We start from the raw sequence: 72,089 nt of genomic DNA, 5'->3' as shown, positions 1-72,089 counted from the left end.
TTTAATAGAAAAACTACGGGTTCTATTTTTTAAGCTAGTAAAAATTTAAAAACTTAAGGATATTGTTTTATTTTTTAAAAAGAGCGTTACATGTTAGTTTCAAAGCCATTTGCCAGTAAAACTGAACAAAATATTTAAATGCTTGCCCTAAAATCTTTAAAAATAAACCAAATTTCTATTAAGATGTAAACAATCGTTTACTTAAATATAAATAAATGCCATACAGATATATTGTTGCAAAACGAAATTTAAAATTAAAATATGATCAAGACAGTTACAAGTACTTTTAACCTAAAAAGTAAAAAACATTTAAAATATTCAGCAAGTTGCTATTAAAGATAATTAGTAGCTACTAATAATAAAAAAATACCTAGACTGAAATATTAATGTGTGTCAAAGTTATGACGTATAACGTTACATCACAAACTTTAAACGGCTCTCCTGAAAAACTACCTTTTTTGAGTTATAACACTCTTCTTCAGCATGGTCGATATGTTTTCTGATGAGTTTTGGTAAATTTTCTTTCTAGAATGGTCAGTCTTGGCACCAGTACGAAGTTGCGTAGCTTCACTAGCTTCTGATTCTTCCTCTCTGGTTTCTGTGTTATCTTCCACATCATCAGTACCTTGTTCGAGACTGTTGTAACTAATTCTGCTTTCTATAGAATCCCGCAGAAATAAAAGCTGTAGTAAAAGTAAAGATATTTCCTTCTCTTTTTAGCCCCAGAACCAGAGGCAATATTCTTTTGAACATCGTACTCTCTTTTAAAACATGTCCTAAGATTTTTCCATCTTTTTTGTAACTCGTTTCCTAAAAAAACATTATGTATATGATATGATGTATAAAACATGATGTATATTAGACAATTTTTTTTTTAGGTATTTAGCAACGGGAAATAGCTTTGCATCACTACATTATGAATATTTACTTGGAATTACAACGATACGAAAAATTGTAAAAGACACATGTGAGAAACTTTGGGAATGTTTGGTGCCACTCTATATGCCAAAACCGGATCATGATGACTGGATAAGAGTTTCCAATGAGTTTAAAGAGAAAACACAATTTCCCAATTGCATCGGAGCAGTAGACGGGAAACATATTAGAATAAAAAGACCTGATAAATCTGGGTCCGAATTTTTTAACTATAAATCTTTCTTTTCTACTGTTCTTCTAGGCATTGCAGATTCCAATTATAATTTTATATATGTTGAAGTAGGATCTTATGGATCGACAAGTGATTCCAACATATTTAAACAATCGGCATTTTCGCATTTGCTTGACAAGAAGGAATTAAATATTCCGAATGAAAAAAATCTTCCTAATGATGAAAATGGAAAAGCTATGCCGTTTGTGCTCGTGGGAGATGAAGCTTTTGCTCTCTCAAAATTCGTTTTGAGGCCATATCCAAGCAGAAATTTAACCGTAAAACAACGAATCTTTAATTATAGACTTTCGAGGGCACGTAGAATGATAGAATGTACATTTGGAATTTTAGCCAACAGGTGGCGTATACTCCACAGGCCTCTAGATACCCAAGTTGAATTTAGCGACTCCATTACAAAAGCATGCTGTATTTTACACAATTATGTGAGAAAACTTGATGGACTTAATTTTGAAGACACCTTTTATGAATGTCCATTGGAAGATATTCCTGCTCTTGGACTAAGGAGCAACAATGAAGGGTATACAGTTAGAGATTATATTGCAAATTACTTTATTTCTCCTCAAGGGTCTGTTCCTTGGCAATATGATAAGATTTAAAAATTTATGTTCTGGTCTTTTGTGAATATACAGGGTGTTTTTTAAGTTGAGGTTTTTCTTTTAACACTAAGTATATAGAACGCAAGAAAATAAGAACTTTTATAAGAATAAAATTTTGTCTTAAATTGTCTTGTTTCTGAGATACAGGGTCTTCACGTTTTACATTTTGCTAACTTAAACACACTGTATTTTGGAGGAAAGCAATTTCGATGATAAAAAATGTGATTATAAAAAACTTTATTTTTTATTTAAATGCAATGAATATTTTTATTATTTGGCAGAACAAAAATTTGTAATTTTTTAGGCCATTTTTATTTAACATGTTTTTTCATTCATAACCGAGAAATCGATTGTTAAAAAAAAAACTTTTATAATTTGTGCTTTAAAAACGACATTTTGTAGGTCAAAATAAGAACAAAAGTTCCTATAAAGAGATGACCTAAATTGCTTAGTCTCCTAGCAAAATGAAAAATTTTTACACCCTGTATCTCAGAATCAAGACCTTTTTGGACAAAATTTTATTCTTATAAAAGTTTTTATTTTCTTACATTCTATATAGTGTTAAAATGTAAACCCCAAATTTAAAAACACCCTGTATATGTTTGAATAATTCTGTAGGTATGTTGAATCTGTGACTTGATAAACATAAAATAATTTGGTAAAACTTACCTTTTTCATTCTTTTCCTTATCCCCAAGTTCATTCCAATTCTCAATGAATTTTTCACATAATTCAGTCCATAATTTTTTCTTTAGATTTTTATCTGAATATTCTTTTTGTTTCGTATTGTACAATGCTCGTCGTTTTTCTACTTCAGTAATAAACAATTCAACATCTATAGCAGCCATTTTTGTTGTAATTTGCCGCCTTATCGACAAATATTAACTGCAAAGCAACTTTTTTCAAAGCAAATCACCAGTGAGCGCGATCCCGTTTAAAACAAGCTTGTTCTATTTTATCAGCAACTGTTTTGTCTCTCAAAGAATCCAACAGGTTGGAATTTTTTAGTTGCCGCAACTAAATAATCACCTGTGTGCGGCAGATCATAAATATTATTGTGTTCTATTTTTATGATTAATAAGTTGCCTATCTAAAGTTGCCAGTGTGCGGTAGGCCTAATGGTCTTATAATTTTGCAATATGTTTAATTTGAAATGTTAAAGAAAACATAGTAAATTATATTTTTTAAAGGGCAAAAAAATTGTAGGCAAATATTTCTGTTTTACTGTTTTATCACATTTTAAGTAATTTTTATTAATCTTTTAAATGTATTCAATACTAGTATTGGTATTTTCAATCCTATTTAAGTCTATAAAATGGAAATGAAGTTTACATTTAAATTTACATATGACCAACAAGTACTTTTAACATCATAATTCATTGAATTTATCATAATTTGCTTTGATACTTATAAACTATGATTGTCTTATAGCTTTAGCTACAGTACCACTTGACATTAATAGCAACTTTAGAAAATAAAAGGCTTAAACAAGTACTAAAACAGCTAAAAATGCTAAAGTACCAAAAGCCCAATCGCACTATAAGCTGCTAAGAAATGCTCAAGTATGTTGTGCTAAAACAATAATCCAATCAGGTACATTAAATACTAATTTTATTTTTGTCTGGTTGGTCAATGTCATTAAAGATTTTAATGCCTACTATGAATAGACAAGTTTAATGATTTTATATTTTTGCAATATATTTAATCTGAAATCTTAAAGAAAACAACAAATTACATTATTTGAAGGGCAAGAAAAAATTGTAGGAAAATATTTCTTTTTTTTTCACTATTTTATTACGTCTTAACTCATTTTTATTATCTTATAAATGTATGAAGTATTAGTATAGGGATTTTCAATTTTAGTTTCTAAAATATTAATAACATTTACGTTTAAATACATGACTGGCCAACAATACTTTTAACATCATAATTAAAGTTATCATAATTTGCTATAATGATAAACTATGATTGTCTTATAGCTTTATCTGCAGTACCACTTGACATTAATAGCAACTTAAGTAAATAAAAGGCTCAAACAAAAGTACTCAAACAGCTAAAAATGCTAAAGTACAAAAAGCCCAAACACACTATAAGCTGCTAAACAATGTTTAAGTTATGTTGCGCTAAAACAATAATCCAATCAGGTACATTAAATACTAATTTTATTTTTGGCCGTTTGGTCAATGTTATTAAGGATATTTATGTCTAATATATGAGCATACTTATCTTATAATTTTGCAGTCTGTTTAATCTTAAATGTTGTTATTCTTATATTATATTGTATTATCTAAGGGGCAAAAAAAAAATATAGAAAAATACTTAAAAACAGAATTTAAAAAATATTCTCATAATGTTAATACTTGAGCAATTAACAAAAAAAAATAATATTATACATATAATGGTCAACAAATTACAAAACAATTACAATAATAATCGGCAGAATTCACGTATAGTACAAAGGCTAATACATAAATGAGTACCTACACAAATAGCTAAAAAAACGATAAAATAAAAGGTACTAAAAGCCCCAAAACAGTACAAAAATTACTGGAAATTGCCGGTTTTATTTTTTATACAATTACGTTCATAATTATGTAGGAATTTTTTTCAAGTTGACCAATCTGATAATATTATTAATTTGTCCTATAAATCCTAAAATGAGAAACCTTAGAAAAAAATTGGCACTAAGAGTATTAACAAATTGAGTATTATTAGTTAAGACATTTCATCGTGATATTATTAATAAAGGCATACTTTTGTTATTTTTAATATCTCTCTAAAGAAAGAATTAAAATATATTTTTATTTCAACAAATAAAAATATATTTTGGCAAATGTTGACTAGTTGGCCCCGCAGCAACATTTGTCTATTGCTTTCGAGAAATTAATCATTTCTTGGATATGCAATACTGATGAGTCCATAATGAGGACGAAACAATACGTTGCTCATCATAGTCTCATAACCTTTTATTTAGGAACCATTTACATCATGATCAATCACTTGCTACCAAATATATTATAATTTAAAGGAAAAACATTCAAAGGACTCAAAAATGGGCAAGAGGATTCATCCAATTGCGACAGGATTTAATGCACAGGAATAAGAAAATAATTACACATTCGAGGGTAGATGGATTTGGTAAGATACCATTAATAGTAAGTACTTGTAAAGTAGTAAAATAAAGTAATCTAAAACTATCCTTTCTTGACCAACATGCAACTTTCTTGGCGATTCGAGTAAAAACAACGAGTTATCTGAAGCTAACACCATACCAAGGGTCGTGTCCTACTAAGTCGTTGTTCACCGGTCCCAAGGAACTCACGTTGTGGGGGCCAGCTAAAACTACCCGTCTTAGCTGCTTTATCCACTTAAAATACTCGGATACAGGGCAAATGATAAACTACGAATTCCTCGAACTCAGAACGTAATTTATTCATACTTGAGTTTAGGGTTGCCACGAGACGAGACGAGACGAGATTAAGAATTGTCTCGTCTCGTCTCGAAAGTTCGAGACAAATATTTTTCGAGACGAGACGAGACAAGCTTATGTCTCGTCGAGACAAGACCTTATCTCGTCTCGTCTCGTCTCGTCTCGTTTTGTCTCGAAAAGTTCTGATACCTATGTAAAAGCCCAGGATAAAACTTAAAAATTTAATAGACCCCAATAAACAATAAACATATTATAGGTAGTTAAGTATGAAAGTTAAAAAAATCATATTCGATTTTTAAATTAATTGGGTAGGGTAGGCATGTTGGGAAAGATTTTTTTAAGATTTAATAAAATATTTATATGAGCACCCCATTAAAGTCATGCAAAACGCATTTTCCAACAATCTATAGTAAGCAATAATATAAAGCAGTCATAGTGTTTTTAGCGGCAATAGCGGAATATTGAAAATAATATTTTATATGCATTTAAGCTACAGTTGTCAACATACCTATTAACAGCAGAAAAATGTCAATAAAATATTATGACACACCTTGTATAAAAACGTTAAGTTGAAAAAGAAATGCGCAGCTAAAATAAAAACAGTCGTGACTGGTCCAAGAGATTTAAATAAACATACCCCTAAATTCTAAGGATATTTTTTCCAATCTACCCACCACCTGTTACACAAATCGTAAGCCCATTAGTATAATAATGGGGAAATAAAAAAATAATCAAAACCTATTCCGTGATTTTAATGACAATTTTACCAATTATTACTGGAAGCATTTTACATATATCGAGACGTCTCGTCTCGTCTCGTCTCGTCTTGTCTCGAACATTTTTATCTCGTCTCGTCTCGTCTCGAAATTCGAGACTAAATACTTTCGAGACGAGATAAAATGACTTCGAGACGAGACGAGACGAGACGAGACATCTCGTGTCTCGTGTCTCGCGGCATCCCTACTTGAGTTATAAATGATAAAGAAAACAAATAAACACTTCTTACACAGTTATTGGGAGTATTTAACAAATATTAAACTTAAAATTTACATGAGTAATCGCATGATTACAGAGGGCCAAAACACGGCGGCCGCGCGACGTTACTTAATCGTTACCGAATCGATGACAATAGACCACAGTAAACAGCTTCTCTAGTAGGGACACCTCCCTGCTAAACTCCGAATAAAGTTTTGTCGAGCCCAGTGTCGCCATCTAGCGGCCGTTATGTTTCAACTTTTCGTTAAAATTTCAGCGCTTTCACCACGAGATCATTAAAAATGCTTGTTTATTATTACAGTGAGTTTATACAAGACAGTGGCGACAATGGAACGAAAATGCGATCGGCCGCCATATTGCAGCAAATTTAAAGTTGGAAATTTTAATTTTAATACAAGGGACGAGAAAATCTTATGGGAATCAAGTTACAATACTTTAAAAACCTAATTTTTAAATAAAAACAATAGATTTCCTAAGATCTTTTGTCCCTTGTATTAAAATATCCAATTTCAAATTTGCTGCAATATGGTGGCCGATCGCATTTTCGCCCCATTGTCGCCACTATCTTGTATAAAGTCACTGTATATATTATAAACAGATATTACCCTTAAACATATGAACTGCTTATGGTCGTAAATTTCCTTTTTAAAAATATGCTCCAATCAATATTTTTAAATAATTATAGTAAAGATTCCAGGATCAAAATTCTATTATTTAGTTAAATTAGGAATAATCTTGAATTCTAAAAAAAATATATTTTAAAACAAAAGATTAGGCTATATTTAAAAAAAAATACGAGATTTAAGACTCATTATCTTTGAGAGTAAAATCTGCTATTATTATAGTACGAGTACCTGCCTATAGATCAGTCCTGCTTTTTAAAATAAAAATATATTTTTTTAATAAATACTAATATATTTTTGTGACATATTTAATACAATTCTGGATCAAAGTTCTCATAAATTTATTTAGGTATTGCAAATAAAATAATATATACATTATATTCATATTCATTCATATAGTCACTACTATTATTAAAGCTAACGAAGGATAAATAAACATATACTTATTATATCCTAAAAGTTTTAAACTTTTTATTTAAGCTTTTTTAGTATATCTAATATGCCCTATAAACTTTGAAGCTTTCAATACACCTTATTTATAGTTACTCAAGAACATAAGAATTATTTATAGTTATATGACAATGAGGTTAGTATTATTTGTATAGATCCTGGTATAGATCATAGATATATACAGATTTTTTATATATTGACTCCCCTTCTCTTGTTAACTTTTCACTCCATAGAAAAGAGTTTTTAATAAAAAAACGTAATGCTTTTAAATGTTTTTCGATGAACTATTCTTTTGCCTACACTGTTTTTTAAAAAGCCTAGATGTGGTATTATTTTCTTTTTTTTAATTAGTACTGCATTCTTTTATTGCATTTTTGAAAAAACTACGTAAAAGTATGTGATATGAATTAATATACATATTACATTAGTAACTTATTAATATGCTTAATTTACAAACTAATATGTTATTTAAGGAAATAATTAATATGAATGTTATTTTATATTTCTTAAACAAAAAGAAAATAATAACATTCTTACGCCAATTTTTTAAAGTCAAGAGTCAAAGTTAGATATATTTGAAAATTTTTTATTTTAAAAAAATTTTCAAATTTCCAGGAAAAGGCAAATATTTAATTAAAAAAGAGGCTACCAATTTAAAATGAGAAAGTAGGACCACCCCAGACTTTCAGAAACAAACTGATGTATGAAGAAAGTTTTTTTTTTAAAAAAGGTATTTCAAACTATTAAATTTTTATATTAAACTACGGGGAGAAGTTAAAGAGAGTATCAATATATTTTTAAAAAACCTGTACAGTTTTGTATACTTCGGACAAACATTTAAAACTCATGTAACTGCATCTAATAAGGATTCAAGAGTTAGAAGATGAAATGAGAATCTAATTAAATGTCATAGAATAATTATTTCTTTAGGCACATTATATTTCCTTACTTATTAAGTAAATAAATAAGGTTTTAAAGGAAGTAAAGCCAATGTAAATTATGATCTATATTCTTGAAATTAGGACAATTTTTTAAAATTTTGTGTAATTTAAAAGTTTAAATTATTTGTCAGTTTTTGATATAATTCCATCATATTTGAATACAATATAATTATTATTCTATGACTTAGGGAAATGCATATTTTCACTTAAGTTTACATATTTTAATTATTACTTCAGGGGGTGACAATCTGCATGAAAATATACAGCAAGGGGCACTTCAACTGCCTGAGAGCTTATGATGTGGTTATATAAAAAAAAAACATTTTTGTTAGAATATAAAGAATGTTTAGGGCCTTATTTTTTTGTGATACCTATGGACCCATAAAGTGTAAGACAGGCGGTTGTGTTGTCTTACACTTTATGGGTAAATGTATGTTGCCCGAACAATATCATTATTTCATGCAGATTCACTTCTTGAAGTTTGTTATGTATATACACCCTACATATAATTTTATAAGAATATAACACAAGTGAAAGAAAGGTTCAGTATGCTTTTTATGTCTCTTTTTCCATTTTTCATAAGCTTGTACTTTTACACTGTCAATTAAATTTTTGTTTGTGCATGTTTGTAAATATGAAGCAAATTTAAGGTCCTGTCCCTTTAGAATTTTATTGACGCTTCGGCACCACCAAAATAGGAAACACCTTACAATTACATTCAACAACTCTTGTCCCAAGTTATGATCAGGACAATTAATACTGCGAAATAGTAAGTTCGTGCTTAAAATGTCTTTTAAAATTTTTCCAATATTTTTTGATGTCGCCAATTGCGGAGTTAAGAAACTTAAATAATCAAAAGATGATCTGATCAAAAAAATTACTAAGTCTCCTGGCCTTATTAAATTGCCCTTTTCAAATTGCTTGGCAGTTATTAGTTCATCATTATAATGATTTGGTAAAAGATGCCGAATTTTTAAATTGGTCATACACTTCTCACATTTTTTTATTGCTCGGTTTTTTTGAACAATTTTAATTAAAACACCGCACATATAAGTCGTAATGCAGCTACCTATTTTATTAGTTTTTTGTAGTAAAACATCCTTTGGAATGACTACTTCTTCATTTGTTTCTGTGGCTAAAACACCAGTAATTCGCCCTCCTGTAAGCAAACTCCTAAGATTATCTAAACCTTCAGAACAATCTCTTTTGCAGTTTGCTCCAGGAGAGTGAACTGCGGTAAAATTATTCACCATCAAAGTTTTAAAAGATGCCATGAATTGATTTTGCGATGGATTGGTATTTCTTAGACAGTGTGCGCGAATGTAGCTGAACAAGTTTTCAAGGGCATCTTGATTAAATGCCCCTGTTAACACAAATTTGCAGCCTGCATTATCAAAAAGCTTGTCAGTCAATTTTAAAAATCCCTTTAATGTAAAATTAAGATTTTTAAGTGTTGGTACATTTACAAAGGTTTGCTTAGCATGCGAAAAAAATTTCATACTTTGTATGATTTTTTGGGATTCCAACCAAAAACTTTTATGACCAGAATTTCTGGTCATAGGACACTTCAAAGGCTTTGCTGCATTACCCATTTTTGAATACCTTAAGCAGTTAAGCCTATCAAAAAGCTTGTCTAAAAAAAGGATCAGCTCACCAGTAGATTCCGCTTCAGGGCCAAGCTTATTTTTATCTTTAATATCTGAAAAAAATATTACCTAATTAAAAAATTATACACAAAGAAACTTTATTTCTTACCCCATCCAGGAATTCTCGTTAAAAGAGAACCAACGCTATGGCTGAACACTTGGGTACACATTTTTACCTTCATTTTTTAAATTTTTTGGGGCTCTACATGCTGCTCGGTTAATTTTGGACAAAGCCTTTTTAAAGGTTGTGTATTGTCTAGTGCAAAAAGTTGTTGGATATGGATCCATTTCCCACACCCTCTTATGCCATTTTTTTCAAAGTGAAGATCCTTGTCCAATAGGTTGTTTCTTAGCCCTTTGAAGAGATGGGGCACATCATATAATGGAATCACTTCCCTGTCACAGACATTGAATCCGAAAAAGTGGTTTTTTATGTTTTTTCTCTTACACTGCTCTTCTGTTTCCTCCAAAAGCAGTTTTATGGCTCTTGAATTATTTGATCCCTGATCACAAACGGTTCCAATTACATTTAGGCCCACGTCAAAACATTTTTCAATAATGTTTTTTATTAATTGTTTTAGTATTATTGCTTTTGTAGCCCCTTGACAAAATGTGAAGCATATCGGTTGCTTCCATAAACGGTAAACCCCTTTAAGTAGGAATACATTGGCATGATCGGCAATATATTTCTCTTTTGGTTGAATACCACTATCCTGAAATCCTATGACTTCATCTTTATGGAGGTTGTAAGTTAAATTGCAGTCTATCTCCATTTCATCAAATACAAGTACGCAGGTTTTGTCTTTATCACTCATTTTTTCTACTTGTCTTTGAAGGCTCTGAAATAAAATTTCATTAAGGCCAGGTTTTAAATTTATTGACTGCAATAGCCTGTTCAGGGTTTTTGATGAAGGCAATGCAAAAATTTTACTCAAAAGCCTATAACATTTTCCGCTATTTTTATAAATTGATAAAGCCAAAACCTTTTCTTCTGTATTGAAGCGTCTTAATTTCGGTGTCCTAACGTTTTGGTTGTGCACTTGACTCATTATAAAGTGATAAGTAGGCTCATTAACAGCTTTTCGGAGGTTATCAAAACTATTACTTTTTATTAATTTCTCTGCTTCTGCTAATCGTGACTTATAACTTTTAATTTGTCTAGTCTTGTTGGTTAAATCAACACTCCACTCTTTTAATTTTATATAAAATTTCTTTGCCTGTGGTGTCAGTTGGGAGATTCTAGTAGCATTTGAAAATCCCAAAATTGATTTTCTTGCTGAAACCAGAAAAATGTCACTATTATTATTTTTAATTAAATATTATATATTTTTTAAGTATGCTTAAAAAAATATAAAATTAAAACAATAATTAATAATAAATTAATAAATAAACTTATTCATAAAATAGTTTTTATATTTAAAATTAAAAAAAAAAATTAATATTTAGTTTTCAAGATACCCAAACATGTACTTATTTTTAAGTGTTTCATAATGAGTGTGCACGGTTCATATTTGGGACACTGTGTTTTTAAAATTATGTGCAAATGGGGTTTTCGAAGATGCTCCTACTTCCATCTAAAATATTTTAACATAATGAATAGTTTTTGAAGTACAGGGTATTCAAGATTGGGCTTTTATGCCTTTTGGGGAGGCTTTACAGCTAATTCAATCATAAATAGAAAAAAATTACTCATACCTTCCTGTCTTAACTTCTGAAACCCTATATTTTGTGAAACATATTGAAAATTAAAAAGTTTTGACAGGATAATTTAACATGTATCTCAAAAAATAGGAAAGTTAAGATAGAAAGGTGCAACTAGTATTTTTTTTTATCTATAATATTAGCTATTTTTTTAATCTATACTATTTAGCTACAGAGCTAAATTCTGTAAGACTTATATAAAATTATAAGAATATACAGGATATTTGATTTAATATCAACAAGTAGAGGTCTTAATACCGGTATAACCAGAAGTGATACCATCCTAAAAAAATATTCTGGATGGAAAGAGCATCTCCGAAAACTCCATTTGAACCTGGAGTCTGGATCCTCCCTGAAATAGATGAAATCCACTTTAATATGACTTACCTGTCTTTAATTTTCGTGCTTTTTTAGTTCCATTGATCTTAGAAGTGACAATGACATGTGATTTTGGAGGTGACAATGGTGTCTCAATTAACTGGTTTAGCATCTGTTTGTAGCTGATTTGTGGTTTGGGCTTGGTTTCAGGTGTTGCGCTCTGCGTTGCAGCTAAAAAATTATATTTAATAAACTTGAAATTTATGTTAAACAATCAAATTAAGGATACATTAGGTTATTACTTATTACATACCACAAGGTGCTGCTTGATTAGAAACATTCTGAGAAGTGGAGGGTTTGCAAATAGGAGAAAACAATTCAATAGCATTAATAGGGTGATTGTTTTCTTGATCAGTTACAACACTGATCATTGTTATTGGGTCTGGCAAAGTTATGTCTATGTCCATATCTGATGAATTATAATCTATTGAGTTTGATTCATGCACATATAAATCATCTCCTACTTCTTTATCTTCACTCACTGAAAAAAGATACATACATTATTAAAAAAAATATAAAAAACTATTTATACAGTTGATGAGATAAAATTGATAATGTTGAAGATAAAAAAAAATGAGTTTAGGTACATTTTCTCAGGATCTACAGGTATTAAAAAAATTAACTGTACACATTTTTTTTATGTACCTACAGGCACAATTTTTATATTTATCCCCCCCCTCCCCCCTAACTTGTATATGACTCTGTACACAAAAAAAGTGTTTGTGGGGATATGTGTGAAAATGAAGTTAAAAAATGTATACTAATGTACTGACAAAAATGTAAACTATATGGGGTGTTTCAAAAAGCAGTGGTAAACAAAAATGTATACCTATCTCTTTAATAGAAAACCCTCTATGTTATAACATTTTTGTTATTACACAAAAATCTAGCGTTGAATATTGTACTTTTTATGACTTTAAGGGGCTCTACAACTAATTCTAATAAAGATAGAGCAAAACAGGTTTTCCTTAACCACCTTAACTTTTTAATACATAATCTTTATTTGACATATTTCACATACATGACAAATATGCCATCTGTCAAAAACTCAATATTTGCTTTCTTCTGGAAATTTTAAATATTTTTAATATGGCATTCCCTATACCTAAATTTAACACTTAAAAAAATATTGGCCTAATGATATGGAGGCAAGAGGTACAAGCAGTATGAGGTCAACTCAACTTTGCATCAAATTCCCTGCAGATAATTTGGGAAACTCTTTATGGGAGTATATACCATGTAGCCTGATGCATGTCAGCCAAGGCACCAGCAGTAGGGTAAGCGAGGATGGCTACCACAATACTTCACAATAAAAATTCTGTTGTCAGTTAAAAACCTCAGTAAAACCTCTTTTAAAAGGCCCTTTTAATACCTTTATATTCATGTTTAATTTTGTAAAATCAGTTGATTCCAAGAAACTCTATTAACGCAAAAAATTAAGCTACTGATATTTTGTAGCAGTAGAAAAAAAATATTTTGATACTATAAAGCAATAATTATTAGATCATTATATAAGTAGTTATAAGTTAGGCTTAAATAAATTCTAAAATTATTTATATAGTGATTGAAAGGTGAGATACATACCTGGTAAATTAAGCATAGGAACTGCATTGGCTTTAAGACCTCTTTGAAACCCCGGCATACAATCTTTTTTGGCAAAATGAACATCACATACTAAATATCTATTATACACCTGATCTAAAGTCAATATATCCCAATTTTTTGGTTTAACAGCTCGAATCCAAGCTCTGAAAACCGGTAGGTTGTTTTTGGGGAAACGATGCGTCTTACTCAAAAAGTCCTTGCACCCTGGAACACAACAGGGTTTCTGCTGTTTTTCCATTCTCATCCTCTTGGGAGGATTCTCGGGAGTACCGTTCATTTCTTCAGCAAAAAGAAAGCACAAAACAAGAACAAGTAAACAAAAACGTCAAAATAACAAAAAAAGTAAATTGTTTCTGGTAACTTCTAAACTTAAAAACGCACAAACAATCGGCAATCCGCACCGCACTCCGACTATACTATGTAAACAAGACAAAGAAAAGAAAAAGAACAATTCAAATGTGAAGTAAACTTAGGTATATCTATGCACATTAAACGGTTTTATCTCTGTGAGGCAATTATTAAAACTTCTGAGAATCCAAATATTTGATAATTTTGATATTTTTTATGACGTTTATCATTTATGACAATTGAAATGGGAATTGGGGGAATTCCAAAATATTTTACTACACAATACAAGTGTGCCATCTCGTGACGGCCTCATTAAGCCGCAAACATTTAGAGCATAGACGAAATCTGTAATTTCCGAACTGTTTCGATGTTGCTTCCGCGCCATCTAGCGACTGTTACGTTGCAACAAATGTATTTGGACGGCTGCGTTTGCGTGTCCCTACTAGAGAAGCTGTTTACTGTGCAATAGACGACTAACTTATTGTCCGGGGAGCGGGGAAGTAACACTTATGTCACCGAACATAAACTAGAATAGAAGGATCACTCTAAGCGCCGCCCAAAATGTTGCCTGTCTCACTCGCTTTCTGATGCTACTCTTTTTTGCTGCCCGGTGGCGACTGCGTTATACAGGGGCGTCTTTAATATTAGAACTATAATAGCGTTGGGCGGAAATTTTGTACTTTAAAAATGCCGGCGATATGTTGCGTAGATGGCTGCAGAAGTGAAAGGGGATATACATTTTTTTTAAAATAAAAATGGATTAGTTCACAGAAAAAAATACACGCTTTTCTTCAGTATATCTTAAATATCTCGGAAAATTGAGATCTTACAAAAAAATCTAATAAACAAAAGTTGGTTTAAAAATAAAAGATTGGCTTTATAGGCTCTATAAAGCCAATATGGCTCTATAGGCGCCGAGATACAACTGTGTGAACATAACCCCTTTTTTTAGATAACAAAATATAATGACGTAAAATAATAACTTGAAATAATTTTCAAAAATCACGTTTCTTAGACAAATATCTAGCACGTTTTTTCAAGTATGTACTATCAAAAACTTTAAAAATAAACTTGATTGTAAGTCATTAGCATAAAAATTAAAAAAGTTAGGAATAAAATAAAAATAATTGCAGTTTTAAAAAAATTTATCATAAAAAATTATGTATTTATTTCAAAAATTAAAGCGTAGCCTTCTACAATGGACTATATACATATAGGTACCAATAATATGTTCAAAAAGTATCAGCGATTTAGAGTACATATTTTTTTTAAATCGTGATTTTAATCTAAAAAAATGCAAAATTTTTGGTAATATTCTGTTATTAGTGGTGGTTTTTAATAGTGAAAGCTATCCGATTTATTATTAGTTGCATTGCAATCATTTAAATGATATAAATTTTAGCCACTTATACCGTCTAACCATACTAAAACTGCATTTTTTTCGTCATTAAGGGTGGTTTTTAAGGGTTTAAGTTTCAAAATATTGATGTCTACTATAATCCCCAATGTAAAACTATATTTATTTTGCATATTTATATGAATTCTAGGTTGTAAAACACCTATTTTCGTTTTATTTTAATTTTAGTGGTTTGTTCTTTCATTCCCTATTTCAAAAGCAAATAATTAGGCATTTAATAACTTTTTTATTTAAGAGCAATGGATTGAACAATGCCTCCTTGCTTCGCTTTGGGTAATTGTTCTGTATTTTAAACGATGAACAATGAACACTTTGGTCAGTTCTTGATGATGAATTTATTTTAAATTTTCTATACAAGAGTTTAATTTTTAAATTAACAAAATTTTAATTTATATGGTTGCTTGCTTGTCGTTCTTGACAGGAGAGGAGTCGAGGCGTCCCGTCAGGGGCGCTGTGGTCTCAAGGTAAGTGGCGCGTTACAAACGCCGTCCGATAGATGGCGTCAGTAGGACTGAACTTTGAATGAAATAAAGTCGAGGGTACACTCGTAGTCCGAACATCCCGCCGCCTTTGAAAGGCTGACCTTTCAACATAACTTGAGCGTTACAAAACATCAATAAGCAACAAACAAACCTTCGTTGTTGCTCTCTTCAAGAAACCATTCTTAGTCTTAATGGTGACCACCCTAACGAGGCCATCAGCACCGGGATGGACTGCAGAAATTCTACCCAAGGTCCAGTAGGCTGGGGGAGTATTTTCTTCCTTAACAATCACCAAGGCACCAATTTGTAAGTTGGGATCCTTATTGAAACGCCATTTACTGCGTTCCTGGAGGGTGTGAAGGTAATCATGGCTCCATCGTCTCCAGAACTGCTGGAAAAGCTTCTGAACATGAAGAAGTCGCTTTACCAAATTAGTGTGAGAATCTTCCAGGTTTCTCTGAGGCAATGCCGTCATTGGCTGTCCAATAATGAAATGGGCTGGGGTAAGAGCCTCCAGGTCATTAGGATCAGGAGAAAGGCTTATAAGGGGCCGAGAGTTTAAGACGGCTTCCACCTGTACTAATAATGTATACATTTCCTCGAAATTAAGAGGATGATCATTATGTAAAACACGCTTGAGATGATGCTTGCAAGATTTCACAGCACTCTCCCAAAGACCTCCAAATGTTGGGGATCTAGCTGGAATAAAATGCCAATTTATCTGAGTTTGGTTCAAATAATCTCTTAAGACACCGCCATTAACAATGTTTTGCAAACGTTTCAACTCATTGTCTGCGCCAACGAAAGCAGTAGCGTTATCTGAGTAAATATCTGTGCACAAACCTCTACGCGAAACAAAACGTTTCAGCAAATTTAAGAAAGCATCTGTGGACAAATCCGTGACTAAATCTATGTGCAAAGCTTTCGTAGCCATACACACAAAAATCGCGACATAACATTTTATTATTTTTCTGTTTTTGGTTTGGCCATCCTTTAAATTAAAGGGGCCTGCATAATCGATTCCAACAGAAAGAAACACTTTAGAAGGTTTTACGCGGACAGAAGGCAAATCGCCCATTTTATAAGTCAAATTAGGAGGGTTGGCTCGGAAACATTTGATACAATTTCTAATACAGGATTTGACTGCCATTTTGCCGTCAATAATCCAATATTTTTGGCGTATATGTGATAACGTTCCTTGATTTCCGGCGTGTAAAGCTCTTAAATGCTCGGAATGTATCAGTAAACTTGTAAATTTATGTTTTTTCGGCAATAAAATTTGATGTTTTTGATCGTAATTAAAGTCAGAAAACTTTAATCTTCCGCCCACTCTCAAAATACCATCAGGGTCTAAAAAGGGCGCTAAAGCTTTTAGCTTACTCCCTTTCAATACTTCACGGTGGGTTCTTAAATGGCAAATGTCCGCATTAAACTCAGAACTTTGAATTAATTTGATTAGACGTAAAGAAGTCTTTGAAAATTCAGAATTTGACACAACATTATTAATAAAAGTTTGAACATCATGTCGACCTTTAGAGCGATCTATGAATCTAAAGACGTAGGCCGCAACTCTTATTAATTGACTAAAAGAAGAAAATTTAGAAAAAAGTTTATCAAAATTAAACAGGTTATCGGTCTGACATAGAAAATTCATATTTTGATTCTTGAATTCGGGAACATCTACAGGATTTTTAGAAAAATATGAAATATTGGTGGCTTCAGGCCAATTTTCTTTATCCTGTCTAAGGAACGAAGGACCATTCCAATATAAATTATTGGACAAAAAATCGTTAGTTTGAGAACCTCTAGACAATATATCAGCTGGGTTTTCATGAGTTGAAATATGATTCCAATCAGTTATATTGGTCAACTGTTGGATTTCAGAGACACGATTGCATATAAAAGTTTGCCAGGTTTTAGGCTCTCTTGACAACCAAGCTAACACTATGGTTGAATCAGTCCATAGATATATATTCTGAATCTCAAAGGAAATAGTGCTTAAACACTTGCACACTAATCTAGCTAAGAGCACTGCAGCTTGGAGCTCAAGTCTTGGAATACTAATTGCCTGTACAGGAGCTACTCTTGTTTTGGCAAAGTACAAACGACAATCTATGGCTCCAACATTATTAATAGATCTTAGATAAACGCTACAGCCATAAGCACTCTCACTAGAGTCAGAAAAGCCATGTAATTCGACCAAATTAGCACCTTTAATTAAAACTTGTCGAGGTATTTGTATAGTATTAATATTAAATAATTGTTTCTTATATTCACACCATTGGGAATATAATTCTATGGGTAAATTTTCATCCCATGATAATTGAAGTTTCCACAACTGTTAAATGATTAATTTTGCTCGGATAATTATGGGTCCAAGGAATCCCAATGGATCATATATTTTTGAAATGAAACTCAATATTGATCTCTTGGTAACGGAATTTGACATAGAATCTTCAAGTTGAAGTTTATAAATAAAACAATCAGACGTGGGTATCCAAGAAATTCCCAATGTTTTAGTGGTATTCTCATCTGATATGACATATTCTGATAAAGAATAATCATCATTACCTTCTAAAAACACACGGGAGTCATTTGACTTAAATTTTCTAATTTCAAATCCATAACCAGACAAGATTTTAGTAATGTTGTTTTTTACTTGAATTAAAGACTCTAAAGAAGGGTGACTAAGTAAAAAATCATCCACATAAAAATTTGAGCCTATAAAATCACTTTCAATAGGATAATTGGTTCGGATATCATCAGAAATTTGCTTAAGTCATCTAGTGGCTAAAAATGAACTTGAAGCTAAACCATAAGTTACCGTATTTAGGCAAAACTCTTTAACAGGCAATGAAGGATCTTCACGCCAAAGTATCCGCTGCAAATTTCTGTGTTCCGGATGTACATTTATTTGTCTGTACATTTTGGTTAAATCTCCTGTCAACGCATAATCATGATGACGGAATTTCAAAAGAATGGAACATAAGTCAGGTTGAACAGTGGCACCAACCTTTAAAACATCATTTAAACTTATATTGGTTGATGACTTTTGGCTACCATTAAAAACAACACGCAATTTAGTAGTGGTGCTTTCAGCCTTCTCAACACAATGATGAGGCAAATAGAAACATAAATCGTTTCCAACATTGTACTCGACTTCAGACATGTGAGTCAAAGTTTCATATTCTCTCATGAATGAAGTATACATTTCACACATCTGGGAATTTTTTGAAAGTTTTCTCTCAACAGAATACAAAGTACGTAAAGCTATACCTCTAGTTTCACCTAAATCGGTATAATTATCCTTTAGAGGTAATTTTACTACAAAACGCCCTGCAACATCTCTTGTTGTATTATCTAAAAAATGTCTTTCAACTTCTGCTTCTTCTTGGGTGAGTACAGGCTTATTTAAATGAATCTCTTCGACAGACCAAAACCTTTCCAACTGTTTAGCCAAATCAATAGTAGATAACATACTCTGAGAAGCAAGATGATTTTTCTTTTGCATTTGCAAATTTCCACTGACAAGATACCCAAATAAAGATTTTTGCAAAACAGGTAAATTCCTACCTAATTTTATTTGTCCTACAGATAGCAAATCATAAAAAATGCTTGCACCAATAAGCATGTCAATTTTTTAAGGGGAATTAAAATCAGGATCAGCCAGAATGATGTTTTTTGGAATATGCAAATCTGAAATATTAAAGGGTATTTGTGGATAGTACTCAGAGATTTTATCTATTACCAAACAGGAAAGTCTGGTCGAATAATTATTATACAAAGAAGAAATTTTAACCTTGATTCTTTTATTTATATTGGTGGAAACTTGACCAATTCCTATTAGAGGAAGATTAATATTTTGATAGGGCAATGATAAAATATCTGCAAATTCTTTGGTTATCAAATTAGATTGGGAGCCTGAGTCCAAAAATATGCGACATTTTATAGGTCTGTTATCTTTATCAAAAGCATGAACAATTGCTGTAGATAGCAAGACAAAATTTTCCCTGGCAAACAAGGAAATTGGCTGAACAATATTAGTGTTTAGATCAGAAGTATTTTCAGTAAAATTCTCAGTTTGAATACAATTGACTTTAGGGGAAATAGAATTTAATTCTGCATTTTTTGATGCCTGTGAAACAGTTTCATGTTGGTGTGATACCTCATTGTTTTGCTTGCCAAAAAAATGCAACAAAGAGTTATGCTTTTTGTGACAAAATCTACAGGAAAAAGTAGTGCAATTTGAAGCTTTATGATTGCCTGATTTTAGACAGCAAATACAAATATTTAATGATTTTGCCTTTTCAAATCGATCATTAACAGACATGTCTCTAAATATATGACATTTGAACAGGAAATGATTTCCTTTACACAAAGGACAAATCAATTCTGACACCAAATTAACTCTCTTGGATTCATTCATTTTGTGTTTGAAACTATTGCTAGATGCTGTTTTATTAAAATTGCTGGGGTTATTATTATGATACGATATTGATTGCACTGCTTCTAGAATTTCACAACGTTTAGTGAGAAATTTTTTAAAGTCTTCAATAGTGGGCTTTATGATATCTTTACTACAAGTTTCCCACTCACGACGAGATTGAAAATCAATTTTTTCAGTCAGTAAATAGATCAAAATCAAATCCCAATGTTTAACAGACTCATCTAATAGTTCCAAAGATCTATAATTTTTTAGAAAATTATCCAAGAAACATCTAAGGTCCTTTGAATTTTCCCTAGGTACATTAGGTAAATTTAAAATTTCTTTAATATGAAAATTTGTTATAATTTTACTATTTTCATAACGATTTTCTAAAAGCTCTAAAGCTGTGTCATAATTATTTTCAGTTATCTGTAAAGAAGCAATTACATTTGCAGCTTCCCCCACTAAACAATCAATCAAATAGTGAAATTTCTCAATTTTGCTTCTGGGCTTAGAATGCACCAAAGCATCAAAAGTGTCTTTAAATCGACGCCAATCCCCAAAATCCCCAGAAAATTTAAATAAATTTAGCTTTGGAAGATTAGCGATGGGCTCAACAAAAATATTATTTTCTGGACTTGGAGCAAAATCATTAGCATTGGCAGGTGGCCACATTGAATTATTTAAAGTTTGCCCCTGTATTAAATCCTGAGCAGAAGATACACAATCAAAAAATTGGGTTTCAAAATTTTCCCTTTCTGTGGCCCATTTATTCTCATCATGGACAATATTGCCCAAGATGTAATGAGACTCAATTTCACCTTGAACCACTTTAAACTCTTCAATAAGCTTGGGAGAAATTATCTCTAAACGACTTTTAATTTTTGAAACAGGGTTCTGTGGTTGTTTGTTTAAAAAATTCTCAAAACGAGTTAATTCAGCCTTAATTTGGCCTCTAGTTATATTAAGCCTTTTAATTTCACTAATATGATCTATTTCTTCTGCCATTTTAAATAATAAAAGATTTGTTTAAATTTGAGTTAAAATCAGGTGCATTAATAGTTAAACCCTGTACATGAAAAATAAAATACCTGTTTAATGTAAGACAAAATGTAAAACTGAAATTAAATAAGATAATCTGTAATTATCACATAAAATAGTAGGCGGCTCAATATATAAATTTACCAAAATTTTCACCTTTATGTGTCACACCAACAAATAATTTGTACTTTATGTACAATGAAACAAATTAATAAAGCCTGCCTTATAATGTGCAATACACTATTATAAAATATAAATATTTTGATTAGCCTTTAAATGTGCAATACATTAAAACTTTTAATATAAATGATTGAATCTAAATTGTGTATTACAAATCTAGAATGTCCACACCACACTGTGTGGTTCAACTAAAATGGTCTGCACTACAGTATGCAGCTCGACAAAGAAATATAATTTTAATAATCTGCAGTACAGTATGCAGTACACAAAGATATAAATAATCTGCAACGTAGTGTGCAGTACAAGTTATAAATCTAATAATCTGCACTATGGTGTACAGTACAAAACATAAATAATTTGCAACGCAATGTGCAATACAACAAATAAAATGATCTGCAACAGAGTGTGCAGTTCGAGTTATAAAGAATGAACTTGCTACTCTCCCAATCAAAACTAAATAATCTGTACAGGAGCGAGCAGTACAGGACAAAAATGACTCATAAAATAGGCGATATCTACACCTTATGTTCAGTACATAAAAAATCTGTCACTCTGTACAGTACAATATGTTTAAAAAACAAGCAACCAAATAGAAAATAATAAATGCATATGAATTATAATCTGTGCAGTAATACAGTACGTATGACCTCTCTAAATCAAAATACAAATGATGTACAATACTACAATAGGGCTTGTGCACAGAACTTACCTTGCATAAAGATTTTTAATTTTATTTACTTTTTTCAAAACAAATAAATATAATCAATATTTGACCTTTAAATAGGGCGAAATAAAAACACAACAATAAAACTTTATTTAAACCAACCCAGACAAAATGCAATGCAAAAACTTACCCGTGAAACCATCAAGCATCATCTCCCGAGCGCTGATAAGCATGGAAATAGTTTTCCACTTTTTTATTGTGAAAATATTGAAAAGAAAAAAGGCAACAGGTGAATGCCCTCAGGAAGATAATGGGAACTTTTAAGCTTTATTTCCTTCGATATTGGGCTGCAAATCCTTCCAAATTACAATTCACAAGAATTTTCTTGTTGCTGAGCCAGCACTGCGTAATGGCTTCATCCGGCTCGAAGGACCAAATGGATTGAACAATGCCTCCTTGCTTCGCTTTGGGTAATTGTTCTGTATTTTAAACGATGAACAATGAACACTTTGGTCAGTTCTTGATGATGAATTTATTTTAAATTTTCTATACAAGAGTTTAATTTTTAAATTAACAAAATTTTAATTTATATGGTTGCTTGCTTGTCGTTCTTGACAGGAGAGGAGTCGAGGCGTCCCGTCAGGGGCGCTGTGGTCTCAAGGTAAGTGGCGCGTTACAAACGCCGTCCGATAGATGGCGTCAGTAGGACTGAACTTTGAATGAAATAAAGTCGAGGGTACACTCGTAGTCCGAACAAGCAATCATCAGCACGTGACTTTGCCTGAAATGGATTGAACGCGCTTTATCGGGAAGGTGAGCATTTGGCAACAGCGCATCGTTAAAGCAAAGCAGAACACTGTTCGTCTCGCAGCAGACGGGTCAATGTTACCAGAGATTCATCGGGAGGAACCGATTCGTGCATTTTTTAGTTTGCATGCGGTTGGAGTTTTTTGCGTTTACTAACAAATAAGTCTCACGCGTATTTTGGTATTTCAAGACGTTTGTCTCAGTAAAGAAAATAACATTTTTGTATAAGTTCAATCAAAATATCCTCATGTTCCTCTGGTACCTAATACAGTTTATTCACTATTCAAATTCAGGGATTCAATGTATTCATAAAAAATGATTTTATATAGGAGGGTATTATATCACAAATTTAGAAGAGAAGGAATGAAATATAAAAATGTTTATAATTTTGTCTCACTTTCAAATATATGTACCTTAAACAGTTTTTAGTAATTAAGATATAAATAATAAATTAGAGACACGTGAGTGACTTCCGTCAAAAAAGGGTAGAAGCAACCCTATAGATCGAAAAAATAAATTATTATCATATATATCATATATAAATTATATATATAAAACACTTTTATATAAATATATATATTTACAGGGTGTTCATTTGAAAACTTCCCACCACGAATTTATCGAAAACCACTGTTTAAAAAAAAAAAACGCCGAAATACGTCAAAAGGTTTGTCAAGGGGGACAACTTTCTAACCTAAAATTACTTCACCCCCTTTCACCCTCTGCCCGCCAGGGTCATCCCCTTAAAAATTTTAAATGGCAAGGGGTATCGAGAAATAGCTTGTTTAAAAGGTCTTTCGAAGTCTTTTATTTTGACGGTTTACAGTGTCGTTTAAAAAGAACGAGATTCTGTATTATTATTCTGTATTATACAGGGTGGTTTTTTTTTTCGTTTTATCAATCTCACAACCATACATTCAAAGTAAGACACGTTAACATTACTTTTTTATCTAAACTTTTATTTAATATAAGCATGAAGTTAAATCAATAACAATTAATATTATCGATTATTAAAAAAATAATTTTATCATACTTAGAATTTGATTAAACCAATAGCAGTATCTGAAATATTTTCAATTTATTTTCCCATCAAGCCTATCTGGTCCATTTCAACCATTAAACCTATTGTTAGTAAATTCGAGTCCAAAGACATTGCAATTGTAAATTTTTAACTCAGAAGATCGAAAATAGATCCGAAAAAAGAGAGAACAGAATTCTTAATATTACTAGGTGTGGAAAAATTAAATAAAATAAAATAAAATACAATAACTTTTTTAAAAATAATAGAGAATTACATAAAAACATCAATTAATCAAATGTTCAAACAACCCCCCACTAACAGCTAAACAATATCCTAACCGATCATAAAATTCATTTCTACCGTTACTAAGTTGATATTGGGAAATTTTATGACATTCTAACGAAATAGCGTTTTGTAACTGGTTTAGATTCTCAAATTTTACACTTTTATAAAAGAAACTTTAAATGACCCCACAAAAAGAAGTCATTCGGTGAAAGGTGATCAAGTGACCTGGCTGGCAAAAGTATCCGTTACCGTGGACCAATAATATTGCCGTTAAAAGCATTTTCCAAGCACTCTCTAACCATACGGGCATTATGGGCCGGGCAACCATCCATTTGGTACCAGATCATTTGATCTTCCTGAACAACTTCTTCCAAGGCGGGTCCAATTTAATTGAATAATTCAAGATTAGTTTATTAAAATTTTTTAAAACTTTGCACAAGGGTTTGCCAGATTGGTCTCTTCAAAAAGTTATCTTACATTTTTTCTATAAAATGTACAGGGAAGCCAATAATTGACCCCCTTAAAATTTACATGGGTTTTCCTATGTTCCGCTTGACGACGCACCACCCGGTATATTATAAAATCTATAAAATCTGTATTATTGCATGGCTTATAACGATGGCCATTTTCAGTATTTGTTGGACTAGTGTTTATAAATTTATAAATTAATATTTCGATAAAGAATTGCGATTTAATACAGTTTTTCCAAACACCCAACATTTAATAGAGGTTTTCCAAAAAACTATCTTAAATGTTATAATAGTCAATGAGAACCGCTGAAGTAAAATCCTTTAAATTAGGTGTAGCCGTAAAGAAAATCAAAAGACCTCTCAAACAAGGTATAACTCAACCCACTATTCCATTTAAAATTTTTGAGGTTAGTTTCACCCTGGCTAGGGGATGACAGATGGGGGTGGTATTATACTCTGAAAATGTTTCCTCGTAGTAATCTAAATTGACGTGTCCGAGCGTTTTCTTTTTAAAATCTTTACGAGCCCGACATGGCCGCCGTTTCGTTTTCGTTTAGCCACCCTGTATACAGGGTGATTTTTAAGTTGATACCTTTTTTTTAACTGTGTATAGAACTCGGTATAATATACATTTTTTTTCAAATAACTTTTTTCGATACACTCAAAAACAAGGGACATACAGAATAAAAAAAGTGAATATGGGTTTGTTTTTCATCGTCTGTTTATGTTTATTTTTGCTCGCATTTTTGTATTATCGATCACGCAATGTACCGATCAGTTAGTCTTAGACACTTTTGGTTTATTGTTGTTAATTTTAAGTTTGCAAAACCTAAAAATGGCACATCGTTGTGAAAACAATGAACTTGTGAATATGTTGCTTATTTATGGATAGTGTCTTCAAATTCTGCTGCTGCTTCGGTATTATACGCAGACCGCTCTCCTTTACGGAATTATCCTACACCCAGAAGTTTCATAAATCTTATTCAACGGGCTAGAGATACTGGCGATTTACGGAAACATCGTGGAGAGCATGCAGGAAGAGGAAGGAGACCTGAAAATGTTCATAGGGAAGAACAAATTTTAAATCTCATCGAAGAAGATCCAACCACAAGTAGTCGAGTTGTTGCAGGGCAGGTCGGATTAAGTCAAACAAAAGTATGGACAACATTGCGTGAGAATCAATTTAATCCCTTTCACGTTCAACGTGTCCAAGCGCTACTGCCTGAAGACATCCCCCGCAGAGTTCAGTTTTGTGAATGGTTCCTACAACAACATGAAAATGATCAACATTTTTCAAACAAAATTTTAGCCATGGACGAGGCAATATTCACCCGAAACGGAATTAACAATTTTCGAAATACACATGTTTGGCCTGTTGATAATCCCCATGCAATTTGCAGAACCAATTTTTTAACATCGCTTTTCTGCTAATGTGTGGGCAGGAATTGTGAATGGGATACTTGTTGGACCATTTATCTTACCAGACCGTTTGACGGGCGATGTTTATTTGGACTTTTTGCAAAATAATCTGCCTTTTCTGTTAGAAGACGTGCAACTGAATATCAGGCAAGCTATGTGGCTCCTGCAGGATGGAGCACCCGCCTATTTTAGACGAGAAGTGAGCGAATTTTTGGATATAAGTTAGCCAAATCGGTGGATTGGCCGAAATGGACCAGTTGCATGGCCACCAAGATCGCCAGACCTAAATCCATATGACTTTTTTTTGTGGGGGTATATGAAAAGTTTAGTTTTCAAGACGCCTATCGACACACAAGAAGAACTAATAGCACATATTGAGCAGGTTGCGGCAACAGTTAGACAAAAACCGATTTCTCTATTGCGTGCCGTTACGAAACAGTGGTTGGTTACGTCGAGCAAATCTTTGTGTTGAAGTTAATGGTGACAACTTTGAACAACTTATTTAAATTAGAGAGGACCGTATTGGACTCATTTTATAACATTTTGGCAATGCAATTTTTTTATTTTTCGGTTTTTTGAATAAAGTTATTTGAAAAAAATGTTTATTTTACCGAGTTCTATACACAGTTAAAAAAAAGTATCAACTTAAAAATCACCCCGTATACAGCTCTCGCAAAGAGAAATAAAAAAATAAATAGATATTAATTTCTTTTACTGTTAATCACCTTTAAATATGCCTTCTTAAACAGCTCTTAGCAATCAGAATACAAAAAATAAATTATGACATACGCGTGAGCTTCATCAAAGGGACATAAAATAAACCCCAAAGTTTAATTAATGTAAAAAAAATGTGTGTCTCAGTTTTGAACTCGTTACATTTACTTTTTTTTTTGTATTTATGGATGTTGTGTGTACTTATAATGACGTAGGTACATGTTTTAGAACAAGCTGTATAAAATATAAGACAATATTAAACAGTTATGTAAGTAAGTATACAAAAATGAAAATTATAATATAACGAAGTGGTATATTCTAATGAAAATAGAAAAACCAAAGAATTGTAATTTACAGCTCAAGTTCTAGTATATGAGTCTATAATATGAGTTTCGAATTTCCATGCCTCTACTATGCCTAGGATCTATGATTCTACAGGCAGTAGACATTTAAAATAAAAAATCTTTAATTTTTCTATCATTTTTTCTTTCCAAAATAAATCATTTATTTTCATTTATATATAAATAGTAAAAGCAATGTGGCATTCTTATTCCATATTTGCAGCAATTCTAGGTCTAAACTGATCCTTTTTTGGCTTCCTACTTTTTCGTTTAGAATAATAAACTATTGACTTTCCTTCTTTTCTTTTTCCCATTTTTGAAAAACAAACGTAAAAAACTTAATAGTATAAAGAACAACGTGCAGAAAATTGGAACACCTTTGCAATAAAATACTTCTAAGTGAAATCCCAATCAACATTTCAATTTTACATAATATTAAATTGTTGTTGACCAGTAGCCGATACCGTCGCTTGCACAGTATGCACAGATTAGAGATGGGTTGCTAAATAGCAGCCTGCTATTTTTTAACTGCTATTTGATTTCTAATAATGTTAGCTGCTACGGCTTCAAAAAATAGCTGCTATTTTTGTAGCAACTAAAATTGAATACGGAGCGGCTATTGACGCGAGTGTCACGATAGCTGGGAAATGGAATAGCAATAGCACGACACGACTGCGACTGGCGGGACTGGCCGACTGCGACGCGAAGTGCGATTCGATGAGTGTAACACAAACGGGAAACGGAGTATTCATTCGAACATTGAAAATGTATTATGATTATGAAAGTAGCGGATAGAGATGGGTTATGGCGTGACTGGAAATACGGAAATATTTTAATATTTTGTTTCCGTGTAATATTTTTATTGTCATCCATTAAATTTAATATTAAAAAAAACTACTAATTGGAAAAAAAAATTAATTTCAAAAAACAAAATTACATTCTTAATAAAAAGCTGTTTAGAAAAAATCATATATTCTATGGAATAGAAATAACTTGTTTATTATTAATTTATAAACATTTATTAAAGAAAAACTTGAAACTTAGCTATTCAACAAGAGTATATAAAACTGTAACATATAGTAAGTATAACAGTCAGGGAAAAGCGTTAAAAGAAGTGAAAAATAGAAAAAAAATCTAAAAAAGTCTGAAATAATAAACGTAATAAAAACTCAAAGTAACTTTTGATTAACATTTAAAAACATAATTTTTTTTACTTTCTCTAACTTAATGCGACTTCTCCGCTCCGAAATAATAAGACCAGTCTTTGAAAACATGCGTTCACATGCAACTGAAGTTGAAACTGTTCCAAACTTGCATCGGACGACATGGCTTAAATTTGGAAAAACCGCACCATTGTTAGCCCACCACTTCAAAGGATCCTCGTTCCTTGGGATAATTTCTTCCTCCAAGTAACGGTTTACTTCAACTATAGCACGTGCCTGCGGACTTTGATTGACTTTAGGATGAGATGACACCGACTTATTAAACTGCTTCCAAAGGTCAAATAGTGGCTTTTCTGACGTCGCATTACCGGCACCAACCTCTAAACCTGCTTCTCCAGTCGTTTCGCACTTTGCTCTTATATTTTGAGCTACTAAACCAGTAACATATTCCTTCGCCTTATCTGAAACGACAGGATTACTAAAACCAATATTCTTAAACCTTGGATCCAGAAATGTTGACACAATTAGGGTCTTACTGGACTCTAAATCTCCAAGCCGCGATGTTATGTTTTGTATAAGATTTTTTATAAAATTTTGGCTAACTTCGGTAGTAAACTGATCGCTATTCAACATCTCAATACAAACATTTCTCAACCCATTTGTCATGATTATAACTAAAGATAATGTGACGTATTTTTCCCCAGACATTAACTCAGTTACATCAAAAAATGGTTTTAATATAATTACTAATTCCTTCATAAATGTCCACTCCTCTGTGGGAATGACTGGCAGAGAAACTGAATCCATTAATGCTAGAGTTGTTCGTATTGCTTCTTCTAACTCCACAAATCTTTCTAGCATTAGATATGTGGAGTTCCATCTTGTTGCTACGTCCTTTTTGAGCTTTTTTGGTTCTTTGCCATGTTGTCGTTGAACATTATCGAATTTATGTTTGGCGTTCGCACTTTGCTTAAAATGTGTCACAATTTTACTAATTTTGCTTAAGGTCCCTTCCTGAATTAACTTTAGAGCATCGGCTACTATTAAATTTAAGGTATGTGCATAGCAACCAAAATGCCTCCATTTTAAGTCCACAGTAATCGCTTTCTTTATATTTGCAGCGTTATCTGAAATGCACAGCAAGATGGACTTTTCAGGTATATTCCAAGAAGAAACAACATTTAAAAGATTATCTGCTAAATTCCTACTGCTGTGCCCTCCCTCATACCCAACGCAATCCAAAAGAACAGATTTGACATTAAATTCAGGATCTATGAAATGTCCTGTAACTGCCATTACACTATCTGTATTTCGAGATGTCCAGCAGTCTGTTGTAATTGTCATAGATGTGACTTCTCTTAAAACATCCGAAACTTTGTTCTGCACTTCTTCAAATCGTCCTGGAAGAAGAGCATTACTTAAAGTTTTTCTAGTAGGCAATTTATACCTAGGGGGTTTTGGGTATGCTGTTCAGTATTTGCTTTTCTAGTGTTCTGAACACGTTCAAATTGATGCAGTCTTACAGAAGGATGTTTTCTGCTAAGATGTGCTTTAAGGTTCGTTACAGACGTTTTATATGAAAAAACTGACTTACATATATTACACTTGGCTTTGCTTTTATCTTCATCTGAGACTGAGAAGAAGTTCCAAATATCTGATTTCTTATTCATGTTGTTAGTTGAATAAAAGAACCTAAATAAATATACAAATAAATAACAACTTCAAAACAATTCAATGCAATTTACTTTTTTAAATTCTAATCTTCGAACAAGCAAACACAGCACACTAACTTTGAATTAATATTTTGAAATATTTTTCACCTTTCTATTGTCTTTTATCCTACTATGATACTACGTTATATATGCTACTTTTTCCACAATAACTAACACATAGGACTGGATGTGGCCAATCGCCCACTAAAAAAGGCAAATAACCCGCATTCCCATTGGTTTATCGACGGTGAATCCCAGGCGCCCGCCAATCGTTTAATATAGAGACAAAAAAACAAATCGAGAATAAAGCCCTGTCTGTAAATCCCAGGCGTTCGCGCCTGCTACCAATCACAGTATTTTGTTTCATACCTCTCCTTGAAGGATTGAAAAGTTTCAGGACTTCTAGGGATCTACCACCTGCCATCTATGCTGTTCTAACAATTTTGTTGTTTTATTTGCGGTGAAATTTCTTATTTCGATAATTAACATTTGAGAGTTTGAGGTTTGAGTTATTGTAATTCATTAAACAAAAAGTGAAGACAACGAGCACCTACACTAAAAGTTTCAACAAAATATTGCTTAAAACAAAAAAACACCGAATGACAAAATTTTTCAAAATGAAAATTCAAAATTTAGCTAATAAATTTAAAAAAAGCAAATATTCTTTATAAAGTTATTTGTCATTGTCTTCAACGCTACTCGCTACTTATAAAGTAACACTGTAGCAACTGCTATTTAAATAGCAGCTTTAATTAACTGCTATTTTTGTGTAGCAGTAGCAAAAGCAACTGCTATTCAAAAATAGCTGGGTCGACACATCTCTAGCACAGATCGGGCCGAACAAGCGTCGCGCGTTTCTTGATTTGATACATGCTAGCCCGGGCGTGCGTTGTTGCCATATGATACTAAAGTTATCGGCGGTTCAAGAAATTATAAGAAAAATGCCCGAATTTTGTATTTCCATTCTCAAAGGTTTATTATTAATTTTTTTGAAATGGTTTTTTAATATAATGTTTCTAAAATCGATGTATCTAGAGACGTATGAAAAGGTTTTTTTATTTATTTTTTTGGTTTTTAAATAAAAAATCAAAATTTCAGAAATTTAAAAAAGTGGCACCTATCAACTCTTGACAAAAATATGTACATTTCATTAGTGAAAACCGCATTAAAAAATTTTGTAAAATAAAAAAGTTATCCAGGAAACAGAAATTTATGGGTGAATAATCCTCTTAACTGCCTTTTTATATTTCACTGTTACCGAGTTCCATATGCTGAGTGTTGTTATCACATTATTATGTAAATTTAATTAAATATTTAAAAAATGGCTATATTAACGAAGTTATTATTAATTAAGTGTATGTAATATTAGGTAGGTAGTTTCTTGGTCAGTTGAGAAAAGAGCATGAAAGGAACATAAAGCTAAGATTTAATTGTGTACATTCTAATAAACTTAATTTTAAAGCTATCTACCAAGTGTTTTTCTTACAGTTATTTGTTCAAAAGAGATACTTAATAATATTCTTTCAATTTCATTTTAACAATAATACAAAGTGCCTTTAATTTCAAAAAATTCTATATATTACACGCTGCCCGCCGCAATGTACGAAAATATTCCTTATTAAAAATGTTTCAAACACCCCCCGTATCGTAAAGGATTGCCGCCGAAACTAAATAATGATTTACGACCGCGTAAAAAAAGTCGGCACTGTTTAGAAGTCCCTACTTCAAACGGCCGCAAGAGAGTGAACCTACTGTCTTGTTCTTTATACTGTGCTTATGTCTAGAGGCTGACCCACTATTCGGAGCGGTGTACTGTGGGTTGCATATAAAACATGATAAAGTGACAGATGATTATCTATTTCTATTCTAACCTCAAAAAAATTTGTTTCATGACTTGTATGTTTTTTTTTCGCGAAAATGTCCGGTACAGAAAGCAGGAGTTGTCTCGAGTGCGGAAAAATATATAAACGTGTTAATGAATTAAGAAGACATGTAAAAAGTAGCCATCCGGAAAAATTAAATTTAATTGCGCCTTTAAAAGTGCTTCAAGGGGATGTTTATAAGTGTACATATTGTAATAGACAATTTAGTTACAAGCCAAATTTAAACTTTCATGTGAAAAAAGTGCACTCAAATGTTCCAGTCTCTTTAAACGTGCCTGCTGAAGCTCAAAAGTCAAAACAAGAATATCCATTGTGTAACTTCAATGCCAGCTTAAAAAGGGACTTTGTTAAACATTATGAGACATTTCATAGTATTCCTATACAGTGTGACACAATTCAATTGTCAAATCATGATGAGTTTATGTTGTGGAAGAATAAAACCGAAAATGAGACAACAGCTAGTTTCGTTAAAGAAAAAGGAACGAAGACAGGAGTAATAAATTACATATGCCATCGATCTGGATTTTTTACTTCAAAAAGTAAGGGCCAAAGACATCTCAAAACACAAGGTAGCAATAAAATTAATGGGTTCTGCCCTGTCATGATAAAAGTTACCCACAGTGATGGAAAATATGTGGTTAATTTTATAAAAACTCATGTGGGTCACCAAAATACAATTGGGCACCTATTTCTGTCATCTATGGAAAGACATGCCATTGCTACAAAATTAGCCACAAAAATTCCATTTGAAGCTGTTTTGGATGAAGTAAGGGATAGGATTACAGAATCAGACAACTTACAAAGGAAGCATCTTTTAACAAAAAAAGACCTTTACAATATTGAAGCGAGTTTTAACCTTAGATCAACAAAAAATAGTAAGGCACAAAAATGATGCAATTAGTTTAGAATCTTGGGTCAATGAAATGAAAGATAGCTGTGTTTTATTCTACAAGCCTCAAGATGTTACCATGGATGAGTACCCTCAGTTGTGTAGTGATGATTTTATTTTAATAATCATGAATAGTGGTCAACTAAGTACATTTAGAAGTTTGCAAATGATTGTATTTGTGTTGATCGAACTCATGGTGTTAACAGTTATCAATTTGAGCTTCACACACTGTTAGTCCTTGATGACTTGCGTCAAGGATTTCCCTGTTGTTTTTGCATCTCGAGCAGAAGTGATTAAACCATAACGACTTTATTCTTCAATTGTGTAAAGAAAGAAAGTGGGCTTATTGAGGCAAAGGTATTCATGTCTGACATGGCCGATATGTATTACAATGCTTGGTCAAAAGCAATGTCTGGGACATAATTCCGGTATGTTTAACTGTCTTTTTTATGTTATAATAATATTATCAATTCATTTGTTAGCTTATATTGCACATGGCATGTTGATCGCGCCTGGAGGAAGAACCTTAATTTGATCAACACCAAAGAAAAGCAGGTAGTTACTATTTTATAGATGACTGTGTACTTTTAAAAATATTCTTTTTTTCAGGAATTGGTCTATAAAAATTTAAGAGTTCTTCTCCAAGAAACAGATCCCTCTGCCTTTGAACAAATGCTAAACAGTTTTTTAAGAAACACTCTTGATGATCCAAGTACTTCAAATTTTGGTCTTTATTTCAAGTCAAATTATGCAAGTAAAGCTATGTCCTGGGCATACTGTTATAGAATGCATTCAGGATTAAACACAAACATGCACATTGAAAGAATGCATCGTACCATCAAGTATATTTATTTTTGTGGGAGAAATGTTAAAAGGCTTGATAAAGCTGTAAATGCCCTTATGAAATTCATACGAGACAAATTATTTGACCGATTAATTATCCTAAACAAAGGTAAACTTTCCTCTAAAATTATACAGCTCCGGAAAAGGCATAAAACTAGTTTAGATTTAGACATATCTCTAATTACAAGCTTTGAAGACACTTGGCAAGTTGCATCCTCTTCAAAAGCTGAAATGTACAGCATCAATGAAAATGATATTCATTGTGATTGTCAAATTATTTGTACAGATTGCAAAGTATGTATTCACAAATATTCATGCAGCTGCCTTGATTCTGCAATTGCATGGAATATGTGCAAGCACATTCACTTACTTTGTAGGTTTAGGCAACTTGAACAGTCTGAAACACATGTTTCACAGGGATCATTAGAGGATGGTAAATACATAATATTTTATTTTCTACAGTATAAATTAATATTATCTTTTTTTAATTGCAAACCTTTTATTTTTTTAAATACATTTTTATGAAAATATTATCATGGGTAAAAATATATAAGACTGTTTAGGAAATTGTACCATCACAATGCATGACAAGCCATTAAAAAATGTCGACCCTGTATATCAGAGGTAAATTTATTTGGAATATGTATTTTCGTTTTTGGGTTGGTGTATGGTTTTATTTGTTTTAGCCTGCTATGTATTATTTATATAATTAAGGAGATTTTTAACTACATTTTTTTTGCATGAATAAAGCACCCAAACCTTTTATTTTATTAAATAAATTTAATGTATACCTATTTCTTACCAAGTGGGGTAAATGAATTATTTGTTTTTAAATTTTACAGTTATAATTGCAAAATTGGTAATTTAACTTGTTATATTTAAAGTAATATGCATGCATTTGGTTTTGGGTGATGGTATTTGCATATTTAATAATATTTTATCTCGTGTTTTATTCTATCCTTATTTTTAAATATACTAATAACTAATAATATATAATATTTTGCATGAAAATTGATTTAATTCAAGTATATAGTTCTATTTTTGTCATTTTTTTTAATATGAGTTATATTTTTATAGAAAAAGAAATGAAAATTGTTTGTGATGAAAGAGCAGTTGAATCAAAAACTCTTTTTGAAGAACTTGACAATCAATCATCTTTAAAAGGCAAAACATTAACTGTAAGAAAGGAAGAGATGTCGCGACACTTGTATGTTATGGTTAATGGTATTAAAACAGAAGAACAATGGAAAGCTTTGGAAACATTGGTTAATCCAATTGAACCAACTTTGGCAGCAATCAACCAACAGTCCATCAGTAATTTTAAATTGAAAGATGCAACATCAAGTCATTCAAAAATCGTAAAACAGAGAAGGCTGTTTAGCACAAAGAAAAAAAACAAAAAGAAAGTGCCGCTGTCTAAACCTACAAACGAAGAATGGAACACTCTGGCGATAAATTTGCTTAATTGATTAAGCAAATTTCAAAATTTCATTTGTTATCTTTATTATTATTTAAACTTGTAGGCTTTTTAAAGTACGGAAAGTTTAACTATATAAATAAATATTCGAATAAAATGCGCGAAGCTTTTTATACGATTGTGGTTTTATTTCATTTTTTAATCAAATTGGCATAATATCAAACAGCCAAATAATTAATTTATATTTTAATTAATAAACATAATAAAAAACACAATTTAATATAATTTGTTTATTTATATTATATTAATAAATACATACTAATAATCTCCCCTATACTATCAAGACTTATATATTGCACCTTTCAAATCTGTAACTATCGAAATAAGGAAGCTGTCTCTTTTTCCATATTTATTTGTCTTCCACTGCTGCAATTAAAATAAATATGAGCTAACTTATTAAATAATAACAAAAACTTACCTCAAAACTCATTATTGCACCTAAAATCTCCATCTGTAACTATCGAAATAAGGAAACTGTCTCTTTTTTCGTATTTATTTGTCTACCACTGCTGCAATTAAAATAAATATAAGCTAGCTTATAAAATAATGTCAAAAACTTACCTCAAAATCCTTATTTAAATTTACACAAAGAGCACTGAATAATTATTATTCCACGATGCGATTTTTTATGTTCAATCAACTGTTTCAATGATTCGAATTGAACCTAAACATTTTTTATACTTATAATATTGTTATTTTTGGTGTTCGGAAAAATAATTCTATCAGATTATCTGAGGTTATGTACAGCAGAAAATAAGAGAAGCAACCCACAATACAATATGAAAGCTGTCATTCTATTATGTTTTATAGGCAACTCACAGTACACCGCTCCGAATAGTGGGTCAGCCTCTAGACATAAGTGAAATAACAGCGCGTAATTATAAATAGATTGACAGATGAGCGCTGTTGCCACTACACTTAAACTAATTATGAAATTAGGGGAAAATAATACTGTCCCGAACACACGTCTACAAGAGATTCGAGAACCGCAAACAGAATTAAATTCATAAAAATATAAGATAGAGAAGGGTAAATAAGAAATAATAAAATTAAAGATGGAGAATATTTTAAAGGAGATTTTTTTAATTACAGACCATTCAACTTGGCTTATTGACTGAAGACCGTTTTTTACTGAGAACGCCTACTGTACAATAATTGAGCTCACGGTACAGTTTCTCCGGGAGAACGTAGACCAGAAAATGTTCCAAAATATAACACATGTATATAGTATAGACGTATAAATATATGCATTTGAAATAAAACGTTTAATTATTCAATTTTTATGATATATTAATTTTATTATTAAAAGTAAAAAAATATAATTAAAAATAAATACAATAATTTTTGGGCCTTCCCTACTGCCCCTCCTTCCTCCCCGGCCCCTCCACCCTCCTCTCGGTTCAGCCCTTTCTTCTCTATCGGAAGGGCCCTCATATGGCCCCCTCCCTATGCGCCCCCTAAATATTCGGGCGCGGCCCCTCTGGATTCTTTGTTCTATAAAGAAAATAAAATTAAAAATATAAGTGTATTCAATCTATACAGAATATATCACGATCGATGCTGAAGTTGAAACATTAACGGAATAAGGAACATTGCATTTTTTAGAAAATTTAACAACATATGATATAACAAGCAAAAATATTATTTTTAGCGATGCGACGTTGCTGCTCATACTAAAAGGTAACATCATGTTTGGTGTTGTAAATAAATCACCCTGTATATGCTAACCTTTTTGAGTTTGTGTGTTTTTTTCTGGTGTTGTCCTATGCCAATCTTTAACGATTTTCATTTGATTTCATCGCCATATACGAAAAATGCTATAAAGTTTCGGAAATAAAAAAAAATTATAAAAAATGAACTTTAATATATTATTATGAAAATGTAAATACGTAAATTATTCTTCTAGTTTTTGAAGTATTTTATTCGTATTTTGTAGTTAAAAGTTGATTAGTGAGATTTATTCAGGGTTCTACTTACGTTTAGCTTAATATTTTCTTTTATAGTCTCTGATGTGTTCCTAAATTTCATTACAATATTATGTATTTATCGCACATGGCTTAAAAAAATCGCTAATTATATTTAACAATAATCCTAAAAGAGTGACTGAATTTACCAAAATTTCATTTTTATAGATATTTCTTTCCAATATAATTATTCATCTAAAAACATTTTAGCTCGTTAGATCCCATCCCAATCCCTTATCGATGTTGTCAAATTTTCAAAGAAGTCTGATGTTCCCTTATTCGTAAACGTTGAACTTTGCATCGATCGTGATTTACCTTCATAAGTTTCATAAAATGTAGAAAAAATCGAATAGTTTTTTCTCCAAGAGTATTGTCCACAAAGATTAAAATATCCAACTAACCCTCTCTCCTTTGAATTTCCCTCCGCTCTTCCTCTTCTTTTCTTTTTTTTTCTTCCTCCCTCTCTTTACACGCTTCATTTTGTTTTTCTTCTAAAAACTGAATAATAGAATCATTAGTTATTTTTAATGAAATCATGTAATAGTTATTTTAAATAATGCATTAGACGTAGATAGAAAACGATCCAAAAGATTTTTTTTTGAAGATTTCATTGCTCTGATAAAAAACCTTATCAAGATAAAGCACTGTATTTTTGTCGAAGTATTAACGCTTACATCGATAAGAATAATACGTTCCAGTACATTGAAATTGAGCGAAAAGCATATTCTATAACAAGGAGCACAAGGGCGAAATAAGCAAAATTTTATCAGAATTTTAAAATTCGCACATATTATATACGATACTCTTTCTATGACTATGTTATTTTAATTTTAAATCAATTTATTTATCATTCACAGTTGTATGAAATGTTTAGCTTTTTATATTCAGATATATATACCTTATTTAATGATTTAAAACATAATTGTTGGTGATGATGGTATAAAAGTAAAAACAGGATAGTTTTAGATAGCGCCCAGGCTCACTCATATCGTATTTTAAAAGAAATATTAAACATTTTAGATAATTTAAATGTCAACAAATACAATTATATAGAGATAATAATTTAGAGATAATTTTAATATAAAGCAAATTACGAAAGAATATGCAATTATTTAATTCTGTGATGTAGTAAAATATATAATTTAATTAGATGATAAATGCACCAAGTCTATAGTTTATTTTGGTAGAATATACTTATATAAGCTAACGCTTATACTTACTACATCATTAATTAGTTATACTACTATAAAATCATATATTTCCTTGGAAAAATAAAGCGTTTTTTTTTATAAAAACAAGAGTGAGAATAAATATTCTTGCACTGATTACGAAATGAAATCATTCCTTTATTAAAAACTAGATTGTAGATTGAGAAGGGAGTCGTTTCGGCTGATCCGCCGCTCAGCACTGCTACCTGTGAGATATTTTGTGCATAACTCTACTTGTCTTAGTTTGTCTCAAAAAGTCTTAGACTTCTGCCGTACAAAGCTATATTTTTGGGAGGTAGTTGTCCCACTTCTTGAGGTGTTGGTTGTACCCCTTCCAGGTACTTGAGCCTCTTGCAGAGTTGGGTCGGGCATTCACAGAGCAGGTGTTCTGCTGTTTCTGTGGCATTGCTGCAGAATCTACATTGGTCGTCCTCTGTTATACCTATTGCCTTTAGGTGATATTTCACTGGGTAATGACCGGTTAGGAGTCCGACTGCTGTTCTGATGTCTGATCGGTTCATGTCTAGGAGCTGTTCAGCTCTTTTTCTAGAAGTGGTTATAAACTTTTTTGCCTGTCTTAGTCCTTTTTGCCTGTCTTAGTCCTGGTGCTCTTCTCCAGTGCGACAGCAATTGTTCTTTTTCCCACCTGTTTAGGTCTTCGGTGATGTGGGACTTCATTAAACCACAGTATGGCTCTGGACCATAGTATGGTGTTTGAGCCCCTTTTTTAGCAAGGCGAGCTTCTTCGTTCCCCTCTATACCCCAGTGGCCAGGTAGCCACATTAGTGTTACTTGATTCTTTGTTGTAAGGCGCTTTAGGGTTTGTTTGCACTCCCAGACTAGCTTTGAATCACATTTAAAAGCTTTCAGGGCCTTTAGAGCAGCTTGGCTGTCTGATAGTATAAATATGTGTTTTCTTTGGAGGCCTTGGTTGATGCACTCTTCTGCACATATGACTATGGCAAGCACTTCAGCTTGAAAGATGTTAGGGTATTTGCCCAGTGACTTTGAGATCTTAATGTTAGGGCCTGACACGCCCAGTCCTGCTCCTTCTGTTAGTTTGGAACCGTCTGTGTACCATAGCGATGCATTGTCGGCTTTTGGTACTTCTTTTTTCTCCCATGATTGGCGATCATCTATAATCACTTCGAATGGAATTTCTAGATCCAGCATGGCCGTTATGTGGTCACGTGGTTTGCTGGCATTTTCTAGTTTAATTTCTTCGAGGATGCGCAGGTGACCACTTAAATCCCCAGGCTTGAATTTGCCGGTTTGGAAAAGCCTGTGAGCACTGTTAATTGCCTCTTTTTTCACGCTTATGTGAAGTGGAGGCATGTTTAGCAGTGTCTCTAAGGCTGTGGTAGGACAAGTAGACATTGCCCCGGTTATTCCTAGACATATCAGCCTTTGGACTTTGTTTAATTTGGTCTGTGCGGTTGTTTGTTTGGTCTTCGACCGCCATACCAGCGAAGCGTATGTGATGATGGGCTTAATGACTGTTTGGTAGATCCAGTATACCATTTTCGGTTTTAGCCCCCATGTCTTGCCAACGAGTTTGCGGCATGATCAGATTGCCACTATGGCTTTGGAAATGGTCTTGTCTAGATGATTGTTCCAAGTTAGTTTGTGGTCCAAGGTAACTCCCAGGTATTTCACCTCGTTAGAAAATATTAGCTGAATTCCGTTTAATATAGGTGCTCTGAGTTCTAGCTTCCTTCTTCTGGTAAACGGCACTAAAATTGTTTTTCTAGGATTTAAAGATAATCCTTCAGTTTCGCCCTAGTTTTGTATAGTATTTAGGGCACTTTGCATTCGATTCGATATTACGCCCTCGTGCTTGCCCCTAACTATTACTACCAGGTCATCTGCGTAGCCTAGAACTGTGAATCCGGATCTACTTAATATGTTAAGAATTTTGTTTACTATTAATGTCCACAGTAGAGGTGACAGAACCCCTCCTTGGGGACATCCTTTTACTGTGGTTACTGTTGCTGTCGCTCCATTTATTTCTGCTGTGATGGAGCGGTGCTTGAGCATTGATCCTGTCCACTTTACGATGGGGGCCTCCACCCCCCAGTCTTGCAAGGCTTTTGTTATGGACAGGTGTGAGGTATTGTCGAATGCTCCCTCTATGTCATTGATTGCAGTAAGAGCAATTTCTTTGCAGTCGTTTGACTTTTCTATGTCTCTTACGAGGCAGTGCAGTGCACTTATTGTAGATTTGCCTGCTTGGTAGGCAAATTGTCTAGGGTGGAGCGGTGTTCTAGAAAGAGTTACGCTTCTTATGTATTGGTCAATTGCTTTCTCCATTGTTTTTAGAAGAAAGGAGGTTAGACTAATCGGGCGATATGATTTTGCTTCGTTTTCAGGACGACGCCCCGTTTTTGGTATGAATATTACATTAGCCTCTCTCCAAGCTAGTGGTACGTCTCCTAAAATGAGGCTGGCTTTAAAGATTTTTTGTAGGTGTACTTTTAGTATCTCATAGCCTCTTTGTAGCAGAGCTGGGAAAATTCCATCTTTGCCTGGAGATTTATAGGGCTTAAAGCTTTCGATTGCCCATTTGATTCTGTTAGTTGTGAGGATTTTGCTTGCCAGCCTTTTACTTCTCCCGTTTGGGTTTTGGAGCCCTTCGTTTTGGAGATTTGACTGGTTCTGGTTATCTTCAAAAATCTGCGATTCCGGGAAGTGAGTCTGAAGAAGTACCTCTAGGCTTTCTTTTTGATCGTTACAGTATTCACCGCTTGGCTTTTTTAGTAGACCAATTACGTTCGAATGATTTTTTGAAAGGATTTTTTGCAGACGTTGTGCTGGGGCTAATTCATCTATTCCCTCGCAGAACTGCCTCCATGATTTCCTTTTTGATTTTCTAAGTTCTTTGTTGTACACGGTGAGGGCTGTTTTGTAGTGCGCCCAGTCTCCAGTAATTTTTGCTTTGTTAAACAGTTTCCTGACCTCTCGTTTCAAACGTCCGAGTTCTTCGTTCCACCAAGGCACGTCCCTTCGGATAGCCTTCTGTTTTACGGGACAGCTGTTTCAAAGGAGTTACTGATTGCGTTGATTAGATTGTTAGATGAATCTTCTAGTTCTTCAATTGTGTTTAAATCGGTAGGAGTTTCATCTAAACTCAGACAGAGACCCTCTACATAGGAGTCCCAATTGGTAAGTTTTGGTATTCTCGTCTCTTCTGAGTGACATATTTTTGCCTCTAAATCAAACAAAATAGACTGATGGTCTGAAAAGGAGGGTTCGTTTGACACATGCCAATTAGTTATTGTGTGTGATGTGAATGAGTCAGAAAGGGTTATGTCTAAGACTTCTTTTCTGACTGCATTGATAAAAGTGGGTTTGCTACCTTTGTTGATAATGTCTACGTTGTTAGAATTCAAGTATTCAAAAAGATCCCTCTCGGATTTATGTCGGTGCTGCCCCAACCAATGTTGTGATGTGCATTGGCATCGGCCCCGATGATGTAGTGTCTGTTCCTTTCTTTACACCATGAAATGAGACGTCGTACCATCTCGGGTGGGGCTTGATCTTCGTCCCTTGGAAAGTAGGCGGAGGCTATGAGAATATGCCTTGTACCACCCGCTGTTGGCACTTCTACGATTGCAATTGCCAAGTCTTGGGTGATGAATTCTGGAACAGGTAAAAATTTTAAATTGTTGTCTAGCAGCAGAGCTGCTCTAGGTTGTTCATGTGTAGTGCAGTAAATTAGCTTGCATGATTTAATGTTGAGGCCCTTTATGCATCCTCTGTTGATCCAGGGTTCTTGTAATAGCCCTATATTTATCTTCTGTCCAAAAACTCTCCTTCTTAGCTCACTCGTGGCGGCTTTGCAATGCTGGAGGTTGATTTGGATACATTTGACTTTAGAAGTGGTGTGGTGTGATTTTCTTCTTGGCTGTGGATTAGCCATTGAAGAGTTATTGGGGACTTGGGGCTGGTCCGGGGGCACCTTTGCCACCCTCTGGTTCCGAGGGCTTTGTGCCTTGTTTGGAACTGCCAGCGCGGTCGCTTGAGGAGCTTAGTTGCCCCTGAGATTTTGGGTTGTTCTGCGGCTTTATGGTGGTGTGACCAAACTTGTAGCTGATCACATAGCCCTCTTTTTTCAGTTTCTCCGCGGACGCACTGTCCACTGAGAGAGTAAGTGTCACCAGGTGACCCTCGGCATGGCGTCTTACGACTCGCCAGTTTTTGACGTTAAGGCCTTCGTTTTCACCTTGCACCAGGTGTAGAATCTTCTCTGTTGAGTAGTCCTCGCTGCCGGGGAATCGAGCAATCATAATTTCGGAGTGAGGAATTTCTGATTCCTCTGCCATCCTGACAGATGCTACTTCCCAGGGTGTTATGGTTGTGGCTATGGTCTGCAGCCACTGCTTGGTGGCTATATTTTCGCAGACTAGCGCTAACCAACCGGGTCTGTTGTGGGCGCTGAGGAACTTCGGTCTAATGTTACTTTCCGAAGTCGCTTCGTCCACTATTTTATCCATGATGGCTTCTTTCGTGGCTGCGATCTGAGCCACTGTCATCAAAGCATCAGGGAAGTCTTTGGACAATATTGCTACCCTTATGCCTCCAGCCATTTGACTGAAGGTTGGTTTGGGAGCTTTGGAAGGCGGAGCACTGCTGCTCGTTTCCTTCTTTTTGGAAGGCGGGGCACTTGTGCCTGTTTCCTTCCGTTTGGCTCGTTTTTTTTCATGAGTCTCTGGAGTGTGGGATTCCGAGCGGACTCTTTTTGGCCCCTTACTAGAGGGATCAGCCCTTTCTCGGATTGGCTCCAGTGCTTTCTTACGGGCTTCTTCAGCACTCAGCCCTTTGTTTATAAGGAACTTCATCCTCTTTCTGGCTGCACCGCTCAGCTTAGCCCTCTGTTCACCCTTTAGTTTTAGGGCGTTCAGGTCTTTACCGAGTTCGTCATCGGTGGATTGTAGAAGCTCTTCTTCGTCTTCTGTTGCTTTCGTGAGGCTTTTGGAGTCCTCGGTGTCCATATTTTCAGATGTTTTTGAGAGGTCATCCTCCCCTTTTTTATTTTTGTTTTGGTCCATAGTTGGTCCCACGAGTAGCAAGGGAAATAGACAATACTCCCGCGACAGAGCCCCGCATGCCCCGGGTCGGGCTATTTAGACCAAGGGTCGCCACGTCCTTGGAGTCCTTAAAAACTAAATCCAAGTGCATTTATTTTGTATGATGAGCTAAATAATAACTACTTAAATCTGATTCTAGTATGAAACTATAAAGCATACCCCGATTCCTGCGAATCATATAAAACAAATCTGATATTCAAGACATAAACTTTTGACGAAATTAAATAGCTGATAAATAAAACTTAATTAATATAATAAGTAATTATATTATCGAAAACTAAAGTCGCAAAAAAGAAATTATGTTAGAGTAATTGAGCAAAATTAATTATTACCTTACCATATCAACCAAATATTAAAAAAAAAACATATTTAATGTAACATCGTTCACTAGCCATGTGTATATTAAAGAATTACTTATAAATAAGACGTAACATACCTTTAGCCGCTCGGCCATATAGTTTATGCCCTGTAGGACATGGTCTAATTGCCCTTGTAAGGCCTGCAAGTCATTTTTGGGCGGAGGGGGCTGCACACTACCCGATGACGTATCTATGCAAAAATGAAATAATAATAAATATAAATATCCGAAAACTTTTTTATGTTTAGTTTACAACAATTTTTTCTTAATAAATATGGCATACTTAAAAAAAAAACTTTCGCTTTGTATTCCTAAAAGCAGACGAATGAACAGTTTTGCTACAAAATTTTCGTGCAAATTAAAATAAGCATCTTCTATCCAATATATATTTACTTACATAATAATATATTTTTATTATTTTACCAAAATATGTTAATAGTCACAATGCATTATTACAAAAATTATAAATACTTACTGGCTTCCTGATCCATAGGTTGTTGTGGGTTTTCTTCTGCCATTTTATTTTCATAAATTACAGAATGAACAATGTTGTATAGTCTGGCAAGTGGATCTGAAACAGCGGCAGGAATGTGGGCCAAAATATTCGACGTTGCCACGTTTAACCTCAAAACGTAATTGTGCGGGACTTACTTTCTAATAATATGCAATATAAGATTTTTTACAATAACAAGATATAGAGGGTAAAATATTAAGAATTAAAATCTAAATAGTTATTCCATTTTGGCTTTAATACGCAATTGTTTTACCATTAAATATGATACAATTAAATGTTTGTCCAAAAAATGGATCATGTTTAGTAAATCTGGCAACATTACGTTACACCTCTACATTCCTACGTCTACTCCTCTACTTCTTGTATAATAGGGGTCAGCCATTATGAACCTGAACGCTTGTGATTGGTTTCCCTCGCCGCACGTGTTTTTGTTATGAATTATTTCGACAGTTCATTGGACAGGGTCTTTGTCACCTGTTTACAATGCTTGCTGCCGTTTCAAAACATTGATTACTATTGAAGGGTGGACAGTGGCGTAGGTTTTATCGTTGATTTTTGGATTCCGTTTATTATATATGTTATTTATTATTTTGTTTTATTTGTGGCTATTAATTAAAAAAACTAATATTAGTGTTGTGTATACCTAAGTAGGTAGTGTAATTTTCTTAGGTTTGGAGTTTCACTGTTTTATTACTTACATGAAATACCTATTATTTAATTTTTTAGTTTGTTTTATTATTGTCTACATATATACGAATAATAACATTTATTATAATGAATAAATTCACTGAGGGTAAGGTCCTTCATAGTCAAACGAGGGAAGTGATAGCAAACGTACAGGTAAGTTATAATAATTTATTTAAAAAAAAGTGAAATACATTGTGCCTCTTAAAAAAACAGTAGTTTATATTATATTTTATTGCTTTTTGTATACCAACTATGCATTCAAAATGTTGTTATTAGGCTTTGCGATAAAGAAGTGTAAGCTTGATTGCGTTTCCCTTTATACCGGAGTCTCTGAATTATCTGTGAGAAAAATTCACAAGGAAGATGAAGAAAGGCGACAAAATAACCCTGACGAAATGTGAGCCAGTTCAGCGAAAAAACGGCCACGGAAAACTGTCGTCGAAAAAGATGAGAGTTTTCATTTTCAAATAGTTAGGCATTGTATCACCAGATTTTACCTGTAGTATAAAGTGGTTCCGACAACTAGAAAGTTGTTACAACTAGAAAGAAGAAAATTAAAAGAAGAGGCAAATTTTTCTTATTCCAGGGAAACGCTTCGTCTTTTATTAAAGTCAAATGGCTTTTTTTGGCGTAAGTGTCAAAATAAGAGGAAAATCTTAATGGAGAGGCCCAATATTCTTTCCTGGAGATACAAATATCTTCGCGAAATACGAAAATATCGTGAAGAAGGCCGAAACATTATTTACTTGGACGCAACTTGGGTGGATAACGATTTGACGTTCAAGAAATGTTGGCAGAGCGATACGGTTACTGGTGTTTTAAAAAATATTAGTTCAACGGGTAAGCATACAATACAAAACAGTGTGTATAAGTTACAGTCATATATTTTTTTACGGGCAAGGACCCGTTAAATTTGAGAAATATATATATATATATATATATTTTAAATGATATTTTAGGTCGGCTTATAATTGTTCATGCAGGTTCCGACAAGGGTTTTGTGGACAATGCCTGTTTAATATTTAAAGCCGGATTGGCCACAGGTGATTACCATGGCCAAATGAATAGGGAAAATTTTACTAGATGGCTCACGGAAAAACTTCTGGAGGATAAATTCTGGGAAACTGACCAAATCATGGAAGAAATCGAGCCCCTTGTCATCACAATAGGAAATGAGGACAGTGACAATAATGGCAGTAGTAGTGAAGACCATAGTGAATACGAGGCTGAAGGTAAAGAAAACGAGCTCGCTTATTTCCCCAGTGAAAATAAAAACATGTTTAAGTGAAGTGTGTGAGACTTAAAAAAAACATTAACATAAATAACAGTAAACGAAAAATTAGGTAAGTTATTTACCTTATATTTTTCTCAAATTACCTTACTTTTTTCGTAAATACCAAAAAGAGTGAAAATTTCGCATAAAAAAAAACATAAAAATTCCCGTTCCTAGTTTAACCGAACTTTTATCGAAAACATCTTGTCGGACTTGCATTGTCTTATTTATTTAATGTAACACGACGTTTCGGTTGGTAAGTATCTCCAACCGTTATCAAGTGTAAACTGACAGCAAACTACTATTCTATAGGCTTATATACTAGATGTGTGCAGCGATGTGGAAAGGAAAGTCATCCGTGAGAAGAGTTGGGGGGGAGGACACGCCTCTCTCTAGATCCTACACTGTCCTGAGAGTAGAGGCTTCCCAGATGTTGGGTATATCGACGCTTGGCTGGCTGAAGATCCCCTGATTCTGTGAAATGAAAGCTGCCTCTATGAACTTCCTCTTCCGCCAGTGCTGTTCCTTATGCAGAATCTTGGCTTCTGACCAAGTGGGGCAATGCCATAGGTGTCAGGAGTTTGGGCACTCCATGAGTAATTGCAACGCTAAGCCGCGTTGCCATAAATGTAACGGTGACCATTTATACACTGAATGTCAAAAGGATAAAGCAGCGCCGGCGAAGTGTTGCCATTGCGGTGGAGAGCACCCAGCAAACTTCTGGCGGTGCCCAAAAAACCCGAACTTTATTAAAACTAAAAGAAACGGGGCCACCTTTGCAGAAATGGCAAAGAAAACACTCAACAGGAACCAGGATACAAAGGGGGCGGAGCCTATGGCGGACATCTTGGGGGCGGGTACCTCAGGTCTGTCAAACGTCCTGCTCAACAATAACAACATAAAAAACCCAAACAATATAAAAAATAATAACTTACTTTATCTACTTAGTTTACCTGAAGCTGAAATAAATAAAAAAAATGATAATTTATTAACAAAATTAAATTCTTTAAATTCAAACCCAGCAATAAAATTACTCCTAGGTGCTAACTAAGCTACTCTGGGGGACTTATCTAGTTGCTTAAGCATCGTTAGTTGGAATTCACAATCACTATATCCTAAAAAATCCGAATTTATTGATTTTCTACTTACAAATAATATCGATGTGGCATTGGTTCAGGAAACTTTTCTGAGGCCCTACACAAAATTTAAGATACCTAATTATAAAATATACAGAAACGACAGACCTAACGTTGTGGGCGGAGGAACAGCAATTATAATTAAAAGAAATATAATACATAAAGAAGCACCGCAAAGGGAAACAGACCCGGTAATAGAAAATACGGCTATAAAGGTATACATAGGCAACAAAGAAATACTATTAATTTCAATTTATAGACCACCTAGTAAATTATTAACCCTTTCGGTACGGCTTTTATTTCAGACGATTTTTTCTCACGGACGACGTAATTGCAGTACTCGACAGACGAGTGACGTATATACCCGTCAGATGCTAAAATAGGTAAAATGAAATTCGAATTTATGTTTGAATACATCTATAGCAAATGCAAATCTATTCCAAAAAGGTAATAAAATATTTCAAAGAAATGAACATTAAAAGACAAACAAATTCTAAAAGGTAACATAAGTTCTAAAACTAAGGTTAAAAATTTAAAAGTTAGCTTGAGTGTGGTAAATTTGAAAGCAAGGTATAATGCAAAGTCTAATATTGCAGTCCTTGCACATATACCTAGTGTCTTTCCTTTTTCTTTCTCGTTTTTTCGTATGGGAACAAACCAGACATCGTCTGGAAGGATTCTTGTTCTTTTCTGTACCTGGAACGCACATCGGAAAGTGCCTATCGGTTAATCGTGCAGAATTAAGGTTCAGATCAGGCCTTGTTACTTGATTATTTGTGGAAAACCTACAAATAATTTCTATTTATGTATCTAGGTCATAAAGGAAGCGTTTAACGCCCGCGGCGTGGAAATGAAAACACGAGCCGTTAGGAAAGGGTTTTTAGTCGCTGAGGGCGTTAAACGCATGACTAAGATGCTTACAATATTTTATGCCTCTCATTGCGTATGCGTTATATTTTTAAAATGAAGACGATTACAAACCTCTCAAATAACTGACGAATGATCTCTAACTGAAATGGCGCTAATGGAATTTTTCTAGCATCCGTGGTCAAAAACATGGCGTCGGCATTAAGTAAACAAACATCCATAACATGAAAATACAACTTCTTATACCATTTTATGCTTTTACGCATACTGTCAATACTAGAAATCATCATGTCAGTACGGTCGACTGCTCCCATTTTATTATTATACTCCACTACACATCTGGGATTCCGTACGTTTCCTTTAGTGATCCTGTCTACTTTTGGAAGAACTTCAATTTCGTTTGCATGCATAGTGGTTATCATATGAATATCTCGACGATCTTTCCATTTTGTTACCAATTGAATACGGATTGCACTGGAATACCATTCAACATCTCCTTTATTTAGTTTGCCGGTGAACTTTGGCATATGTTTTCTATGTGGCCGGACAGTTCCACAAGAGTTAGTGTTACTTTTAAAAAGAAAAGTTGACAAGGCAGGACTACTGTAGTAGTTATCTGTAAATAGCGACTGTCCTTTGTTAAGATATTGATCCATGAGCTTCGTTACAACAGCTCCGGATATACCCAGGTCTTCATTGGGTCCCAAATTTTCACTTGTAGCTTTTCCCAAATATACTATGAAGTCCAATACTATTCCTGTTTCGCAGTCGCAGAAAACAAATAGCTTAACTCCAAAACGGTGTCTTTTACTTTTTATAAACTGCTTAAAGCTTAATCTGCCAAAAAAAAAAGTATTAAGCTTTCATCGATAACAAGGTCCTGAAATGGCCGAAATTGTGTTTGAAACCTTTCCTTTATTCGCAATAGAATATGGTCGACTTTATAGAGACAATTATTAGCGGAAGCATTCTCATTGTCGCAAAAGTGTAAATACCTTTGAATTTGCAGGTATTTGTCCCTTGACATTTTTTTTCCGAAAATAGGGGAATGTAGCAGCTCGTTCCTGGACCAAAACTCCTTGATAGTAAGTTTTTTGTTTCTTGTCATCAGCATCGTTATACCAATAAACACGAAAAATTCGTTCAAGTCAATAGCTGTCCATTGTGGTGCATTCTGCTGAACTGCATACCTGTTTGTTTCCTCAATAATGGTAGTAATCTCCCTTTTTCCATGTAAAGACTTATCGGTTATTCCGCTATTGTACTGTCGAATTCATGAACTACTGGAATAAAATCATGTTTTGTCCACAAAATCTGTAAATCTTCGTGACCGACTACAACCTCGGGTGTTGGAATCTCACCTTGGGGTGCTTCAGTCTCGTTTGTGATACTCACTTCCTGGTCAGATTCTGGACCTTCTTCAAAAGACTCACTTTCATCCGAAGAGCTCGGTTTATACTCGCTATCACTACCAGGAAACGGCTCTTCTTCACTATCACAAGAAAAATACACATTGTTTATAGTACAAATGCTACGCACTTCGCTTTCGGATAAACCACAATATGAATCTAACCTCGCGACTTTCGCTCTGGGGCGACTGCCAGACGGTGCGGCGTCCTTCTTTCGTGACATTCTATGCTAAACTAAACACTAAACGCTATGCCAGCGGTACGGTACGCTACACCATGAAATCGCCGACTGTCGGTTATTTCCGGCGGTGACTGATAAAACCGACACTCGTCCACCTGGAAAGATTTTTTGTGACTGATAAATAAGTCAGTCGTCTGTACGCAAGCATAAATTTTCGTTAGCGACGGATATAACAGGCAGTAGTCTGGTAAGCAATTTGAACCGCGGCCGGTTATATCCGTCATTCGTCTGTGTGGCTTTTTTTTTGTGCCTGATTTATCCGTCATTCGTACCGAAAGGGTTAAGCTATAAAGATTTAGATACACTTTTTATTGAAGACATTCCAACAATAGCCGCAGGGGATTGGAATGCCAAAAGTAGAATCTGGGGATGCACAAAGGAAAATAATTCCGGGCGAAAGCTTGAGAGATATGTCAGAGAAAATACAGTAAGGGTAGCAGCTCCACCAGAGCCAACTCATTATCATTTTTCGACACCCGACATATTAGACATTGTAGTAATAAAAAACCTGAGCCATAACGTCGCTGTGGAAAACCTTGATCAACTAAGTTCCTCAGACCATACACCAATCCTTATATCCATAGCCCAAACTTTCAAAAAAGATCCCCTCCCGGATAAAAAGATAACAAACTGGCAGTTTTTCACCGAATTGTTATCTAATACCCATCCCCTCCCAACTCCCAACACTGAAGAAGAAGTGGAACAAAAAGTAAATGAAATAACAAGCATCATTAATTCAGCATATGAAAAATCCACTACTAAAATTCCAATACCAAATACCCACACCTTGGTTTTCCCAGTGAGAATAAAAAACCTAATTAGAACAAGAAATAGATTAAATAAACAGGCTAGGTTACACAAAGACCCAGAAGCAAGAAGAATAGCCAATAGTTTAACAAAAAGAATAAAAAATGAAGTGCATGACTTCAGGAATGAAAGGTGGAATAATTTCTTAGAGGAATTAAACAATGATGACGAAAATCACATAAATTACTGGAGAGTCTCTAAGGTTCTGGGAGGAAGAACCAAAACAGAGTTCCCGCCCATACAAATACCAGATGGAAGCTTAGTCTACACAGATATAGACCAAGTAGAAGCATTTAATAACTCATTAGAAAATCAATTTAATTTAAATAATTTCCCAGAGGACCACACTGTATTAAATCAAGTTAACCAAGTATACAGAGAAATAGAAAATATTCAATACCAAACTTTAAATGCCCCAAAAAGAATTAGATTTCAAGAAATAAGAGACATAATCACAAATCAACAAAATAGAAAAGCACCAGGGGTCGATGGCATAAACAATAAGATGCTTAAAATGCTACCCGACAACATAATATATGAATTAATGATAATTTTTAATCAATGCCTCACCCTCTGCTATTTCCCAAACTCATGGAAAAGGGCAATAGTAAAACTAATACCAAAACCCGGGAAGAACTTAGCAAAACCAGAAAATTATCGTCCTATCAGTCTACTCCCATCAATTGGAAAAGTGTTTGAGAAAGCGGTGCTAAGTAGACTAATAGACGAAATAAATATATTAAAAATAATCCCGGCAGAACAGTGTGGTTTTGTGAAGGGCCTATCAACAGAAATACAGCTTGCAAGGATCCAGCAAAGTCTAGTTGATTCGTTCAATTCCAAGTATTCAACTGCCATGATCACGCTCGATATCGAGAAAGCCTTCGATAGAGTGTGGCATGGCGGGTTGATTTACAAAATGGCGACATTTGGGGTGTCTCCGGGTATAACCAAATTTATCCAAAGCTTTTTAAAAAACAGGGAGTTCACTGCACAAATAAATAACATCACCCAAGATTATAAAAAAATCAGAGCTGGAGTCCCACAGGGCTCCCCCTTGGCACCCACCCTGTACAATATATACCAGGCAGACATCCCAAAGAACGATCACTATTCTAAGCTGGCATTATTTGCGGACGATACTTGTGTCCTTGCGAGCTGCAAGTACCTGGGCCAAATAACAGCGTATATTCAGAGCCACATTGATAAAATAGCGGTATGGGCCGAAAAGTGGAAAATTAAAATAAATGAGGATAAAACTGAGGCAATCCTTATCACCAAAAAATGGGACCGTGATATTCCAAACTTAACGGTGCTGGGCAGGATGGTCCCCTGGAAGAGTGAGGTGAAGTACCTGGGAGTACACTTTGATAATAAAAATACCTTTGTCCATCACATAAAAAACCAAATAAACCAGTGCAATGGATTAGTCCAAAGCCTCTACCCCTTCTTGGGCAGGAAAAGTAAGATGTCTCTCGACAATAAGCTCCTCTTGTATAAGCAGGTGATCAGACCTAAGCTCTTATATGGGTCTTGTGTCCTCTCAAAGATTCCAAAATCAACAATGGCTTACTTGGAAATATTTCAAAATAAGACGCTTAGGCTGATCGCAAATGCTCCGCAGTACATAAGAAACTCTGATAAAGGAACAGACCTTAAAATGAGTACCATAGAGGAGTTTATTGTCGCCAGACACACAAAATTCAAGGAACGTGTTAAAGCTCTCGACCATCCTGAGATCCGGAAATTTTTATTAAAATGGCGCGAAAACAAGCCCTGGAAGTGAGTTTTCTAGCCATAACACCGCGATTGAGTGAACGCTCGGTGGCATAAAGACTAACCGGGCGCATACACACACATCATTAACACGTTCACTGCCAATGACTCAACATATGAGTCACGGCGGTACCCCTCCTATGGCCAGTGGCTCAACTGTTGAGTCATGTGCATGGCTTTAGTATATGAGTTTAGTATTGTTTCGGCTTCCGCAGGGGATACGTCTCGTTTCACCGGTCGCAAGTGTACTTATAAACACGTGTTTTTTCGAAATCGGTTTTTGTTGGTGATAAGTCGTTTTCCTGACATGGATAAAGAAAATCCAGGTCCTTCTCGGCCTAAACGGAGGCATACAGATTTCAAAATGATGAGACCCCTGACATTATCTGAACAAGAAGAACTTTTGTATTTATCAGAAAGTGAGGAGGACCCGTTCGTCGACAGTGGCAGTGAATACGAGCCTACTGATCATGAGAGTTCAAGCGACGAAGACGAATTGCCCGATGTTGCAGCTTTAGAGGATGCAAGCCTTACCGACATTGAGAATAATGAGACGATTAGTGTTCAAAACAGTAACAGTGATATTCCGACCTGGACTGATGTGCCTAATCAAAATGACTTTTTATTTTCGGGTGTGCCTGGACTTAGAGTAAATTTAACCTCGGACAACCCCATCGATTTTTTTCAATTGTTTATCACAGACGATTTTCTGGAACATATTGCTACCGAAACTAACAACTATGCCGAACAACTCTTTTTAAGTAAAGAAACAAAAGAGATATCAAGAATCACTGAATGGAAGCTGTTGACAGTGCCAACACTGAAAACTTTTTTGGGTCTGTGGCTTCACATGGGCAATATTCAGCTAAACCGTTTGCAGGACTACTGGAAGACCGATGAATTGTATAATCTGTCTTGTTTCAGAAATAACATGAGTCGAAATCGATTTCTAGTCATTCTAAGATGTTTACATTTTTCTAAAAATCCCGAAAGAGATGACCCAGATTATGGTGACCGTTTGTGCAGGATAAGATGGCTTCAAAATTTCTTCAATGACAGAATTGACAAGATCTATTACCCAAACAAGGAGCTATCACTAGATGAGTCCATGGTGCTATGGAGAGGAAGACTGGTTTTTCGCCAGTATATTAAAAATAAAAAGCACAAGTTTGGGGTGAAACTGTATATTTTGTCAGAACCTGATGGGCTTGTGTTAAAAGCTAGGATATATACTGGAGACGAAAAAGATATGAAGGGAGAATTAGGGCATGCAGCAAACGTTGTTTTAAGTTTGACAAAGAATTATCTTGATAAGGGCCATTCCTTATACATGGATAATTACTATAACTCGATTGCACTATGTAAAGAGCTAATTTTAAAAAAAAAACCTATGCTACTGGAACCTTAAGGCTGAACAGGAAAGGAAATCCTCCCGAAGTGAGTTCTAAAAAACTTAAAAAAGGTGAATCTATTACAAAGTACTCTAAAGGCATTGCAGTGGGTAAATGGCGTGACAAAAGGGAGGTTTTATTTATATCTACAGAGTTTAGTGGGGAACTGATCAAGCAACCAAATAGACGAAACGAGAAAAAAGAAAAGCCAAATGCTATCATTAATTATAATAAAAATATGTCAGGAATCGACAGGCAAGATCAGATGCTTGCTTATTATGCCAGCGAAAGAAAAACCATCAGATGGTATAAGAAGCTTGCTATTCATCTGATATCAATGATGCTGCTTAATAGTTATCACCTTTATAACAAATATTCTACTCAGCAAAAGTTAAGCTACTATGATTATAGGCATAATATTATAAAGAATTTGTTGTCTGAAGCCAAAGAAAAACCACCTAAGCCCCCTAAAGTCAAACAAAACCAGCCTAGTCATTTGCCTGAAAAATGTGAAATGGATAATAAAGGTCGTCAAATGAGAAAGAGATGCAGGGTTTGTTATACACAGAAAATGCGCAAGAACACGCCATTTTTCTGCCCGGTTTGTCCAGATAAGCCAGGTCTTTGCCTCGGAAATTGCTTTCGAATCTACCACGATGAAAAATAGGTCTTTTTTTCATTTGTTCTTTAAAAAATGTTAATTTTGTTATTATTTTTTGTGATTTACTCCTAAGAAAAATTAATTATTTAGGGGAAGCAGGGGGAATGCCGCTCAGTTAAGGAAAAAACGCAATATTTTTATAAAACTTTGGTTTTTATTAAAAATAAGAACAAATGACAAAAGTTTACCTCTTTATGTGTCAATATGTTAACATAAAACGTAATTATAGTTTACCTAAAAACAGTAGGAAAACTTCAAAAAAAAATCAGGGTTGAGCGTCAATGCCCCTGGCTATGGGTAATACCGCTCAGCCATAGGGGTAATGACGCTCAAATCTGCTTTTTTAAAAAATAACCGTATACACATATTTTTTTATGAACAAATAAAAAAAACAACCTTAAATAACTAAAATAAAGTATTTAGTCATAGTTGAGCATCACTAAACATCATCATTGTAGTTTTAGTTACAGAAATCACAGATGTATCCATCTGGAGAATCCCATCCGGTGCACATGGCATGAGTCCAGAACCCACATATGGTACAGCGATACCACATTTCATTATTTCTTCCAAATTCTTCGCAAATATTGCATTTATTATATTCATTTCCTTCCACACTCAATTCATCATCACTGTCATCGTCACAGACATTTTCAATTTGTTCATCTTCATCTGATAACCTGTCTTGCAAAACTTTGCGTTTGCAAGATGTTCCACTTTTATTTTTATTTCTATTATTTCCTGTGACTTTACTTCTTGTTTGATCTTTTCTTCCGGTCTTATTGAGTTTTTTTTTCTTGTTCGTTTCTTTCTCTTCTAATATATATTTCATTGGAGTCGATGTTAATATGGTAGAATGTTGTTTTCTCTTCCTTTGAGCTGACTTTGAAGTTGACGCAATAGTTGGTGGTGTTGTTGCTATCTTAGAAAAAGAAACATAAGTTTGTTTTTGTTCACCCAAAAGTGCCTGGTTAGATGGACCAGAATTATGTGATTTATTTTTGATAGACTGGGACTTAGATGCAGCATGTACAGAAGCTTCAAGATTTTGATTTGGCGCTTCCATCAGTGGATCAGGAGCAGGAGATTCATGATCTTGGTGGTTTGACATATCAAGCGATGAACCAGTAACTGGAGATGCAGGTGCTTGATTGATCGTCATGTGATGAGTTTGCGCAGCTCCAAGATTATCGCCAGTTTCATTTTCGTTTTAAGTGGGTTGTTCTGAGTTTTGAGCCATCAGAGATGCTGCCAAGAAGTCTTGTTCAGTAAAAACATTTGGATTTAAAGAGTAGATTCCAGTGGCTCGGAATCCTGCTTCTCCTTTGCTTATGTTTGCAACTTGTGCATATGCCTTGTTAAATAAACAGGCGGCGACGTCATATGGAGTTATTTTAGCCATTAAGTGTGTCTTCATATGCATGTTGCATTCGTGTTTATAAGCAGCTTTCAGGGGACCATAAAAAGACACATCGAGAGGTTGTGTTCTGTGAGAGCTGTGTGGTGGAATGGAAAGCATGGCGATGTGATTTTTTTTGCAATAGTTAAAAGCTAGAAGGGAGATGTGGCTGCTATGGTTATCGAGTATTACGAGTACAGGAGAATCTTCTGTAGGCTTGACATATGCTGCAAAATGTTTAAGCCACTCTACAAACAATTCCTGATTTATCCAGCCATTCTTGGAGTGGGTGTAAAATGCACCAGAGGCGGTCCATCCTTTTCTAGTACCGGTGTCATCCTGGGAAAAATAAACATTGGTGGTACGAAGTTCCCAGCCGCACTCATAGCACACATGACTAATATATTTCTGCCGCGTTCGCCGCTCGTAACTGCGCCTACTCTTCGTTGCCCTTTTTCTGCAAGCACTTTTCCCGGATCTGTGACGGTTGTGATCCCTGTTTCGTCAGCATTGTATATATTATTAGGAGGAAACCTATACTTTTCCATTAGGTCACCAAGCATTTGGTAGAAGTGAGTAATCTCTTCTTTGTTAAAAGCAGAAACCCTATTTAAACTTGTTGCTTCAGCTTTACGTACAGCAACAGAAGGGTTGCGTCGCATAAAACCTTGTACCCAATCTAACCCAGCCATTTTGCTGTTCTTATCAAAATTATTTTTGATACTGTTAATCTCTGCATACTTGTAAACGGATTTACGCAAATCTGTAACGCTTAATCCATAGTATATTGATCCCAGCAGCTTAACCTGTTCAGCTATTTCACTTTCTTGTTGTTGATTAAAAACTGGTTTACGACCCAGTCGTGGACGGCCTATGTTTTGATTCTTTAGCCTATCTCTTCTAGCAGCAAGAACATATGAATGGAATTTTATATGTTCTTGCTGCTAGTCTTTTCGACATCCCCCTTTCAATCGCAGTTCTGGCATGCAGTAGGTCTTCTTCGGTCCAAGCCGCTTTGGCAATGGTCCTTTCACGTTTTCTGGGCATATTCTGAAAAAAAAACCTTTACTAATGGGGTAATGACGCTCACTTGAGCGCCATAACCCCAAATGACCGTTTTATATTTGATTTAAAATATAAAATATATACAAATACAATTGCACAACAATGTTTACATTATCACAAAACAGAATGTCTTAGTACTTTAGATAATAATACATGTGATTAAAAGTATTGAAAATCTTGACTTACCGCAAAAAACTCCGAGCTAAAAATTAGATGAAAGCTGCCGAAAAGAAACAAACGCACTTCACTCTTACGGCTACGGAAGCAAACTGCTATTATGGCGCTGGGCGGCACCGACATCACCCCCTCGCGTCTCAGCCCATGTGCTGTGTTTCTATGCAACGTATGTGTCTAAGTAAATAGGGTGAGCGGCATTACCCCCTGAGCGCAATTACCCCTGCTTACCCTATGTTTTTTTTCGCGTTTACGTTATGTGTTTGCAAAGTTTTAGTGATAAGAATTACACGTGCAATACATAATATAAAATATACCTGTTAAAAGTTCTTTGTTTTTTATTTTAATTCTGACTTTAAAATTTGACTCAAATGTTGAGTCACCGGCATATTCTAGGAGAAATATACCTCAGGGGCCGGTGACTCAGCTATTGAGTCAAAGTAGATTTAGGCCCAAAAAGCAAAAAAAAACACAATATTAATCATACAAAGTATTAAAAATCCTATTTTCGAACTACTTTTTGCAAATAGTCCCGACGGCTTCTGAACAAGGGCACAAAATACTTATAGGCAGTCAACGTGTTAAAATAAAACACGCTCCGTTTGCAAACCAAACGCGTTCTCAAGGGCATCCCAATCCGACCGCTTCTAGACGGCCGCATCAAAATCGTTCTGGGTGGGCGGAGACTGCTGCTGGACTCGTGACCAATAGCAGCCCACCTCCTACCTTATAAATACAAGCACACCTAAATCCCGTGTAGTCAATCCTCTCCATAGAGTAATTAAAAGTATGAGAGGGTTCAATCCCATAGTGACAAGTAGGCATCATCTTTACCCTAAACTCGATTGCAGCGTGCGGTTGCGGTCTAACTGAACTAAAATAATTGACATTTGTCACAGTCGGTAAAATAGTCTACTGTAATACCAATCCGTCATAGAAATCTGCCTGTCATCATGACGGATCGGTATTACAGTAGACTATTTTACCGACTGTGACAAATGTCAATTATTTTAGTTCGGCTATTTAAAATTTTAGAATGGCGCGAAATTTAAAATTATTGACCCATTAAATCAATTTTTAACAGCGTAAAGGCTGTGAATCTCGATCACAAACTCTAAAAAATTATGAAATAGTGCAAGTGTATTAATTTAATTTTTGAAGAGGCTAAGAGTGATAATGTTTGTAATTTAAGTTTATTTTATATATTTTTTAATTGAATACGTTAGTGTTTTGACATTAAATTCATCAAATCTACTTTTAAGCTGTTAAGTTAATGCATTTAGGCCCTTCAAAAAAATAAATCGTTAATTGCACTTTTTCACTGATTTTTAGAGAATGTGAAAGAGATTTTACAGCCCAATATGCTATCAAAAAAAGATTTAATGGATCAATTATGTAAGACAATATTTTAGAGATTAAGTATAATATATTTAGTCCTATTTTGAGAATTAAATGCTCGATACTAACAATGTTAATTTCACTGTTATCCACAAATTAACAAGGGTAGGGGTAGAATTTAAGTCAATTGTAAAGTAAGTTTATAATTTATTGTCTTAAAAGGGATCCTGATACAATTTGTTTTTGTGCTGCTTTAGCACAACACTCCATGGTATGTATTTTGCTTTTTACATTTTACATTTTGAGGATATGATACAAAAATTACAATTTATCAAATTTATAAATTAATTATTTACAGACATAAGAACTATATTTCTCAAAAATATGCCCTAAAAATTTTACGTTTACTACCTACTTTTTTGTACAGAGGGAACCCAAAAATGTTAGGAGAGTGGTAATATATAAAAACTAATCCTGTAATTAAAATATTCTTTATGGAGAGTATGATATTAAAAATTAGTTGACACTGATGTATACCCTTAATTCTAGATGTCATCGGTCCTTTTTCTTAAATATTCAAAGAGCATCCCTGGATCTTACTCCCACCTTATCGAGGTGAGGTACCTCCTTGAGTAGTGACCTGGTAGAATGGAAGTTGTTTCACTTATTGTGCTTTTGGTACTTCCTAGCAGCAAAGCACTGATGATACCTTTCGTCAGACCACCGAACATAAACTAGAATAGAAGGATCACTCTAAGCGCCGCCCAAAATATTGCCTTTCTCACTCGCTTTCTGATGCTACTCTTTTTTGCTGCCCGGTGGCGACTGCGTTATACGGGGGCGTCTTCAATATTAGAACTATAATAGCGTTGTGCGGAAATTTTGTACATTAAAAATGCCGGCGATATGTTGCGTAGATGGCTGCAGGAGTAAAAGGGGATATACATTTTTTTTTAAAATAAAAATGGATTAGTTTACAGAAAAAAATACACGCTTTTCTTCGGTGTTTCTTAAATATCTCGGAAAATTGAGATCCTACAAAAAAATCTAATAAACAAAAGTTGGTTTAAAAACAAAAGATTGGCTTTTGCTTGATTTATCTAGGTGCTATAGGCGCTAAGATACAACTGTGTGAACATAACCCCTTTTTTTAGATAACAAAATATAATGACGTAAAATAATAACGTGAAATAATTAAAAAAAAACGTTTTTTAGACAAATATCTAGCACATTTTTTCAAGTATGTACTATCAAAAACTTTAAAAATAAACTTGATTGTAAGTCATTAGCATAAAAATTAAAAAAGTTAGGAATAAAATAGAAATAATTGCAGTTTTAAAAAAAATTATCATAAAAAATTATGTATTTATTTCAAAAATTAAAGCGTAGCCTTCTACAATGGACTATATATAGGTACCAATAATATGTTCAAAAAGTGTCAGCAATTTAGAGTACATATTTTTTTTAAATCGTGATTTTAATCTAAAGAAATGCAAAATTTTTGGTAATATTCTGTTATTAGTAGTGGTTTTTAATAGTGAAAGCTATCCGATTTATTATTAGTTGCATTGCAATCATTTGAATGATATAAATTTTAGCCACTTATACCGTCTAACCATACTTAAAACTGCATTTTTTTCGTCATTAAGGGTGGTTTTTAAGGGTTTAAGTTTCAAAATATTGATGTGTACTATAATCCCCAATGTAAAACTATATTTATTTTGCATATTTATATGAATTCTAGGTTGTAAAACACCTATTTTCGTTTTATTTGAATTTTAGTGGTTTGTTCTTTCATCCTCTATTTAAAAAGCAAATAATTAGGCATTTAATAAGTTTTTTTTATTTAACTGCCTTTTTATATTTCACTGTTACCGAGTTCCATATGCTGAGTGTTGTTATCACATTATTATGTAAATTTTATTAAATATTTAAAAAATGGGTATATTAACGAAGTTATTATTAATTAAGTGTATGTAATATTAGGTAGGTAGTTTCTTGGTCAGTTAAGAAAAGAGCATGAAAGGAACGTAAAGCTAAGATTTAATTGTGTACATTCTAATAAACTTAATTTTAAAGCTATCTACCAAGTGTTTTTCTTACAGTTATTTGTTCAAAAGAGATACTTAATAATATTCTTTCAATTTCATTTTAACAATAATACAAAGTGCCTTTAATTTCAAAAAATTCCATATTATTACACGCCGCGATGTACGAAAATATTCCTTATTAAAAATGTTTCAAACACCCCCCGTATAGTAAAGGATTGCCGTCGAAACTAAATAATGATTTACGACCGCGTAAAAAAAGACGGCACTGTTTAGAAGTCCCTACTTCAAACGGCCGCAAGAGAGTGAACCTACTGTCTTGTTCTTTATACTGTGGTCAGACCTAGTAAAAAGTGGTCTAGCATAATTATGTTCATTCTGAACATTATATTGAGATTGCTGGATTATGATAGCAGGTAATAAAGTCAATGTATCTTCCCAAGGTACTTGTGCCTCAACCAGTACTGGGGCATTTTGAATAATACTTGGGCCAGCAATTGGGAGAGCACACTTTCTTAAATGAGTATGTATAGTACTAGTAAATGAAATATCCTCAAAATGGTCTTGACATAAATAACACCTTGTTGAGGTTGGGCTTAAACCAAGTATTTTAAACCATTGGGACCTCCTAATAATGTCACTTTCAGGAAATTTAAAGAAAATTTCATTTTTGTATGAATCTTCAATAGGACAATAGTATGTATTAGAACAAGTGGGTGCCTTGCATTTAAAAATTAATTTTCCTGGTGATGACATTATTAGGGCAGTTTTAAAATGGTAAACAACAATTTTAGGTGACCTACAACATGGTGAAAACTATTTGATAAAAAAAATTGCACTTACCCCATCCTAGGGATCTGAAACCACACAATAAAACAACAAAAAAGCTTCTGCCTATATGATGAAATTACACTTTAATGACTTTAAGCTACATTTTTAACTATTTTTTGTTGAGAAAAAAACAAAAGAACACACCCAATGGACCCCCAAATAAAAAGGAATAAGCAATGGCGACGATCGATGATGCGAAGGTGGGTGATGGCAAGGAAGGAAAGAAAATCGATAATAATAATGACAATTATGACAGAAGTTGGCCCTCGATGCCGTCTAACCGAACTAAATATCTTAGGTTAAGGTTTAAAACTTGATGATCAATTTAGGCTACCTTTCAAACACTCTTTTAATATTCATTTCTCTATGATCCTCTCGACCCGGGCTCTCAACAACTCTGATGCACCTCGATGCGACCCAGAACAAAAAGATAGGCGCCTAAATTAGCGAGTAAGGAACAAACCTTAGACCGGCAAGAGCCCCGAAGCTAGTCCGGATAAAAGTCAGTGCAGTACAAGCAAGAAAGCCAGAACCCTCGAGTCGTGACGTCACGTCGAACGTCTGAGTATCCCGTGTCGTTCGTATGTTATAGCCGTATTTATTCAATACTACCGCTGTTAAAATCATAATATTATCATTGTGTCTCGTTTAAATGATAATATTGTTTAATAAAATTAATAGTGTGTTAGTAGAAAGAAGTACAAATAATAAAAACATATTCTTTATTAAAACAAAAATGATATAAAAATCAACAAATTCTTTAATGAGTTATAAATATAAGGCAAATAAGGCCTATATGATACAATAGTTTTTAATAACTACTGAAACATTTATATATTTATAACTATTAATTAAAACAAATACAAAACTCTTAAAAAAATAACAAATATAGCCCCTGTAAGATGGTTTAAAACAAATTTAATAAAATACTAAATAATTATTTAATAAAATGGATAGATAGTTGGTAGTAGCACAAAAGAAACAAAATAATATTTGTTATTAAAACAAAACAACATAAAAAAAATCTAAAATACTTTAACAAGCTATAAATATAAGACAAATAACCCATGCAAGTTTTTAATAGCTACCAAAGTATATTATATGTATGCACATATATAGAATAGAATAAATTGAAACATAAATACAAAACTCTTAGGAAAGTAATAAATATAATATGTAATAATAATAATATAATATATATGTAAGATTGTTTAAAACAATTTTAATAAAATACTAAATAATTGTTTAAAATTGATAGTGTGCTGGTAGTAGTACAAAATATATAAAATCGTATTTTTTTATTAGAACAAAAATATCATAAAAAAATATAACATTCTTTAACAAGGTATAAATATAAGGCAAATAACCCATACAAGCTTTTAATACCTCCCGAAATATATATTTACAATAAATTAAAACGCCGCAACCATAATTGCTATTACATAAAGGAACACAGCAATGTTTTGGCATCTAAAAGAGATTAGTTAGCAGTTTATACCTACTAGCAATAATTATTTAATAATTTAATCTCACCTTTGCGGTAATTCTATTCAAAAATCTAAGTAAAACTTTAATTAATTATTATTTATTGTACAGGAAAACGAGCGCTCGATTTTACATGATTTTGTCCAATACCCCGTATAGCGTATAAATGCATGAATAGACGTTCGACGTGACGTAGCTGCTGGAGAGTGGGATGATGTTTCTGGCTTTCTATATTACGGTGGCTTCGATATAAGCCTATAGAATAGTAGTTTGCTGTCAGTTTACACTTGATAACGGTTGGAGATACTTACCAACCGAAACGTCGTGTTACATTAAATAAATAAGACAATGCAAGTCCGACAAGATGTTTTCACTGTACCATTGTCTACCACTTTCAAAAACGAACTTTTATCATTGCCAAAACGCTTATGCTGTTCGTTTTTTATAATCTATACCAGGTGGCTCATTTTAGTCGACGTTTGACTCTTGTTTTGTTTTTTTTAATGACCTTCAAAATACACGTACTATTGCAGTGACGTGGCCCCCTGTGACCTTAGCAACTTTTGTTTAAACTTTGTTTTTTAGGCTTAGCAACAGAGATATTTGCGTGCGACCCTGTATACAGGGTGTTCCACAATCAAGTCACAGGCTATAACTTTTTTATTTGTAAGTATATTTTTTGGTAAATATATTTTAATAGCTATATGATCACTACCCAAAATTACTTAAAAAAACTACCCCCAACAAATTCATTTTTGGGGGATGTATTTGTTGGGGGTAGTTTTTTTAAGTAATTTTGGGTAGTGGTCCTATAGTTATTAATTTTTTTTTTTAATTTTTATAGTTAAAAATAAAAAAGTTATAGCCGGTGACGTTGATTGTGGGACACCCTGTATACCAAAAAAAAATAACTTATTTCTAAAACCATAAAACATACAAATGAATAATTAATTAGGAAAATTTATTTTAATAAATTTTAAAATTATTTTCCTTAAATCGAATTTAAATAGTTTTACATAATACCACACGCCACTGTCCATTTTATGAATGAAGTCGCCCATGTTGTCTCCACTACTGCATTCCCCTTACCTCAGGCCGAAGTGTTTCAGATCCGTCTGCCACACTGTATGTCCCTTATTTAGAAACAACAATCGTTACAAACCAACATTCAATTGTTTTCCAAGCCACTAGATTTTTAAATTTCGACCGCGCTGAAGCCCGACAGCAAGACAGCTTTAAAGTAAAAATTTGGAAGGTACGGTACATATACGATACTGATGCCCAGCTCTAGCTTGAGGCCCGTGTCTAACACGTGTATGAAGCTTGTGTGGTGAAAATCGGAATCGTCTGTCGGCCATCTTGCTTGGCAAAATTGACAGGGAGCTGACAGACAGCTGTTGACATTGACTGATAAAACATCATTTGTCATTGTCAAACTATTTGATATTTGAGCTTGTTTTTCATTTCAATGAATGCAAGCGTGGGTTGAGTTTGCTATTTGTTTTAAGGATGTTATTTTAAATTCATGACATTTTTTCTAAAAAGTTCACTTTCAATATTGGGAGTAATGTTTTAATTAATATGCAGCAAGCAATTCCAGGTTTCTGGTAAGAAAACCTGATTTTATTTATTACTATTATGTTTTTGTATTGGCAATCTTTAGCCTTTAATAAAATCAAATTCAGTTGATTTCAATGAAGAAGTTTCACTTTTCGAGTATTTAATTTTTAAGTTGATTATTATAAAAACATATTACAAAATGTCTGGCCTCTCATTATCTATTCCACAATTAAAAATTGATTGAAATTTTCCTGAAAATTTCCTTGATGTAAGAGTATCTATGTTTTAAATAGTTCTGAGAAACATAGTAATAAAATATTTTTTTAAGTTCCTTCAGTTTCCATTACATAAGAAAAACATGGAGAGCGATATGCAATGTAAATTTTATTAAGACTTTGAGCTATAGAATTTCTTCTGATCAGTTCTCTCCACAAATTTTAATAATGCTGATACTGCTGGCTTTACACTACAAAACATATTTATTTAAACTTTTATTTTGTCTTTTTTTCGCATGAATCATTTAGTAAATTAATTTATAATGTTTGCACTGCCTTTTTTTAATTTTATATCATGCTCGTATCATACCACTTCCTGTGTTCACTGAGACGAGGGATAGGTATAGAGACTAAGGGCCTGAGCACCTGAAATGGATCAGAATTAATGTTTTTCTTGCAGCTTGTGTTTGTTTAAGAGTTTCTTTTTATTTTATGTAAACATCTGTCCTTGAATTAAGTTTTTATTAATATTATAGTTCCAAGATATGTTGTTAGTATTATAAGAGACCATCAAATATATACTATGTAAGTGATATATTTTTGAAAATGAAAATAACTTTTTAGTATAAACATATATCACATAGTATATATTTGTTGGTCTCTTATAATACTAACAACATATCTTGGAACTATAATATTAATAAAAACTTAATTCAAGGACAGATATTGTTTTCATTTTCAACTCTTTGAAATTGAAAACAACTTATAAAGAGTTTATTTTGTTTTGTAGATGGATATATTGTTTCTTTCGATAATACTCTGCTATAGAATTTTTAATTCATTTTAAAAATTAATATTTAAATTATAGTTTAAATAATTTTAAGATCTGTTTAATTTTTCTTTAGGAAACACATACAAGTACATATTAAATAAGGATAATTAATCCTCTATTGAATCGGTGTTAATAAAATGAGGATATTATTAACCTAATAAGAATGCCTTTAGATGTATGATGAGAAAATATCACAAACATTTTGACAACCTTTTCTAATCTGTTTAAAGTTAGGGTAGTTTAAGGCTAACAAAATTCTTTTAAACATTTTTAGATTAATTCTAATTTATATAATTTCCTTTATAATAAATTATTGTATATTATGTATCATTTTAAGTAATTTTTTTTCAGGAAAATTAAATAATAAATGTATTAAAGAAAAACATTGTTTTATTTCCATTTGTCCAATATTGGTGATATGTCGTACACTATTGTGAGTATACACTTTCGTAGATTATTGCAGTAAATTAACTCGTTTAGATATGTAAAATAAAGCTGAAAAGTTTTATTTTTCTTCAGATCAATATCTGATGCTAACACCTAATCAAAAAGGCCCTTTTCGCTATAAGTAACCTTTTTGAGTAGGCGTTTGCTTTAGATATTAGGATTAAATGATAAGATTGTCAGATTAAATGAAATTTGATTTCCCGCCTTAATTTGGCGACGCCTTTCACCATTTTGATTGCTCCAATTGAGCACGTCAAACTGTCAAGTTAGTTACAACAGTTTCCGTTGCCAAGCGAGAGGACGCTAGCTGATTTGTCAGAAGAATTTCTATCAGTTTGTATGCAACCACCACTTCTCTATATATTTGTGTTCTGTGGTGTCTAAATTGTCAACGTCAACTTCACATTTTATTTATTTATTTTTGTTTTGTGTAGTGTTTGGAAAACTAGGAAAAATATATGTTTCTGCTTTTCAATCAAAATCAAATCTTTAAAAGTAAGTACTTGATATTTTAATCAATAAGAAGTAGTGTAAGGATCGGACTTTAATAAAATAATATAAATTTTATAATTTTATTACTTTCAGCTGGAGGACGTTTATCAACAACCCATACTTAATACATATTCCAGCCTTTTTCATCTCAATTTATGCAATAGACATTTTGGATAAATCCATATTTTTTTTAGATATTCTCCAACAACAGAATTCTGAAATGATTGGTAAGTTAATTGTTTATACATTTATCATTAAAATCTTAATTTTTGTTTGTTTGTGTGTTCGAATCTCCTGCACTCAACATAGTAACACCCAATAACTAGTAACATAGAAAATGTAATATATATAGGGTAAACAGTACAGTTATTGGCACTTTAAAAGATACTTTATTTTCTGTATAAAATAATAAATAGTTTTATATTGGGTTTTTTAAATATCTATCATAAATAAATATGTATTGGGAATATATTGAATAATTAAATCGTAAAAGTAGGTATGATTAACATAAGATTAGAAAGCAATTTTTATCAAAATATAAATATGTGCAAACATTGTGTTATTGACACTATAAAAAATATCCTTGGCACCTCAGGACATAGTGATTGGCACCTGATGTACGGTTTGAGATTTTAATGAAAACTAGGTATACCTACATGGATTTACTTTATTCTTATTTAGATTTTAATATTGAAACTGAAAAGTGCAAGTTTATAAAATCACAAATTTAATATTATTGTATTACAGCTAATTATATAATAAATTCCACTTAGACATATAATTTTGGTATATTACAACAGTCTTATTACAGCTTACTGGTTTTTATTATTACACTCTTTAATACAGCCATTACATATATTTTTTTGTTTACTATCGGGGGCATATTGTTATGTTTTCTTATACAATGAGGGTGAAATTGTCTAACGCAAATAGCACATTTTATACCAGTCTTTGCTTCTGTTATATTAAAAGTGCAGATATAACAAACACCGACCGACAGACACTTTTTTATTCTCAGGAAAATCATTTTTTTCATTTTCAACAAAAACACTTGCATCGTCTTTTTCACTTTGAAATAAGTTCCTCACATGTCCTGGTTTGTTATTTGGGGTATTTAATAGAATATTCGAGATAACATTTATTTTATTTAATACAGGTTTCACAACCTGAGGTTTAAAATTGTCACTAATTTCTGCTGCATTATTTATGATATTTGACTTGGGTTTTTATGAAAGGTTTCCTGTTTTATTTCTAGGATTTTTTTTTTTACATTTTCCTTCTGTGTAACCTTTTCAAGTCTTATTTTTTTTCTGTTTTCTTTAGCTTTTGATTGATTGATTTTTTTTTATTTAATTTTTTAAGTTGAATCTTTTTCCATTCCTCCGAAGTCAGCACAAAAGGTAGTTTTTCAGAGTTTCTCTTTCCATTACTTTCCGGGGTGTTTCTGGCCACATAAGATATTTCTTTATTTCTGGAGTTTCTTTTTCAATCAGTGTGGTAACTTGTTTTCCAACTTCACTTTGTTTTATAGATGCTTGATTGATATCTACATTTATTTCCAACTCATTATCAGTTGTGTTTACTTCTTGAGAAAAAATCGATTTTTCCATTAAAACGTTAGATGGAGACGCAGAAAATATAATTGGAATATCCTTCAAACTAAACACCTCAACGTTATCATCATGTTCATTTAAATTACTCACATGATTTTTATTTATTTCTATAGGACTTGTCATTCTAACTTCTATGCTGTCTTCTCTAATTCTCTGTAATCCTGAATTTCATTAGATTCTTCCAGTTGCATTTCTTCGGGAACTTCTCTTGATTCCAGTGATACCGCAGTAATATGAGCTGGCATAAACACTTTGTATATATTGTAGAGGGCACATAAGTTTTCATCTTCGGGAGGATTATTTAAATTTTGCAAAAAATCTATTTTTGATCGCCAATAATATCCCTGAATTTTAAAAAGGAAAGGTTATATTTTTTACATACATTTTGGGCAATTCTTGTTTATGACTTTTTGACTTTCCCAAGCATTTAGAATAATCTATGGCTGAAGGATCCCAGGGATAAATGCCGCAAGCTCAAAATCCTTGAATCACTTCTGGTTTTACCTTCAAAATTGCTTCATTTAAAATAGGAGCGATTTTATTTTTAGTAAGAGATATTGAAGGATTTTCCCTTCTCCAAGCTAAAACTCCTTTTCTCCATAGATCTTTCAATAGTTTAAATGCAGAAACATCTGCAGGTTGGAGAATCCTGGTTGAGTTTGGATACAAAGCTACTAAAATAATTTGTAACCTTGTGCAAAGGTCACTAACTTTGTATGTTAGATGAGTAGTATGTCCATCTACAAATAAAATGATATGGAATTTTGAGTTTTTTTTTTACAAGGTTACTGTAGAAAACATTGGCAATATACTCATAAAAGAGCTCAGCTTTCATCCAACCATTGGGATTGCAGCCTATTCCCCATTCACTTGGAATATTAGTAGTAATGTCAGCTGGCAATCTTTTGTAAGGAAATACCATCATGGGAGGAGTGGTTTCACCTGCAGTCGAAAAAGTGAACAAAACTGTTACCGTTGTTGATCGTTCAATATGTCCATCACATTTATTTCTTTAAAATATTCTTCAATCTTAGCAAACCAGCCCTTTATATCCTGTTCGCTCACTGTAGCACTGGCGGTAGTAACTGGCTCAGGTTGTCTTTCAGTTAAAACTGGATGACGCTTTAAAAAACTTTTGTACCAACCGTCACCTGGATAATTATCCTTAAAAGGGTTTGGCCTAGGATTTTTTTCCAAAAATGCTTTGACACTGGCCTGAAGGTCCTCCTTTCGCTGAGGAAAACCTTTTCGAACACCTTCTGTTACCCATTTAACTAGGACATTCTCTTCTTCCTTTGTCAATACTGCAGAAGGGCCATGACCAGTTTTACAAAATTTTTTACTTAACCGGAACTGTAGGGTGGCATGTGGTATACCAAATTTTTTAGCAGCTGTTTTTTTTTGGTAACCCATTTTTAATTTCTTCTAGAGCTTCTTGCAGGTTTTCTTCATTATAACTTTTGCTATATTTTAGGTCCTCTCTTACTTTAGACATTTTCTATAAAAAAAATACCTAAGTAAGTGAATGAGTATCAGAATAGTATTATATATAGTGAGTGCCGCAAGTAGACAATTCACTTCTATAACTTTTTTTGTTTTAAAATTAACAAATTATGACATTTGGTTTGTCTCTGAAAATTATTTTAATTTTATTAGTTCCCATTAATAAATAAGGGCCAGTATGCTTTTGCCCATTTTTAGAAAATATAAAAAAAATAAATAAAACCTTACTTGTTAGTTCCGGTTAAATAGTAAGTTATAGAAAAGTACTGAATACCTAGGTACCTATTCCATTAAATCTCAATCTAATATAGTTATATTTGCCAACCTCGATAGTTATTGGCACCCAAAAATACAATAATTGGCATAGTGCCAACAACTGTATTTGGTTTATTTTACTTTATTATGATTTAAATTAAATGTAAATAATTTTAAAAAAATTATCATTAAACACAAAATATATAATAAAGTACAAATCTTAAAAATTTAGTTATTGGCACTAGGTGCCAATAACTATCATTTAATCAAATCTTCCATACAGTAATTGGCATCCTAGTAAATAAACGAAAAACGCGGGAAAAATTAGTGCATCATGCATTTTTTAGCACAATAATGTCTGTGTAATTCATATAACTCACATTTACCTTTTTAGTTGTATTACACCTCCTTAAATATCTTATCACAAAGGTGGCAATCACTAAGACTTTAACAATATTTAGCTCAATATCTTAAACACCACAAGACATAGGCTGTTGACTTTCAAAGATGTATTTGAACTGTCAAGCCTGAGGTGTGGAAATTACCACTGGGGAATAAACAATGTTGCCAGATTATATTAAGATTCGAAGGATTTAAAGATTTTTATTTATAATCTTAATAAAACACTATTTGTGAAATGGGTGCCAATAACTACCGGAGTGCCAACAACTGTGCCTGTTACCCTACATGGCCATTCTTTATATTTAGATGTTGATTTTATGTGGGTGGTATCATTATATAATGTAAAAAAATTTTACACACACAAATGTCTTTCGTAAAAATAAACAATGCAATGATTTTGATTTAAATGAGTTTAGAATATTAATAATTTTTAGATATTTTTACTATAACCTATCTGGCAAAAGGTTTCTAAGTCGTGTTAATTATTGATGAAAAAAATAAACCAGAAATTACCTAACAAAATATGAATTGGGGAATAGACTCGTTGAAAAGTTCTATTGATGGGGTTAGGACCAAAAATCTGTTTTGAAGCTCTTCAGGATAGTCAAATTAATGTAAAGTAAGTTTATTCTATTAATTAAACTTTTTACAAAAATTGCTACTTATAGGTGGACTAATTTAAGAATACCAAAAATTTTAAATGAAACAGAACTGACGCAAAAAAAGACTGATCAGTTAATATTTTTATTTAAGATTTATGCAATTTTTTAAAGTCAAATTAATTAAAACTCAATTTTTTGTAATTTTAACAGACCAGAATATTTCTTATTTTATCTGCCTGATTAATCTTTTATAAAACCAGATTACTACTTAATCATTTTAAGTAATAAATTTTCAAATTCCAAGTCGCTGATAATTTGTTATATAAAATGAAAAAGCCATATCTGTTTCTTCATCTATTTGACTTTATTTAATAATTAAGTAGTGAGTAAAAAAAATTATATTTGTGGGCATATTATTATATAGAAGGTTTGGCATATAATTTATGAAATCCTAAAATTGGGATCTCTAATAATATGAATTAAATTACTTTAATCTTTTAATCTTAGTTAATTAGCAAAATGTTGACTAGAAAAGTTTTAAGAGCACTCTATTTGCTGAATAAATTGCCATCCCCTAATTAAAAAAGCTACAATGCAGAATGCACTTTTAACCAACAATGTGCCAACAATGTGGGCACCAGTCCTGTCCAGTGACAGGTCAACTTATGGCGAGGGCACCAATGGTTGGACCTATCTTAAGGGCGAAACAACATCATGTAAATATTGTTAAGACCATTGAATATGATTTAAATTTGGATGGCATGTAAGTGGGCGATATTAGTGAACAAGAGTTGTGTCAATTAAAAGAGTTATTAAGAAATATGACGGTATGTTTTTCAACTCGCGAGAATGACTTAGGGCTTACATTAAAATTTGTCAATAATCGTTTTCAGAAAAAAACGAATTTTCTTTTATTTTTTTCACATTTTTGCTAATATCTCGACTTCTATAGCTTCGAAATGTTACATGCAGATTTTGCTCTAAGCATGTAACATGGGATTTCATATAAATTCGGGCAAAAGTTTATGGGTTTTGGTATCGGCTTGAAAGGGTTGTGTGATTTACAGTTTTATAAATGGAATTTGGGGTTTGATAGCAATGCAATTTATTTTTTTAGGCTTTTGGGGTTTGATTATTTTTAGGAATGTATTTACCTACCCTATCCTGTCAGCACACCTCTGTGTATTCATGTACCTGGTGTTGGGAACTTTCTGACCTTTGGTTTGTTTGTCAAGAGTTTTTATGAGGCCGGTATATGTCTGGGGTATGGAGGGACTTCTAGAGGGTGCTGTTGTGCCTCAGATTGTGCTATGAGTGGAGTAAATAAGACCTTT

The 72,089-nt window shown here is 33.2% G+C and overlaps 1 protein-coding gene and 1 long non-coding RNA gene across 2 annotated transcripts; both read right to left on the bottom strand.

The window, feature by feature from the left end:
* Positions 1-11,666: 11,666 nt before the first annotated feature.
* On the bottom strand, positions 11,667-14,048 carry LOC126746710 (uncharacterized). Its single transcript, XM_050455052.1, has 3 exons — positions 13,513-14,048; positions 12,182-12,409; positions 11,667-12,099 (listed from the first exon to the last, which is right to left on the bottom strand). The coding sequence occupies exons 1-3, from the start codon at positions 13,808-13,810 to the stop codon at positions 11,924-11,926; spliced, it is 702 nt and encodes a 233-aa protein (XP_050311009.1). The 5' UTR covers positions 13,811-14,048; the 3' UTR covers positions 11,667-11,923.
* Positions 14,049-36,500: 22,452 nt separating this feature from the next.
* LOC126746732 (uncharacterized) lies at positions 36,501-44,350 on the bottom strand. The gene is made up of 3 exons (XR_007663970.1): positions 43,811-44,350; positions 37,481-37,577; positions 36,501-36,609 (listed from the first exon to the last, which is right to left on the bottom strand). It is a non-coding gene; the product is annotated as an uncharacterized LOC126746732 (long non-coding RNA).
* Positions 44,351-72,089: the final 27,739 nt, after the last annotated feature.

This window comes from Anthonomus grandis, chromosome 18 (genome assembly GCF_022605725.1).
Source record: "Anthonomus grandis grandis chromosome 18, icAntGran1.3, whole genome shotgun sequence".
Classification (NCBI taxonomy): domain Eukaryota; kingdom Metazoa; phylum Arthropoda; class Insecta; order Coleoptera; family Curculionidae; genus Anthonomus; species Anthonomus grandis.
This window is presented reverse-complemented; position numbering and strand designations above follow the sequence as displayed.

What these genes read in the sequence shown, in the direction of transcription:
- LOC126746710 (XM_050455052.1), bottom strand. Translation starts at nt 13,810, where the DNA reads ATGAACGGTACTCCCGAGAATCCTCCCAAGAGGATGAGAATGGAAAAA. An exon ending in TCCTATGCTTAATTTACCAG is followed by an intron (nt 12,410 to 13,512) that starts GTATGTATCTCA and finishes ATCTTTTTTCAG; the next exon opens with TGAGTGAAGATAAAGAAGTA. An exon ending in TAATCAAGCAGCACCTTGTG is followed by an intron (nt 12,100 to 12,181) that starts GTATGTAATAAG and finishes ATAATTTTTTAG; the next exon opens with CTGCAACGCAGAGCGCAACA.